The sequence below is a fragment of the Pelophylax lessonae genome, assembly GCF_965119305.1.
Source record: "Pelophylax lessonae genome assembly, chromosome: 13".
NCBI lineage: Eukaryota > Metazoa > Chordata > Amphibia > Anura > Ranidae > Pelophylax > Pelophylax lessonae.
The window spans coordinates 1181043-1253131 of record NC_138780.1 but is presented as its reverse complement, the minus strand read 5'-3'; the positions used below and the strand labels follow the sequence as shown (position 1 = coordinate 1253131).

The following is a 72089-nucleotide window of genomic DNA, read 5'->3' as shown; positions in this document are numbered from 1 at the left end:
TGCACTATGTACGTAGCTCACCCCTGAACTATGTACGTAGCACACCCCTGAACTCTGCACTATGTGCATAGCACACCCCTGAACTCTGCGCTATGTACGTAGCTCACCCCTGAACTCTGCACTATGTACGTAGCTCACCCCTGAACTCTGCACTATGTACGTAGCTCACCCCTGAACTCTGCACTATGTACGTAGCTCACCCCTGAACTCTGCGCTATGTACGTAGCACACCCCTGAACTCTGCACTATGTACGTAGCACACCCCTGAACTCTGCACTATGTACGTAGCTCACCCCTGAACTCTGCACTATGTACGTAGCACACCCCTGAACTCTTCACTATGTACGTCGCACACCCCTGAACTCTGCACTATGTACGTCGCACACCCCTGAACTCTGCACTATGTACGTCGCACACCCCTGAACTCTGCACTATGTACGTCGCACACCCCTGAACTCTGCACTATGTACGTCGCACACCCCTGAAATATGCACTATGTACGGCGCACACCCCTGAACTCTGCACTATGTACGTAGCACACCCCTGAACTCTGCACTATGTACGTCGCACACCCCTGAACTCTGCGCTATGTACGTCGCACACCCCTGAACTCTGCCCTATGTGCGTAGCACACCCCTGAACTCTGCACTATATACATCGCACACCCCTGAACTCTGCACTATGTACGTCGCACACCCCTGAACTCTGCATTATGTACGTAGCTCACCCCTGAACTATGTACGTAGCACACCCCTGAACTCTGCACTATGTGCATAGCACACCCCTGAACTCTGCGCTATGTACGTAGCTCACCCCTGAACTCTGCACTATGTACGTAGCTCACCCCTGAACTCTGCACTATGTACGTAGCTCACCCCTGAACTCTGCGCTATGTACGTAGCACACCCCTGAACTCTGCACTATGTACGTAGCACACCCCTGAACTCTGCACTATGTACGTCGCACACCCCTGAACTCTGCACTATGTACGTAGCTCACCCCTGAACTCTGCACTATGTACGTAGCACACCCCTGAACTCTGCACTATGTACGTAGCTCACCCCTGAACTCTGCACTATGTACGTAGCTCACCCCTGAACTCTGCACTATGTACGTAGCACACCCCTGAACTCTTCACTATGTACGTCGCACACCCCTGAACTCTGCACTATGTACGTCGCACACCCCTGAACTCTGCACTATGTACGTCGCACACCCCTGAACTCTGCACTATATACGTCGCACACCCCTGAACTCTGCACTATGTACGTCGCACACCCCTGAACTCTGCACTATGTACGTAGCACACCCCTGAACTCTGCACTATATACGTCGCACACCCCTGAACTCTGCAATCTGTACATAATGTACTCCTGGTATTTGTTGCCCCTGTTAGTGAAATTTTGACCAATTTGGGGGGGGTCGTGGTTGAGTTCCTGCACCTATTTTTCTGAGAAAAAAAGCCCTGGGTGTACATAATATAAGTGGGTAATAATATTTATAGGTAAAGTTGATCCACAGAATATCTGATTGCCTCTCGGGGGATCAGGAAGGAATTTTTCCCCAGCTGTAGTAAATTGGATCATTCTTTGCTGGGGTTTTTCACTTTCCTCTGGATCACCTGCGGGTATAGGATTGTGTATATGGGATTGTATGGTTGGGGTGGGTATAGGATTGTGTATATGGGATTGTATGGTTGGGGAGGGTATAGGATTGTGTATATGGGATTGTATGGTTGGGGTGGGTATAGGATTGTGTATATGGGATTGTATGGTTGGGGTGGGTATAGGATTGTGTATATGGGATTGTATGGTTGGGGAGGGTATAGGATTGTGTATATGGGATTGTATGGATGGGGCGGGTATAGGATTGTGTATAGGGGATTGTATGGTTGGGGAGGGTATAGGATTGTGTATATGGGATTGTATGGTTGGGGTGGGTATAGGATTGTGTATATATGGGATTGTATGGTTGGGGTGGGTATAGGATTGTGTATATGGGATTGTATGGTTGGGGCGGGTATAGGATTGTGTATATGGGATTGTATGGTTGGGGTGGGTATAGGATTGTGTATATGGGATTGTATGGTTGGGGCGGGTATAGGATAGTGTATAGGGGATTGTATGGATGGGGCGGGTATAGGATTGTGTATATGGGATTGTATGGTTGGGGTGGGTATAGGATTGTGTATAGGGGATTGTATGGTTGGGGTGGGTATAGGATTGTGTATATGGGATTGTATGGTTGGGGAGGGTATAGGATTGTGTATATGGGATTGTATGGATGGGGCGGGTATAGGATTGTGTATATGGGATTGTATGGTTGGGGCGGGTATAGGATAGTGTATAGGGGATTGTATGGATGGGGCGGGTATAGGATTGTGTATATGGGATTGTATGGATGGGGCGGGTATAGGATTGTGTATATGGGATTGTATGGATGGGGCGGGTATAGGATTGTGTATATGGGATTGTATGGATGGGGCGGGTATAGGATTGTGTATAGGGGATTGTATTGTTGGGGCGGGTATAGGATAGTGTATAGGGGATTGTATGGATGGGGCGGGTATAGGATTGTGTATATGGGATTGTATGGTTGGGGAGGGTATAGGATTGTGTATATGGGATTGTATGGTTGGGGAGGGTATAGGATTGTGTATATGGGATTGTATGGTTGGGGCGGGTATAGGATTGTGTATATGGGATTGTATGGTTGGGGAGGGTATAGGATAGTGTATAGGGGATTGTATGGATGGGGCGGGTATAGGATTGTGTATATGGGATTGTATGGATGGGGCGGGTATAGGATTGTGTATATGGGATTGTATGGATGGGGCGGGTATAGGATTGTGTATATGGGATTGTATGGATGGGGCGGGTATAGGATTGTGTATAGGGGATTGTATTGTTGGGGCGGGTATAGGATAGTGTATAGGGGATTGTATGGATGGGGCGGGTATAGGATTGTGTATATGGGATTGTATGGTTGGGGAGGGTATAGGATTGTGTATATGGGATTGTATGGTTGGGGAGGGTGTCGGATTGTGTATATGGGATTGTATGGTTGGGGTGGGTATAGGATTGTGTATAGGGGATTGTATGGTTGGGTTTTCTTTACGGTTTTTTATTGGTTGAGCCAGATGGACAAACTATGTAACTATGTATGTAACAATGGTGGAACCGGTCACCTTCCTCGGAGAAGTAGGATCTCAGCAGGTTGTCCTGAGTCGCCTCACTCAACGCCAGAATGTTCATGGCAGCGGAATCGGTCACTGCGCCGCCAAAGCCCTTCATGACCTGAAATTTCTTCTTATCATTCAGTGTGAGGATCAGATCTCAAGACAAAAACAGAAAAAGAACAGATTTCCTTTTTCATACGAAGACAAACGAATTTCAAATATCACAAGTTCAGTAATAAAATAATAAAAAAAGGAGACTGAGGAGGCCATGGAAGGGGTGCGATAGAATTGTGAAGACTAGAAAGTCAAAATTATAAACCTGGAAAATGTGAAGACCTTCGCAGGACAGGGTTAATTATTATTATACAGGATTTATACCGCGCCAACAGTTTACGCAGCGCTTAACAAAATGAAGGCAGACATTACAGATACAATACACTTGATACAGGAGGAATCCAAAGGCCCTGCTCGTTAGAGCTTACAATCTAACAGGGAGGGTCAATTGATACAAAAGGTAATAGCTGTAGGGGGGAGAAAGTGACACAGTGTATTAGTTAGAAGCCGGATAGGCTTCTTTAAAGGGAAGGGTTTTCAGGGATTGTCTAAAGATGGATAGATTAGGAGACAGACAGATTGGGGTAGGGAGTTTCAAAGGATGGGAGAAGCTCTTGAGAAATCCTGAAGGCGAGCATGGGAGGAGGTGACCTGAAGGCGAGCATGGGAGGAGGTGAGAAGGGAGCTAGAGAGCAGGAGGTCTTGAGAGGAGCAAAGAGAGCGGCTTGGTTGATATTTTTAGATCAGGTTAGTGATGTAGCTGAGGGCAGAGTTGTGGATGGCATTGTAAACTATTGTTAGTACTTTGAATTTTATTGATTGGGTGAGTGGAAGCCAGTGGAGAGATTGGCAGAGAGGGGTGGAGGACACTGAACAGTTGTCACCACGATGGTCTGATAATTTGTCCGGAAGGTCTATCTTATTTTGTAGTTTACACGAGAAGCACATTGTGGTATTTTCTAACAAACGATGGACAATCCCACAAGGTGTAATAGTTACCGGTTGGTGCAGAGTGATTCTGGATGATGGGCCCAGTGCTTCGCTCGAGACGTTTGCCGGCCTGGCTGCTTTCATACATGTTGTAGGTGCCCAGCACTGGGAGGTCGATGGCATCCAGGCCATCACAATAAGTGGCATTACATTGGCACACGAAAGAGCTCTGCCCAAAATTAACCGGAACACATGGACGGGATTCTGGGAAAACACAGAGGACATATGGAAGGACAACAACACTTCTGGTAGGTGCAGTTCAGCCCCCAATACTCTCCAGCCAGAGACACTCCAACCTTTCTCCACCAAAGCCCCAATACCCTCCGACTCAAGACTTTCAGACCTTTCTCCGCCAGAGACTTTCCAACCTTTCTCCACCATAGGCCCAACACCCTCCCACCAGAGGCTCTCCAACCTTTCTTTACTAGAGCCCCAACACCCTCCCACCAGAGGTTCTCCAACCTTTCTTTACTATAGAGCCCCAATACCCTCCCACCAGAGGTTCTCCAACCTTTCTTTACTAGAGCCCCAACACCCTCCCACCAGAGGTTCTCCAACCTTTCTTTACTAGAGCCCCAATACCCCAGACTCAAGACTTTCAGACCTTTCTCCACTATAGGCCCAACACCCTCCCACCAGAGGTTCTCCAACCTTTCTTTACTAGAGCCCCAATACCATCCTGCCAGAGACTCTCTGACCTTTGTCCCATAAGCCCAAATACTCTTTTCAACCCTTCTCTACCAGAGCCCCAATAGCCTCCCACCAGAGCTTTTGCAACTCTTTTCCACCATAGGCCCAATACTCTCCAACCAGTTGCTTTTAATACTTTCTTCACCAGAGCCCCAATACTCTCCCACCAGAGACTTTCCGACCTTTCTCCACCATAGATGCCCAGTACCCTACCACCAGAGGCTCACCAAGCTTTCTCCACCAGAGCCGCAATACCCTCTCGCCAGTCACTTTTCATCCTTTCTCCATCAGAGACCTAATACCCTGCCACCAGAGACTTTCCATTCTTTCTCCACCACAGCCCTAATACCTTCCTGCCAGATGCTTTTCAACCTTTCTCAACTATAGGCCCAGTACCCTCCCACCAGAGACTCTCCAACCTTTCTCCACCATAGGCTCAATACCCTCCCACCAGAGATTCTCCAACCTTTCTCCACCATAGCCCCAATACCCTCCCACCAGAGACTCTCCAACCTTTCTCCACCATAGCCCCAATACCCTCCCACCAGAGACTCTCCAAACTTTCTTCACCATAGGCTCAAAACCCTCCCACCAGAGATTCTCCAACCTTTCTCCACCATAGCCCCAATACCCTCCAACCAGAGACTCTCCAACCTTTCTCCACCATAGCCCCAATACCCTCCCACCAGAGACTCTCCAAACTTTCTTCACCATAGGCTCAAAACCCTCCCACCAGAGATTCTCCAACCTTTCTCCACCATAGCCCCAATACCCTCCAACCAGAGACTCTCCAACCTTTCTCCACCATAGGCTCAATACCCTCCCACCAGAGATTCTCAAACCTTTCTCCACCATAGCCCCAATACCCTCCCACCAGAGACTCTCCAACCTTTCTCCACCATAGCCCCAATACCGTCCCACCAGAGACTCTCCAAACTTTCTTCACCATAGGCTCAAAACCCTCCCACCAGAGACTCTCCAACTTTTCTTCACCATAGGCTCAAAACCCTCCCACCAGAGACTCTCCCACCTTTCTTCACCATAGGCTCAAAACCCTCCCACCAGAGACTCTCCAACCTTTCTTCACCATAGGCTCAAAACCCTCCCACCAGAGATTCTCCAACCTTTCTTCACCATAGCCCCAATACACTCCCACCAGAGATTCTCCAACCTTTCTCCACCAGAGCCCCAATACCCTCCCACCAGAGATTCTCCAACCTTTCTCCACCAGAGCCCCAATACCCTCTGACCAGAGACTCTCCAACCTTTCTCCACCATAGACTCAATACCCTCCCACTAGAGGCTCTCCAACCTTTCTTTACCATAACCCCAATACCCTCCCACCAGAGATTCTCCACCATAGCCCCAATACCCTCCCACCAGAGACTCTTCAACTTTTCTCCACCATAACCCTAATACCCTCCCAGCAAAGGCTCTCTGAACATTCCCTGCTAGATCCCCAATACCTTCCTGCCAGAAATTATCCAACCTTTCTTCACCATAAACCCAATACTGTCCCTCCAGTTGCTTTTCAACCTTTCTCCACCACAGCCCCAATACCCTCCCGCTATAGTATATATCTACTATAGGCCCAGTACCCTCCCACCAGAGACTCTCTCCAACTTTTCTCTGCCAGAGCCCCAGTACCCTCCTGCCAGAGACTTTCTGACCTTTAGACACCTGAGCCCCAATACCTTCCCATCAGATGCTTTTCAACCCTTCTCCACCAGGCCCCCGATATCCTCCAACCAGAGAGTCAATAACCTTTTTCCACCATAGCCCTGATACTCTCTTCCTAGACACTCTCCAACCCCTCTCCTTGTCGCTCAGGAATATTTGAGGGATTCCCCATTACTCCGAAATATTTGGGGGTGTCCTTGTCTCTCCAGATATTTTGGGGTGTCCTTGTATCTCGGGAACATTTGGGGGTGTCCCTGTATCTCTGGAATATTTGGAAATGTCCCTGTCTCTCAGGAATATATGGGGTTGTCCCCGTCTCTCAAGATTATTTCTGGGGAATCCGCATCGCATAGGAATATTTGGGGGTGTCCCCATCTCTCAGGAATATTTGGGGATGTCCCTGTCTCACAGTAATATTTGGGGGTGTCCCTATCTCTCAGGAATATTTGGGGATGTCCCTGTCTCACAGGAATATTTAGGGGTGTCCCCATCTCTCAGGAATATTTGGGGTTGTCCCTGTCTCACAGGAATATTTGGGGGTGTCCCCATCTCTCAGGAATATTTGGGGATGTCCCTGTCTCACAGGAATATTTGGAGGTGTCCCCATATCTCAGGAATATTTGGAGGTGTCCCCATCTCTCAGGAATATTTGGGGATGTCCCTGTCTCACAGGAATATTTGGGGGTGTCCCCATCTCTTAGGAATATTTGGGGATGTCCCTGTCTCACAGGAATATTTGGGGGTGTCCTCATCTCTCGGGAATATTTGGTAATGTCCCTGTCTCACAGGAATATTTGGGGGTGTCCTCATCTCTCTGGAATATTTGGTGATGTCCCTGTCTCACAGGAATATTTGGGGGTGTCCCCGTCTCACAGGAATATTTGGAGGTGTCCCCATCTCTCAGGAATATTTGGGGATGTCCCTGTCTCACAGGAATATTTGGGGGTGTCCCATTCTCAGGAATATTTGGAGGTGTCCCCATCTCTCAGGAATATTTGGGGATGTCCCTGTCTCTCAGAAATATTTGGGGATGTCCCTGTCTCTCAGAAATATTTGGGGATGTCCCTGTCTCACAGGAATATTTGGGGATGTCCCCATATCTCAGGAATATTTGGGGATGTCCCCGTCTCACAGGAATATTTGGGGGTGTCCCTGTCTCACAGGAATATTTGGGGATGTCCCCGTCTCACAGGAATATTTGGGGGTGTCCCCGTCTCACAGGAATATTTGGAGGTGTCCCCATCTCTCAGGAATATTTGGAGGTGTCCCCATCTCTCAGGAATATTTGGGGGTGTCTCCGTCTCACAGCAATATTTGGGGATGTCCCCATCTCTCAGGAATATTTGGGGGTGTCCCCATCTCTCAGGAATATTTGGGGATGTCCCCGTCTCACAGGAATATTTGGGGGTGTCCCCGTCTCACAGGAATATTTGGGGGTGTCCCTGTCTCACAGGAATATTTGGAGGTGTCCCCATCTCTCAGGAATATTTGGGGGTGTCCCCATCTCTCAGGAATATTTGGGGATGTCCCCGTCTCACAGGAATATTTGGGGGTGTCCCCGTCTCACAGGAATATTTGGGGGTGTCCCCGTCTCACAGGAATATTTGGGGGTGTCCCTGTCTCACAGGAATATTTGGGGATGTCCCTGTCTCACAGGAATATTTGGGGGTGTCCCCATCTCTCAGGAATATTTGGGGATGTCCCTGTCTCACAGGAATATTTGGGTGGTGTCCCCAAATTTACCATTTTCTCACCTGAGATAGATGGAAATGAAAGCAGTGAGGCCAGAAGCAACACCCAGATGTCGGCCATGACGGCGGAGACGAGGCCACGCTCCACCTGTAGAAAGACAGAAACACTCAGAGGTCACGGATCAGAGTCACCGGGTCCGGGTGGGGCAATAGCAGATTTGAACGGTGAGGTTTTCTGTATGAGGGTCTCAGTGGACCAATGAGGGGGTTGCTTAACCCAGATAAATCTTTAATCTGAAGAATAGGAAGCCAAGTGTAGATGGGGAGCGACTGAAGGTGGGGCGACTGAAGGGGGAGCGACTGAAGGTGGAGTGACTGAAGGTGGAGTGACTGAAGGTGGAGTGACTGAAGGTGGAGTGACTGAAGGGGGAGCGACTGAAGGGGGGGCGACTGAAGGGGGAGCGACTGAAGGGGGAGCGACTGAAGGGGGAGCGACTGAAGGGGGGGCGACTGAAGGTGGAGCGACTGAAGGGGGGGCGACTGAAGGGGGAGCGACTGAAGGGGGAGTGATTGAAGGGGGAGCGAATGAAGGGGGGAGCGACTGAAGGGGGAGAGACTGAAGGGGGGGCGACTGAAGGTGGAGTGACTGAAGGGGGGGCGACTGAAGGGGGAGCGACTGAAGGGGGAGCGAATGAAGGTGGAGCGACTGAAGGGGGAGCGACTGAAGGGGGAGCGACTGAAGGTGGAGTGACTGAAGGGGGAGCGACTGAAGGGGGGGCGACTGAAGGGGGAGCGACTGAAGGGGGGAGCGACTGAAGGGGGAGCGACTGAAGGGGGGGCGACTGAAGGTGGAGCGACTGAAGGGGGGGCGACTGAAGGGGGAGCGACTGAAGGGGGGGCGACTGAAGGGGGAGCTATCTCAGAGATGACATTGACAACCCCCCCCCTTTCCGAATATTGGCCAAGCAGTGGTGCCCCCATAGATGAGAGACCTCCACACAGCCCAGTCAGAAAGGGGCAATAGATCCATCGCCACCTCTCACTGGACCCATCCAGGACACCTGGGACCCTTCCTGCCCCTCTCTGGAAACATTCTTATGGGAAGTGACCCCGAGATCATTGAATAGAAAACCTTCCCCGGTGTTGTCCTGGACGGCGGTACGTTGGGGGTTTCCATACAGCGATCTGCGACAGACGAATATCTTTCCTTATATCTTCTCTATATCATCTGCTCACCCCGGGGGGGGGGGGGGGGTAATTTACTAAATTGCTTTAAGAAACAGGAAGTTTTCCTGCACATGATTGGACGTCACCTTCACCAGAAATTCCCCCGATGACTGAAAGAGATTTGATTGGCTCCTCGCTGTCGCTTTGATTTCATCGATCACCAACAAAGGGTTAAATGTGCTGCGAATGAGACGCCCCATCGCCCTACGATCGCTCACCCTCTGCATGTTCTGAGCTCTGACACTTCCTGGTCATGTGACCCCGCCCCCAGTCATGTGACCCATCTGCTGATACAATGTTTCTCTTCTCGTTTCCCATTAACCACTTAAGCCCCAGCCCTATTTTTTGTTTACAAGTTAAAATCAGTATTTTTTCCTAGAAAACTACTTAGAACCCCCAAACATTATATATATATTTATAGCAAAGATTCTGGAGAATAAAATGTCGGTCATTGCAATATTTTTTGTCACGCGGTATTTGCGTCTTTAAAACGCCATTTTTTTGGAAAAATTACGAAAAATCACATTTCACTACTACAAATGCATTAAAAAAAAACTAAACAGTAAAGTTAACCCATTTCTTTTGTATATTGTGAAAGATGATGTCACGCCGAGTAAATAGATACCCAACATGTTACGGTTTAAAATTGCGCCCCCCCCCCTCCCCCGTGGGATGGCGACAAACTACGGTCAATAGAGATCTCAATCGGCGACGCTTTACATTTTTTTAACGGTTACCAGTTTAGAGTTGGAGTGTAGCTCTTTTTTTTACATTATTGCTCACTCTCTGGTGATCGCGGCGATACCTCAAGTGACGTCATGGACGCCGCCTCCGGGTTACGTCATCGGAGACCTGATCAAAGCTGTTTCCGGCTTTGATCGGGATTCCATCCAGCCGGTGGACGCAGCGGCTGGGTGCTTGGGTCTCCCGGTGGGACCGGAGGCCAGTTCAAAGTCGCGGAAGATGGCGGGAAGGGGGGGACGTCCCCTCCAGCTCACCCGGGTAACGATTGATCGGCTCCCGAGCCGCATCGGTCGTTACTGACGGAAAGCCGACCGTACAGGTACCGGGATGGTGCCTCTAGCTAGACTGCATCACCCCGGTATAACACCGCAAAGTCCGCCCACGTAGATCTACGTCACTTTGCGGTAAGTGGTTAAGGATTCCCGGATTTCCTGAAAGGAGCAAAACAAAAAAATTCCCGGGAGAGATTCCGAGCGATCGGTCGGGAATAATACCCCCGGTTCACCGCATGACCTTGCTGGGGTCATCCCCATCCTCAGATCATGGATAGGAAGGTTCCCTCCTACCCCCCCTCTAAATCTGAATATAAATGGAGGATGGGGGGCCCCGAATTACTAATTACCACTCCCCCATCCTCCATGTTTGTACAGGGCGGCCATTGCTGAACACTGAAAATGCTGGTTTCCTGGCTGTGGTGGTGATCCTCAGTCTTCATTCTGGTGTCCCGGAACTCTGTACAGACTCTGCCAGGGCCACGGAGAGCCTCCGGGGGGACCTTATGAAGGGTCTCTGATAATGTATAAAGGACCCCCAGGGAAGGGTTATTGCTGGACTTTTCTGAGGGTTTCTTATAAAATATGGGGGACCCCAAGGGGGGGGGCGACCATTGCTGAAACCTATGGAGGTCTCATACTATATGAAGGACCCCCAAGCAGCTGCCTTTGCTGGACCTTATGGGGGGTCTCTTGTAAAATAGGGGGGACCCCAAGGAGGGCGACCATTGCTGAAACTTATGGAGGTCTCTTATACTATATGAAGGACCCCCAAGCAGCTGCCTTTGCTGGACCTTAAGGGGGTCTCTTATAATATATGGGGGACCCCCCCATGGAGTGGTTATTAATTGGACCTTATGGAAGTGCTGTAATAATATATGGAGGACCTCTGAAGAGCAGCCATTTCTGGGCCTTATGGGGGTCTCCAATAATATATGGAGGAGCCATATACAGTAGCTATTGCTGGACCTTCCCCCATAAGAGCGGCCTTTACTGGAGCTTATGGGGGCCTCTAATAATATATAGGAGAGGCTATTGCTGGATTTAATGGGGGCCTCTAATAACATATGGTGGACTCCCTGAGGAAAGGCTATTGCTGGATCTTATGGAGAGTCTCTAATAATACATAGAGATCTCCTGCTGGAGGGCAGATGTTGTTGGACATTTTAGGGGTCTCTTATAAAATCGAGGACCCCCTGAGGGGACAGAAATTGTTGGACCTTATGGAGGATCTTTAATTGTATATGGGAGACCCCTCAAGGTGGTCATCACTGGACTTTATGGAGGACCTCTATACAATAAATATATATCCGACCCCTGGGCTGTCTATAGCTGACCTTATGGAGGGTCTCTAATAATATATAGAGAACTCCTGGGACCCCCTGGTGGTGGTCATCAGCGGACTTCATAGAGGGTCTCTTTAGGAATATATATGACTCAGGCCAGCCGTTGCTGACCTTATGGGGGTCTCTTATGATGAATGGATGACCCCCATAGGCCAGATGTTGTTGGACTACATGGGGGTCTTATGATATCTAGAGGACCTCCAGGGGATGACCTTATGAAGGGCAGATAATATATGGAGGACCCTGGGGGTGGTCATTCCTGGACCTTAAGGGTCTTTTATTATATATTGAGGACCCCTGAGAAGCCATCGCTGGGCCTTGTGGGAAATATCCAATAGATTATAGAGGACCCCTGGAGGCCACCAATTATATTCCATTCAATCAGGGGAGATCTGATCTGTTCTGGGGATCAGGAAGGAATTTTTCCCTTAAAGGATCCAAGCGATGGAACTACTTCTTTATATCAGTCTGTGCCCTCAGAGCTCACAGACGAAGGTACGAGGGCCACTTTAGAGCCATTCACCGACCACCATGTCCTAGGAGTGCTGTAGGGAACCCAAGAAATATGTATGGGTATGGGTATGTATGGGTATGGGTATGTATGGGTATGGGTATGTATGGGTATGGGTATGTATGGGTATGGGTATGTATGGGTATGGGTATGTATGGGTATGTATGGGTATGGGTATGTATGGGTATGGGTATGTATGGGTATGGGTATGTATGGGTATGGGTATGTATGGGTATGTATGGGTATGGGTATGTATGGGTATGGGTACGCACACTCAATGCAGATGGTGTCCTGACCCAGATTTATACCAAGAACCCCAAGGCAGAACTGGAACCATAAGCCTCTGTGCTGTCCGTGCTGGCCCAGCTCCTCTGTCCCTCCCCTCCCTACATAACCTTTCATGTAGCTTCCAGGGGAGGATTGAAGAATACTATAAAACTGTCACTTGAGTCAGCTGACATCACTTCTATGATGGCCGCACCCAGCAGCGAACTCAGGGCTTGGGAGGTCTACACAGGACAATACAGAGAAATGATTGGTCAGGTGACAGGATCTCTTTATAATGATAGGTCAGGTGACAGGATCTCTTTATATTGATTGGTCAGGTGACATGATCTCTTTATAATGATTGGTCAGGTGACAGGATCTCTTTATAATGATTGGTCAGGGGACAGGATCTCTTTATAATGATTGGTCAGGGGACAGGATCTCTTTATAATGATTGGTCAGGTGACAGGATCTCCTTATAATGATTGGTCAGGTGACAGGATCTCTTTATAATGATAGGTCAGGTGACAGGGTCTCTTTATAATGTTTGGTCAGGTGACAGGATCTCTTTATATTGATTGGTCAGGTGACAGGATCTCTTTATAATGATTGGTCAGGGGACAGGATCTCTTTATAATGATTGGTCAGGGGACAGGATCTCTTTATAATGATAGGTCAGGTGACAGGATCTCTTTATAATGATAGGTCAGGTGACAGGATCTCTTTATAATGATTGGTCAGAGGACAGGATCTCCTTATAATGATTGGTCAGAGGACAGGATCTCCTTATAATGATTGGTCAGGGGACAGAATCTCTTTATAATGATTGGTCAGGGGACAGGATCTCTTTATAATGATTGGTCAGGGGACAGGATCTCTTTATAATGATTGGTCAGGTGACAGGGTCTCTTTATAATGTTTGGTCAGGTGACAGGATCTCCTTATAATGATTGGTCAGGTGACAGGATCTCTTTATAATGATTGGTCAGGTGACAGGATCTCCTTATAATGATTGGTCAGGTGACAGGATCTCTTTATAATGATTGGTCAGGGGACAGGATCTCTTTATAATGATTGGTCAGGTGACAGGATCTCTTTATAATGATAGGTCAGGGGACAGGATCTCTTTATAATGATTGGTCAGGGGACAGGATCTCTTTATAATGATAGGTCAGGGGACAGGATCTCTTTATAATGATTGGTCAGGTGACAGGATCTCTTTATAATGATAGGTCAGATGACAGGATCTCTTTATAATGATTGGTCAGGGGACAGGATCTCTTTATATTGATTGGTCAGGTGACAGGATCTCTTTATAATGATTGGTCAGGTGACAGGATCTCTTTATAATGATAGGTCAGGTGACAGGATGTCTTTATAATGATTGGTCAGGGGACAGGATCTCTTTATATTGATTGGTCAGGTGACAGGATCTCTTTATAATGATTGGTCAGGTGACAGGATCTCTTTATAATGATTGGTCAGGTGACAGGATCTCTTTATAATGATTGGTCAGGTGACAGGGTCTCTTTATAATGATTGGTCAGGTGACAGGATCTCTTTATAATGATTGGTCAGGGGACAGGATCTCTTTATATTGATTGGTCAGGTGACAGGATCTCTTTATAATGATTGGTCAGGTGACAGGATCTCTTTATAATGATAGGTCAGGTGACAGGGTCTCTTTATAATGATTGGTCAGGTGACAGGATCTCTTTATAATGATTGGTCAGGGGACAGGATCTCTTTATAATGATTGGTCAGGTAACAGGATCTCCTTATAATGATTGGTCAGGTGACAGGATCTCCTTATAATGATTGGTCAGGTGACAGGATCTCTTTATATTGATTGGTCAGGTGACAGGATCTCTTTATAATGATAGGTCAGGTGACAGGATCTCTTTATAATGATTGGTCAGGTGACAGGATCTCTTTATAATGTTTGGTCAGGTGACAGGATCTCTTTATATTGATTGGTCAGGTGACAGGATCTCTTTATAATGATAGGTCAGGGGACAGGATCTCTTTATAATGATTGGTCAGGGGACAGGATCTCTTTATAATGATAGGTCAGGGGACAGGATCTCTTTATAATGATTGGTCAGGTGACAGGATCTCTTTATAATGATTGGTCAGGGGACAGGATCTCTTTATAATGATTGGTCAGGGGACAGGATCTCTTTATAATGATAGGTCAGGTGACAGGATCTCTTTATAATGATAGGTCAGGTGACAGGATCTCTTTATAATGATTGGTCAGAGGACAGGATCTCCTTATAATGATTGGTCAGAGGACAGGATCTCCTTATAATGATTGGTCAGGGGACAGAATCTCTTTATAATGATTGGTCAGGGGACAGGATCTCTTTATATCTTTATAATGATTGGTCAGGTGACAGGATCTCTTTATAATGATTGGTCAGGGGACAGGATCTCTTTATAATGATAGGTCAGGGGACAGGATCTCTTTATAATGATTGGTCAGGTGACAGGATCTCTTTATAATGATAGGTCAGATGACAGGATCTCTTTATAATGATTGGTCAGGGGACAGGATCTCTTTATATTGATTGGTCAGGTGACAGGATCTCTTTATAATGATTGGTCAGGTGACAGGATCTCTTTATAATGATAGGTCAGGTGACAGGATGTCTTTATAATGATTGGTCAGGGGACAGGATCTCTTTATATTGATTGGTCAGGTGACAGGATCTCTTTATAATGATTGGTCAGGTGACAGGATCTCTTTATAATGATAGGTCAGGTGACAGGGTCTCTTTATAATGATTGGTCAGGTGACAGGATCTCTTTATAATGATTGGTCAGGGGACAGGATCTCTTTATATTGATTGGTCAGGTGACAGGATCTCTTTATAATGATTAGTCAGGTGACAGGATCTCTTTATAATGATAGGTCAGGTGACAGGGTCTCTTTATAATGATTGGTCAGGTGACAGGATCTCTTTATAATGATTGGTCAGGGGACAGGATCTCTTTATAATGATTGGTCAGGTAACAGGATCTCCTTATAATGATTGGTCAGGTGACAGGATCTCCTTATAATGATTGGTCAGGTGACAGGATCTCTTTATATTGATTGGTCAGGTGACAGGATCTCTTTATAATGATAGGTCAGGTGACAGGATCTCTTTATAATGATTGGTCAGGTGACAGGATCTCTTTATAATGTTTGGTCAGGTGACAGGATCTCTTTATATTGATTGGTCAGGTGACAGGATCTCTTTATAATGATAGGTCAGGGGACAGGATCTCTTTATAATGATTGGTCAGGTGACAGGATCTCTTTATAATGATTGGTCAGGGGACAGGATCTCTTTATAATGATAGGTCAGGGGACAGGATCTCTTTATAATGATTGGTCAGGTGACAGGATCTCTTTATAATGATTGGTCAGGGGACAGGATCTCTTTATAATGATTGGTCAGGGGACAGGATCTCTTTATAATGATAGGTCAGGTGACAGGATCTCTTTATAATGATAGGTCAGGTGACAGGATCTCTTTATAATGATTGGTCAGAGGACAGGATCTCCTTATAATGATTGGTCAGAGGACAGGATCTCCTTATAATGATTGGTCAGGGGACAGAATCTCTTTATAATGATTGGTCAGGGGACAGGATCTCTTTATATCTTTATAAAGATTGGTCAGGTGACAGGATCTCTTTATAATGATTGGTCAGGGGACAGGATCTCTTTATAATGATAGGTCAGGTGACAGGATCTCTTTATAATGATTGGTCAGGTGACAGGATCTCTTTATAATGATTGGTCAGGTGACAGGATCTCTTTATAATGATTGGTCAGGGGACAGGATCTCTTTATAATGATAGGTCAGGTGACAGGATCTCTTTATAATGATAGGTCAGGTGACAGGATCTCTTTATAATGATTGGTCAGGTGACAGGATCTCTTTATAATGATTGGTCAGAGGACAGGATCTCCTTATAATGATTGGTCAGAGGACAGGATCTCCTTATAATGATTGGTCAGGGGACAGAATCTCTTTATAATGATTGGTCAGGGGACAGGATCTCTTTATATCTTTATAATGATTGCTCAGGTGACAGGATCTCTTTATAATGATTGGTCAGGTGACAGGATCTCTTTATAATGATTGGTCAGGGGACAGGATCTCTTTATAATGATAGGTCAGGTGACAGGATCTCTTTATAATGATTGGTCAGAGGACAGGATCTCCTTATAATGATTGGTCAGAGGACAGGATCTCCTTATAATGATTGGTCAGGGGACAGAATCTCTTTATAATGATTGGTCAGGGGACAGGATCTCTTTATATCTTTATAATGATTGCTCAGGTGACAGGATCTCTTTATAATGATTGGTCAGGTGACAGGATCTCTTTATAATGATTGGTCAGGGGACAGGATCTCTTTATAATGATAGGTCAGGTGACAGGATCTCTTTATAATGATTGGTCAGGTGACAGGATCTCTTTATAATGATTGGTCAGGGGACAGGATCTCTTTATAATGATAGGTCAGGTGACAGGATCTCTTTATAATGATAGGTCAGGTGACAGGATCTCTTTATAATGATTGGTTAGGGGACAGGATCTCTTTATAATGATAGGTCAGGTGACAGGATCTCTTTATAATGATTGGTCAGGTGACAGGATCTCTTTATAATGATTGCTCAGGTGACAGGATCTCTTTATAATGATTGGTCAGGTGACAGGATCTCTTTATAATGATTGGTCAGGTGACAGGATCTCTTTATAATGATTGGTCAGAGGACAGGATCTCCTTATAATGATTGGTCAGGTGACATGATCTCTTTATAATGATTGGTCAGGTGACAGGATCTCTTTATAATGATTGGTCAGGTGACAGGATCTCTTTATAATGATTGGTCAGGTGACAGGATCTCTTTATAATGATTGGTCAGGGGACAGGATCTCCTTATAATGATTGGTCAGGGGACAGGATCTCTTTATAATGATTGGTCAGGGGACATGATCTCTTTATAATGATTGGTCAGGTGACAGGATCTCTTTATAATGATAGGTCAGGTGACAGGATCTCTTTATAATGATTGGTCAGGGGACATGATCTCTTTATAATGATTGGTCAGGTGACAGGATCTCTTTATAATGATAGGTCAGGTGACAGGATCTCCTTATAATGATTGGTCAGGTGACAGGATCTCTTTATAATGATTGGTCAGGTGACAGGATCTCTTTATAATGATTGGTCAGAGGACAGGATCTCCTTATAATGATTGGTCAAGGGACAGGATTTCTTTATAATGATTGGTCAGGTGACAGGATCTCTTTATAATGATTGGTCAGGCTGGAAATTGATCGAGTGAACAGAAGAGAATCGTTAAATTTGAACCTTTTATTTATACACAGAGGAGCGCCAATTCCCCAGCAATCTGCGCTCATTTCCCGCCATCATCCAATCCATCTGCCCCGCCCTCAACCACACCCCCCAGTCCTGTCTGAAGAGTTGCCAAAATCTTCCAGTCCCGGAAATCCTCCCACAATCCCCGGAAGATTGTCCTCATCCTGATTTCCTCCTACCCGGCGGCTTGTTCGGGGTGCGGCTGCTCATGCACAGATCTGATTGGCCGAGGAACGCTCAGTAACAGAACTGTCAGATGAAAAGAACAAATCGATTTCCTCGGGGGCGGAGCTTCTTATATAGCGACTGGAAGGAAGTGCCCCATGATAACCAATCAAAAGTTGCAGATACGACAGCTGGAATGTGATTGGCTGGGCTGTGCAGACACTCCCCTGCGGACTGATATATCAGTGTTACCCCACAATGCACCTCTAGAAAGGGGCTTTTCCGCGGGGGTGGAGTCACATGCTTATAAAACCAAAGGGCAGTCCGGCTCCCGGCATGCAGCGGGTTTTCCCACAATGCACCACAAGGGCATCGACATGCATTTGGGATGTGCTGGGCGTGGGTCCCGCAGGCTTCTATGAGATGCAATCGCATGCACTGACCGCACACCAACCAGGAAGGGAATGAAGATGCACCGGATGGGAGGAGCCCGGCATTTTTTTGGAGGCTGATGCACCAATCACAGCTGTGAATGCACCTGGAACATGTTTGTGGCTCAGAAGGAAGAAGCTGGAAATCGGCGGATGGTTTTGGTGTCCATCACGGTGAAGCGTCCCGCCGCGGCTGAGAGCTAGCCCTTCTGTAGCAGAAACTGAGCGTTGGAGGCGGAGACTTGGCTGACGCGGGGCGGTGTCAGGGACTGTAAGGTCACTTATTGTTGCGTCCCCTCTGGCTGTGCCGGGCTCCGGGTGGTCCCTTCGTCTCTCCTCACACCGCACTCTCTTTTGGCGTTTCGTTCAGGCTGCGCGGACGCCGGTTCCCTCGCCGACCGCCGGACAGGAGGCGCCGGAGAGATGAGGTGGAGCTAAGGTCTCCGCAACTCTGCATGGGCGTCCTGGTGGGCCGTCTCTCAGGGTCTAGGGGGAGTGGACTCTTCAGAGGCTGAAAAAAAGGACAAACAAGAGCGGTCAACCCCCAAAAATGGCAGAAATGGTTTCACCTAACCCCGCCCACCATTTACATGATCATAGCCAGAAATTACCCTAAAGAAGGACTCCGGTGGGCTCCATGTTCCTGTACAATTAACCCATATTGGTCCAATGATCTTACAAAAGACCTTCCATGGTTGGGCAGGACACCACCCTACAAGGACATTGTCCCACCCCCGCTCACCTGCTTTGTGTTGTCTCCGCCCTCTTTTAGGCTCCTCCGGGATCGATTCAGGAATCGGGCCATGAGCATCCGGGGGTTCCTCCCTCCCTTCAGATCTCCGAGGGACAAAGCGCCACTTCTCGAAAGCCGCTGGACCGTCCGGTTTGTCACCAGGAAGCGATTCTTTCCAGCTGAACCCGTACGCAGAAGTAAGGGGGAGGTTGACCGGTGGGGTCTGCGGGGTCCGGCCTCGGCGCACAGAGCTGAGGAGAGAGACAGGAGAGTCACAAACCAGAATCTAGCACAACTGGACAGTGTCTACAAGACATTCCAACCAGAAACTGCTATTGGCCATCACAGATAAAGCTCCTCCTCCTTACCTGCTGCATCTACAGAGGAGAGGGAGAGGTTGTCCTCCTCTAGAACCTTCATATAATCTACATCCCCGAAATCTGCAATACAGAAGAAGAAAGATTGGACACTGAGACAATGCCACCAACAAACCACTAAGAATATAACACTATGACATCATCAGTGGTCCATCTCCGGGAATGCAGAATTACACTGTGACATCATCAGTGAGGGGTGGTTGGTCCATCTCCCGGAATGCCGAAATACGCTGACATCATCAGTGAGGAGCGGTTGGTCCATCTCCCGGAATGCGGAAATACGCTGACATCATCAGTGAGGAGCGGTTGGTCCATCTCCCGGAATGCGGAAATACGCTGACATCTTCAGTGAGGGGTGGTTGGTCCATCTCCTGGAATGCGGAGTTACAATGTGACATCATCAGTAAGGGATGGTTGGGCCTTACCCTGGAATGCGGAATTAAACTGTGACATCATGAGTGAGGGGCGGTTGGTCCTTTCCCCTGGAATGCGGAATTGCACTGTGACATCATCAACAAGGGGCGGTTGGTCCTCCCTCCGGAATGTGGAATGATATTATGACATCATCAGCGAGGGGCAGTTGGTCCATCTCCCGGAATGCGGAATTATGCTGTGACGTCATCAGTGAGGGGAAGTTGGTCCTCCCTCCGGAATGCGGAATTACACTGTGACATCATCAGAGGCGGTTGGTCCCTCCTCCAGAATGAGGAATTATATTATGACATCATCAGCGAGGGGTGGTTGGTCCCTCCCCCAGAATGCAGAATTACACTGTGACATCAATAGTGAGGGGTGGTTGGTCCTCCCTTTGGAATGCAGAATTATGCTGTGACATTATCAGTGAGGGGTGGTTGGTCCATCTCCCGGAATGCGGAATTACACTGTGACATTATCAATGAGGGGCGGTGGGTCCTCCCTCCGGAATGCGGAATGTGACATTATCAGTGAGGGGTGGTTGGTCCTCCCTCCGGAATGCAGAATTACACTGTGACATCAATAGTGAGGGGTGGTTGGTCCATCTCCCGGAATGCATAATTACGTTGTGACATTATCAGTGAGGGGAGCTTGGTCCATCTCCCGGAATGCAGAATTACACTGTGACATTATCAGGGAAGGGCGGTTGGTCCATCTCCCGGAATGCAGAATTACGCTGTGACATTATCAGTGAGGGGAGCTTGGTCCATCTTCCAGGAATGCGGAATTATGCTGTGACATTATCAGGGAGGGGAGCTTGGTCCATCTCCCGGAATGCGGAATCATGTTGTGACATAATCAGCGAGGGGCGGTGGGTCCTCCCTCCGGAATGCAGAATTACACTGTGACATCATCAGTGAGGAGCGGTTGGTCCATCTCCCGGAATGCAGAATTACACTGTGACATCATCAGTGAGGAGCGGTTGGTCCATCTCCCGGAATGCGAAATTACACTGTGACATTATCAGTGAGGGGTGGTTGGTCCATCTCCTGGGAATGTGGAATTATTCTGTGACATCATCAGGGAGGGGTGGTTGGTCCATCTCCTGGAATGTAGAATTACGCTGTGACATCATCAGGGAGGGGTGGTTGGTCCATCTCCCGGAATGTAGAATTACGCTGTGACATCATCAGGGAGGGGTGGTTGGTCCATCTCCCGGAATGTAGAATTACGCTGTGACATCATCAGGGAGGGGTGGTTGGTCCATCTCCCGGAATGTGGAATTACGCTGTGACATCATCAGGGAAGGGCGGTTGGTCCTTCCCCGGAATGCAGAGATTCCTGGCAGCAATGTAAAAGGATAGAGACTACAATGTTGTCACTCACCTGTCTGGAACATGGAGGAGATTCCCGGGTCGCTGTGTGAACGGACTACAAATCGAGGCACCTGATTGGTGCACAGTGCTTTGGGCCGCGTGTTCTCGCTGTATCGGCGGTGGGGGCAGTCCGGAGTCTGGCAGGGAGAGGAGTGGTGGAGAGAACACCCAGAGCCTCGGCTTAGCTCCCGTGCACGAGGGACTTTCCCCGTTACTCGAAGCTCAGGGAAACACGGACCCACCGATGTCCCGATACTTTCCAGCCGGTTACAGCTCCGCGTGGTGCCACTTCCTACAGTGGGCGGAGGGTCCTGGCACGAGCTGGGGGTGGAACAGGAGAAAGAGCGCCCTCCTTTAATCTGGGGAACGGATGCCTCCTCAAATGGGCCCTGCAGGCTGAGGGTTGGGCCCTGATGGTGATGTCCACACTGACCGCAGTCCACGCTCAGACAGTAGTCAGCCCGACTACGCTGAATGGAGCGATATAAGATGTAATCCACAGACCGCACCGAACCCTGGACTTCCAGCAAGACGGAATCTTCCGAAGGGCTGCTGTCCTCTGCAAAAAAAAAGAAAAGCATCACCATCACCCAACAGAGGAGGGGCACAGAGTACCGGGAACACCAGGACTGGATCTCATTAGACATGTTTCTACATTTTTATACAACCCAGACACTTTCATTGGGTGACGATACACCCAGAGTCCATCAGCTGACCACCACAACCACCATCACTACTCCTGCCTCGCGTCTTCACAAACCCACCCTTCTGGCTAAACTTAACAAGTCCATCATCTCACCATTACTGCTAAACCTTGTCTACTATCCCCACCCTCCCACTATTACCATTAAACCTTGTCTACTATCCCCACCCTCCCACTATTACCATTAAACCTTGTCTACTATCCCCACCCTCCCACTATTACCATTAAACCTTGTCTACTATCCCCACCCTCCCACTATTACCATTAAACCTTGTCTACTATCCCCACCCTCCCACTATTACCATTAAACCTTGTCTACTATCCCCACCCTCCCACTATTACCATTAAACCTTGTCTACTATCCCCACCCTCCCACTATTACCATTAAACCTTGTCTACTATCCCCACCCTCCCACTATTACCATTAAACCTTGTCTACTATCCCCACCCTCCCACTATTACCATTAAACCTTGTCTACTATCCCCACCCTCCCACTATTACCATTAAACCTTGTCTACTATCCCCACCCTCCCACTATTACCATTAAACCTTGTCTACTATCCCCACCCTCCCACTATTACCATTAAACCTTGTCTACTATCCCCACCCTCCCACTATTACCATTAAACCTTGTCTACTATCCCCACCCTCCCACTATTACCATTAAACCTTGTCTACTATCCCCACCCTCCCACTATTACCATTAAACCTTGTCTACTATCCCCACCCTCCCACTATTACCATTAAACCTTGTCTACTATCCCCACCCTCCCACTATTACCATTAAACCTTGTCTACTATCCCCACCCTCCCACTATTACCATTAAATCTAGTCTACTCTAACCACTAAACCTAGTCTACTATCTCCACCATCACTTCTAAACCTAGTCTACTATCTCCAGCATCTCACCATTACTTCTAAACCTAGTCTACTATCTCCACCATCTCATCATCACCACTAAACCTAGTCTACTATCTTCACCATCACTTCTAAACCTAGTCTACTATCTCCACCATCTAAACAACTATCTCCACTATCCCACTATTACCATTAAACCTAGTCTACTACCTCCAACCACTAAACCTAGTCTACTTTCTCGACTATCTCATCATCTCCACTAAACCTAGTCTACTATCTCCACCATCACTTCTAAACCTAGTCTACTATCTCCACCATCTCATCATCGCCACTAAACATAGTCTACTATCTCCAACATCTCACCATTACCTCTAAACCTAGTCTACTATCTTCACCATCACTTCTAAACCTAGTCTACTATCTCCAGCATCTCACCATTACTTCTAAACCTAGTCTACTATCTCCACCATCTCATCATCACCACTAAACCTAGTCTACTATCTTCACCATCACCACTAAACCTAGTCTGCTATCTCCACCATCTAAACAACTATCTCCACCATCCCACTATTACCATTAAACCTAGTCTACTACCTCCAACCACTAAACCTAGTCTACTTTCTCGACTATCTCATCATCTCCACTAAACCTAATCTACTATCTCCACCATCCCACCATTACCACTAAAGCCTAGTACACACTACTAGTTTTTTTTCACTAAACCGAGCATGTTGAACGAAAAATACTATAAGCTCAGGTCGGAGCCTGATCTCCCCTGATGAGCTATGTGTTCTGACGGGGGGGGGGGGGGGGGGGGACAACCCCCCCACACCACCACCAGAACACACTGGTCAGTGCCCTCAGCCGTTGGCCAAAAAGGAGACGGTCGGCAGACAGTTTTCGGTCATGAGCCTTTCAACAGAAGCTGGCCGAATGGCTGCCATAAACACAGGCCAAATGTCAGCTGGTTTCTATTGAACCTGCTAATGCCAGCCCACATTTGCCCTGTGTGTACTAGGCTTAAGCCCATTCTACTATCTTACCATCCCACCATTACTGCTAAACCTAGTCTTCTATCTCCACCATCCCACCATTACTGCTAAACCTAGACTTCTATCTCCACCATCCCACCATTACTGCTAAACCTAGACTTCTATCTCCACCATCCCACAATTACCACTAAACCTAGTCTACTATCTCCACCATCCCACCATTACCACTAAACCTAGTCTACTATCTCCACCATCCCACCATTACTGCTAAACCTAGTCTTCTAACTCCACCATCCCACCATTACTGCTAAACCTAGTCTTCTATCTCCACCATCCCACCATTACTGCTATACCTAGTCTTCTATCTCCACCATCCCACCATTACTGCTATACCTAGTCTTCTATCTCCACCATCCCACAATTACCACTAAACCTAGTCTATCTCCACCATCCCACCATTACTGCTAAACCTAGTCTACTATCCCCACCATCCCACCATTACTGCTAAACCTAGTCTTCTATCTCCGCCATCCCACCATTACCACTAAACCTAGTCTACTATCTCCACCATTACCACTAAACCTAGTCTACTATCTCCACCATCTCATCATCACCACTAAACCTAGTCTACTATCTCCACCATCCCACCATTACCACTAAACCTAGTCTACTATCTCCACCATTACCACTAAACCTAGTCTACTATCTCCACCATTACCACTAAACCTAGTCTACTATCCCCACCATCTCATCATCACCACTAAACCTAGTCTACTATCTCCACCATCCCACCATTACCACTAAACCTAGTCTACTATCTCCACCATCTCACCATTACCACTAAACCTAGTCTACTATCTCCACCATCACAATTAAACCCAGTCTACTATCTCCACCATCCCACCGTTACCATTAAACCCAGTCTACTATCTCCACCATCCCACCATTACTGCTAAATCTAGTCTATCAGCTACACTATTCCCACTAAACCTAGTCTACTATCTCCACCATCTCACCATTACCACTAAACCTAGACTATTGTCTTCACCATCTCATCATCCTCACTAAACATAGTCTATTGTCTTCACCATCCTACCATTACCACTAAATCTACTGTAGTCTATTGTCTTCACCCTCCCACTATTACCACTAAACCCAGTCCACTATCTCCACCATCCTATCCTTACTTCTAAACCTAGTCACCTATCTCCACCATCCCAATAATACCACTAAACCTAGTCTACTATCTCCACCATCCCAACAAACCTAGTCTACTATCTCCACCATCCCACCAAACCTAGTTTACTATCTCCACCATCCCAACAAACCTAGTCTACTATCTCCACCATCCCACCAAACCTAGTCTACTATCTCCACCATCCCACCAAACCTAGTCTACTATCTCCACCATCCCACCAAATCTAGTCTACTATCTCCACCATGCCAACAAACCTAGTCTACTATCTCCACCATCCCACCAAACCTAGTCTACTATCTTCACCGTCCCAACAAACCTAGTCTACTATCTCCACCATCCCACCAAACCTAGTCTACTATCTCCACCATCCCAACAATACCACTAAACCTAGTCACCTATCTCCACCATCCCAACAAACCTAGTCTACTATCTCCATCATTCCAACAAACCTAGTCTACTATCTCCACCATTCCAACAACCTAGTCTACTATCTCCACCATCCCAACAACCTAGTCTACTATCTCCACCATCCCACCATTACTGTGTAATCTAGTCTGCCCTCTTACCATTCCCGCTGTGTCCAGTGGAGTCCCTTCGGTCACATGGACTGTGGCTGGAATTTTGGTGGGCCTGGACATCATACAAAGTGGCCTGAAAAAAATGAAAGGGTCCAGACAATGTCACCAAACTGAAGGCCTTGCGGATCAGTAGGTGAGTGCTGAGTTCTTACCTGGCTATCCTCCCGAAGCCCCATAACACTCTCATAGGAGGGTGGGAAGTCTGTGGGGTAGAGAGGGATGGGGCTGTCCATCGAGCCATTGTACGTGATGCTGGAAAGACATAGAGAAGGGCAGTTGGTGCAATCTTCCAGAGACTTCCACAGCTGTCTGAATGAAAGTATTACTCATTCCAAAACAAATAACTTGATTATTGGTGGATGCCGGTGAGCTAAATCACCAATTGGTGGCTCCAGCAATGAGATCTCCAACCCACCCGCTGCACTAATTACAACCCTGAGTGAGCAATTCATGTTCATTACAGCAACAGAAGCAAGACTTCACCGGGGTCAGGGCTCTGGTGGTAAAATCTCAATACTGGGTTTCTAAAGAGATGAAATAATTCAATCGGTGACCCAACACGCCAACATTCACCCATATTTCATGTCAGACGTGTCCAGGCTTCTTTCATCAATTCTAGGAAAGGTGGATTAGAAATGGACGCTCTACAAAATAACAGTAAAGACACCGGAGGTCCTCGTATACTAGACCAATGGTCTCCAAACTCCAGCCCAAAGGTCAAATGTGGCCCTTTCCTTTTATTGGGCCCTTAGGGGACTATTTCTCCCACTGATCTGAGGCACTATTCCTAACACTAACACCAACAGTGGGGCTGACACCAATGATGGGAAACTATTCCTCCACTGACACCAATGATGGGACACTATTCCTCCCACTGATACCAATGATGGGGCACTAGTCATCCCACTGACACAAATGATGGGACACTATTCCTCCCACTGGCACCAATGATAGGACACTATTCCTCCCACTGATACCAATGATGGGACACTATTCCCCCCACTGACACCAATGATGGGGCACTATTCCTCCCACTGGCACCAATGATGGGGCACCATTCCTCCCACTGACACCAATGATGGGACACTATTCCTCCCACTGACACCAATGACGGTACACTATTCCTCCGACTGACACCAATGATGGGGCACTATTCCTCCCATCGACACCAATGATGGGGCACTATTCCTCTGACTGACACCAATGATGGGACACTATTCCTCCCACTGATACCAATGATGGGGCACTAGTCATCCCACTGACACCAATGATGGGACACTATTCCTCCCACTGGCACCAATGATAGGACACTATTCCTCCCACTGATACCAATGATGGGACACTATTCCCCCCACTGACACCAATGATGGGGCACTATTCCTCCCACTGGCACCAATGATGGGGCACCATTCCTCCCACTGACACCAATGATGGGACACTATTCCTCCCACTGACACCAATGACGGTACACTATTCCTCCGACTGACACCAATGATGGGGCACTATTCCTCCCATCGACACCAATGATGGGGCACTATTCCTCTGACTGACACCAATGATGGGACACTATTCCTCTGACTGACACCAATGATGGGACACTATTCCTCCCACCGACACCAATGATGGGGCACTATTCCTCCCACTGACACCAATGATGGGGCACTATTCCTCCCACTGACACCAATGATGGGACACTATTCCTCCCACCGACACCAATGATGGGGCACTATTCCTCCAACTGACACCAATGATGGGACACTATTCCTCCCACCGACACCAATGATGGGGCACTATTCCTCCGACTGACACCAATGATGGGACACTATTCCTCCCACTAACACCAATGATGGGACACTATTCCTCCCACTGACACCAATGATGGGACACTATTCCTCCCACTGACACCAATGATGGGACACTATTCCTTCCACTGACACCAATGATGGGGCACTATTCCTCCCACTGACACCAATGATGGGGCACTATTCCTCCTACTGACACCAATGATGGGGCACTATTCCTCCCACTGACACCAATGATGGGACACTATTCCTCCCACTGACACCAATGATGGGGCACTATTCCTCCCACTGATACCAATGATGGGGCACTATTCCTTCCACTGACACCAATGATGGGGCACTATTCTTTCCACTGATACCAATGATGGGGCACTATTCCTTCCACTGATACCAATGATGGGGCACTATTCCTCCCGCTGACACCAATGATGGGGCACTATTCCTCCCACAGACACCAATGATGGGGCACTATTCCTTCCACTGATACCAATGATGGGGCACTATTCCTCCCGCTGACACCAATGATGGGGCACTATTCCTCCCACAGACACCAATAATGGGGCACTATTCCTCCCACAGACACCAATGATGGGGCACTATTCCTCATCCTGTTGACCACAGGCACTATGTAACTGAACACTATGCCTGAGGCATTTTTTGCTATCACAGATGCTGGGCCAAGGACATTTTCTACCCCCACTGACCACAATCCGGCCCCCCTAAAGTCTGAAGGACAGTAATCTAGCCCTTCGTTTGGAAAGTTTGGAGACCCTTGTACTGGATTGAGGATTCTGACACTACTTGGCCTACACAGACAACCATGAGGGTCCACTGATCTAGTAACCAGCGGGGGTCACTTACCTCTGTGCGTCAGTCTCGGAGCTGCATGTGTATTCTGGAGGGTAATATGGTGGAGGCGGCACTGGAGGAATGAACTCCTCGCATTCAATCATGCTCTGCAGGATGGTGTCTTGGGGGGAGAAACACTCCAAGTGGATGGAGGTGGAGCGGTGGGGCGCCAGCTGCGAGAGAGAGACACTGTTATTTGTGTGGGTGGACTGGAGAAAAGTCACCATGATGGGAGTCGGATGTGTGCGCCAATGGTACGGGACTTACAACATGGATGACATCCAATGAGAAAATCTGAACGCAGCAGATGACAGCGGAGAGGGTGCAGATGATGGTGGAGAAGATGGTGAGGCCACAAACACTAAACAAGAGATCCTACAAACACAGAGAGGTAAGTCAGAGGAACATTCAGCCATGGGCAACTTACCGAGAGCAAGAGGCTGAGACCCGGGGGGCACGCAACGCCATGGGGGGGTCCAAAATATGGAGGAAAATATAGAAATTGGATGAGAATACAGAGGAGAGATCAATAAAACCCTCATATTTCTGCCATCTGTGGACTCTCTGATTGGCACTGTATGACATCAGAACTGACAGTTCTCTGAGGGAGCCAACCCACCAAGGAGAACTGACAGTTCTCTGAGGGAGCCGACCCACCAAGGAGAACTGACAGTTCTCTGAGGGAGCCAACCCACCAAGGAGAACTGACAGTTCTCTGAGGGAGCCGACCCACCAAGGAGAACTGACAGTTCTGTGAGGGAGCCGACCCACCAAGGAGAACTGACAGTTCTCTGAGGGAGCCAACCCACCAAGGAGAACTGACAGTTCTCTGAGGGAGCCAACCCACCAAGGAGAACTGACAGTTCTGCGAGGGAGCCGACCCACCAAGGAGACCCCAGAATAACACAAACCCATTGAAACGGGAATCACCATGACTGTCCCTTTCAGAAGCATCTGACTGCCCCCCCATCTCAATTCTCTGTTCTCTTCTCTCCACCTTCAATATGTACAGCTAGACAGGAGAAAATGATCTCCCACCACCCACCTACCTACCTCCTCTCACAATACCCCCTACCTGCATCCTCCTCTATCCCCACCACCTACTTCCATCCTCTCCCCATCTCTTACCACCTACCTCCATCCTCTCCCCATCTCTTACCACCTACCACCTATCCTCCCCTATCCCCACCACCTACTTCCATCCTCTTCCAATACCACCTACTTCCATCCTCTCCCCATCTCTTACCACCTATCTCCATCCTCCTCTATCCCCACCACCTACCTACCTCCTCTCACAATACCCCCTACATGCATCCTCCCCTATCCCCACCACCTACTTCCATCCTCTTCAAATACCACCTACTTCCATCCTCTTCCAATCTCCTACCACCTATCTCCATCCTCCCCTATCCCCACCACCTACCTCCATCTTCTTTTCATCCTTTCTCCACCACCTACCTCCATCCTTTTCCTATTCCCCACCTGCCTCCTTTCTCCATAACCTACCTCCATTCTCTCCCAATACATCTATCTCCATCCTCCCCTATCCCCACCACCTACCTCCATCTTCTTCCCATTCCCCATCCCCATTTTTTCTCCATCACCTTCTTCCTTTCCTCATCACCTACTTCCAGCCCCTCCCCAACTCGTACCACCTATCTCCACTACCTACCTCCATCTTCTTCCCATTCCCCATCCCTTCTCCATCACCTACCTCCTTTCCCAATCACCTACTTCCATCCTCTCCACATCTCTTACCACCTATCTTCATCCTTTCCTATCCCCACCACCTACCTCCATCTTTTTCTCATTCCCCATCCCCATTCTTTCTCCATCACCTACTTCCAGTCCCTCCCCATCTCTTACCATCTATGTCCTATCCCAACTACCTACCTCCATTTTCTTCCCATTCCCCACCCCCATTCTTTCTCCATCACCTACTTCCACACTCTCAGCATCTCTTACCACCTATCTTCATCCTCTCCTATCCACACCTCCTACCTCTATCTTCTTTTCGTCCTTTCTTCACCACCTTCCTCCATCTTCTTCCCATTCCTCACCCTACCTCCTTTCCCCATAAACTACCTCCATCCTCTCCTAATCTCCCAATACCACCTATCTCCATCCTCCCTTATTCTCCCCACCTACCTCCATCTTCTTCCCATTGCCCACCCCCATCCTTTCCCCATCACCGACTTCCATCCCCTCTCTATCTCTTACCACCTATCTCCATCCTCCCCTATCCCCACCACCTACTTCCATCTTCTAACCATTCCCCATCCTTTCCCCATCACCGACTTCCATCCCCTATCTATCTCTTACCATCTATCTCCATCCCCTCTTATTCTCACCACCTACCTCCATCTTCTTCCCATTGCCCACCCCCATCCTTTCCCCATCACCGACTTCCATCCCCTCTCTATCTCTTACCACCTATCTCCATCCTCCCCTATCCCCACCACCTACCTCCATCTTTTTCTCATTCCCCATCCCCATTCTTTCTCCATCACCTACTTCCAGACCCTCCCCATCTCTTACCACCTATCTCCTATCCCCACTACCTACCTCCATTTTCTTCCCATTCCCCATCCCTTCTCCATCACCTACCTCCTTTCCCCATCATCTACTTCCACACTCTCAACATCTCTTACCACCTATCTTCATCCTCTCCTATCCACACCTCCTACCTCTATCTTCTTTTCGTCCTTTCTTCACCACCTTACTCCATCTTCTTCCCATTCCCCACCCTATCTCCTTTCCCCATAAACTAACTCCATCCTCTCCTAATCTCCCAATACCATCTATCTCCATCCCCTCTTATTCTCATCACCTACCTCCATCTTCTTCCCATTGCCCACTCCCATCCTTTCCCCATCACCTACCTCCTTTCCCCATCACCGACTTCCATCCCCATCTCTTACCATCTATCTCCATCCTCCCTTATTCTCACCACCTACTTCCATCTTCTAACCATTCCCCATCCCTTCTCCATCACCTACCTCTTTTCCCAATCAAATATCTCCACCACCTTCCTCAAACTTCTTCCCATTCCCCACCTACCTCTATCCTCTCCCAATCTTCCTCCATCCTCTCTCTATCCCACACCATCTATCTCTATCTTCTATCATACCCACCACCTACCTCCACCCTCTCTCCATTATCCACCATCTACCTCCATCCTCTTCTCATCCCACACTATTTACTTCCATCCTCTCCCCATCATCCACCACCTACCTTCATCCTCTCCTCATCGCACACCACCTACTTTCACCTTTTCCCCATCATCCACCACCTACCTCCATCCTCCCCTGATCCTCCACCACCTACCTCTTTCCTCCCCCATCCCCTACCACTTACCTGCATTTACCTTCCACCTTTAATTCTATTTGCCCCACTTCTCCCACCAGGTACACTAACATGCCAGAAAGACAGTAAGTCACCTTCAGTGCGGTGCGGATGCTGTCACATTGGTGATTGGGGTACAGGGTGAGTTTCTCCAGTTCCCCACAGTCAGATGGCGCCTCCGGCTGGACAGCAGGATGGCAGCAGATGCACCAGTTGTTCTCCTATAGATGGGAGACAGATCAGGGTCAGATGAGTGTCTGGGGGTGCCCTGGGCACCACCACCACATTGGTGCAAACTCACCTTCTTACAGGAGTTGAAGGATTTCACCAGCTGCCCGTTCTGGCAGGACAGGATTGACCCTGCAAGGCTAAGCATGACACTCAGGGCGCTCAGCAAGGTGAACACGGTGACCTGCAACACATACATCAGTACTGAGGACAGCTTGACGCACCCAGAATCATGAGACATACCTGGAACTGAACCCCAAACTCTCCTGCTGCTGAACTACACCCCCCAGCACACCCTCTCATCCTTCCCGTGTATAGATACTCCAGCCATGTTCTTTAATGTTATAAAGGGACACAATTTTTTAAAGAGCCTGAAAACCCCTCAATTAGATCTGAGCAAATGGTGGAGTATGCGGGCATTCTAACCTCTGTACAAGTTCTTCCAAATATAAAGATGGGGCCATTGTCTGTACTCATAATTCCACCTTCCTCCGACTTCTGCAGCTCAGTCCACTTCTTATGGTACAATTAAATGATAGAAAATCTTATGGGAGGTTTAGATTAGGTGTCTCCAAACTCTCTAAACAAAGGGCAAGTATACCGTCCTTCAGACTCTGTGGGGGCTGGACTGAGGCCAGTGGGAGTAGAAAATGCCCTGGCATCAGTGGGAGTAAACAATGTCTCATCATTGGTGTCAGTAGGAGGAATAGTGTCTCATCATTGGTGTCAGTGGTAGGAATAGTGTCCCATCATTGGTGTCAGTGGGAGGAATAGTGTCCCATCATTGGTGTCAGTGGGAGGAATAGTGTCCCATCATTGGTATCAGTGGTAGGAATAGTGTCCCATCATTGGTGTCAGTAGGAGGAATAGTGTCTCATCATTGGTGTCAGTAGGAGGAATAGTGTCTCATCATTGGTGTCAGTGGGAGGAATAGTGTCCCATCATTGGTGTCAGTAGGAGGAATAGTGTCTCATCATTGGTGTCAGTAGGAGGAATAGTGTCTCATCATTGGTGTCAGTAGGAGGAATAGTGCCCCATCATTGGTGTCAGTGGGAGGAATAGTGTCCCATCATTGGTGTCAGTGGGAGGAATAGTGTCCTATCATTGGTGTCAGTGGGAGGAATAGTGTCCCATCATTGGTGTCAGTGGGAAGAATTGTGCCCAATTGTCAGTGTCGTTGGGAGGAATTGTGCCCCTTCATTGGTGTCATTGGAAGGACATATATCCAATTGTTGGTATTAAAAGGGGGACACGTGCCCAACTGTTGGTGTCAGTAGGAGGAATTGTGCCCCAAGGGCTGGATAAAAGCAAGGAAAGGGCCACATCCGGCCTTGGGCTGCAGTTTGGAGACGACTGGTTTAGGCCATCTATAAAAAAAAAAAAAAATCTGCCTCAACCTCCTTCCTTCACCAACCCCCCACCACCCATTCTACTTTATTGGCCAATCATACAGTGATAAAATTACTGTCACCCCCAATCTATAAGGGCAATTGATGGCCTTATGTGATGCCAACACCCTGTGCAGGCACCAGGCTCTGGTCACTATGATGGTAACATGTGAGTTGTCTTGTCTGGGGACACCAGGGAGATGCCTTCACCCATTTGTGATGCTTCCAACCAGCCAGTACAGGCACCCCGGCTCGGGGCCCCAGAGGTGAGGTGACGTCTAGAGCCACAAGGAGTCCACTCAGGGAATCGAACTCTAAGCCCCATCTTACAGTCAGCCCTCATTATGTGCTATGAGTCTGAGCGATCTCCTCCTCACACAGGACAATGCGATCGTCCTCCAATTTCAGGACGGAGATTGGAGAAGTGGTCGAAGAATGGTTCAAACTAGCGGCACCTTTTCACCATCTGGAACCTCCCAAATATATTGCCCTAACATAGCCCAGCATGGTCATGGTATTAGGAGGAAAAATATAACTTATATCTGCAAAAAAGCCACCAGTTCCCCTCCATAACCTTCACAGAATATCCCCCAATGTACAGAATTCATCGGCAGGGACTTTCCCATCATTGAGTGACATCATAGCTGAGGCTCCTCACCATGGAAATTCTACTTCTTCCACCTGCTGTAATACCCCCTACTGAGCACTACGGCCTGTAATACCCCCTACTGAGCTCTACGGCCTGTAATACCCCCTACTGAGCTCTACAGCCTGTAATACCCCCTACTGAGCTCTACGGCCTGTAATACCCCCTACTGAGCTCTACGGCCTGTAATACCCCCTACTGAGCTCTACGGCCTGTAATACCCCCTACTGAGCTCTACAGCCTGTAATACCCCCTACTGAACTCTACGACCTGTAATACCCCCTACTGAGCTCTACAGCCTGTAATACCCCCTACTGAGCTCTACGGCCTGTAATACCCCCTACTGAGCTCTACGGCCTGTAATACCCCCTACTGAGCTCTACGGCCTGTAATACCCCCTACTGAGCTTTACGGCCTGTAATACCCCCTACTGAGCTCTACGGCCTGTAATACCCCCTACTGAGCTCTACAGCCTGTAATACCCCCTACTGAGCTCTACAGCCTGTAATACCCCCTACTGAGCTCTACGGCCTGTAATACCCCCTACTGAGCTCTACGGCCTGTAATACCCCCTACTGAGCTCTACAGCCTGTAATACCCCCTACTGAGCTCTACAGCCTGTAATACCCCCTACTGAGCTCTACAGCCTGTAATACCCCCTACTGAGCTCTACGGCCTGTAATACCCCCTACTGAGCTCTACAGCCTGTAATACCCCCTACTGAGCTCTACGGCCTGTAATACCCCCTACTGAGCTCTACGGCCTGTAATACCCCCTACTGACCATCGACATGAGACCCTCTAATACTCATCTACACAATGTCCAACGTCTCCCCACCTCGCATACTCACCATCAGTGTGAAGGGCTTCTTCCATGAGATGCAGCCGATGAGGCCTGAAACAGCCAGCTGAGCGGGAGGAGAAGGCACAACCAGTGCGGGGATTTGGAGGGAAGGTCGGGGGAAGGCAGCAGGAGGAATACAAATCAGAGGGAATTTAGTTGAAAAGTTGGTGGGATTGAAGGGGATGCGGAATAGATTAGTGAGGGAAGCCATTAAGGAGGAACCCAGCAGAAGATGGGGTGGTAAAGATGGGTGGTGGTTGGAGTAGTCAGGGAGGATCATATGGGGCAAAATTGATGGAGGAGATTTGGAAAAGGGTCGAACAAGCCAACACACAGATAGAAGGGACAATTAGGTAGGTAGATATTATGGAAAGGATAGAAGGAACAATTAGGTAGGTAGCCATCATGGAAAGGATAGAAGGAACAAGTAGGTGCGTAATCGTCACGGAAGGGATTGAAGGAAAAATGAGGTGGGTAGCCATCATGGAACAGATAGAAGGAACAGTGAAGTGGGTAGCCATTATGGAACGGATAGAAGGAACAGTGAGGTGGGTAGCCATTATGGAACAGATAGAAGGAACAGTAAGGTGGGTAGCCATTATGGAACAGATAGAAGGAACAGTAAGGTGGGTAGCCATTATGGAACAGATAGAAGGAACAGTGAGGTAGGTAGCCATCATGGAACAGATAGAAGGAACAGTGAGGTGGGTAGCCATTATGGAACAGATAGAAGGAACAATTAGGGGGGTAGCCATCATGGAAAGGATAGAAGGAACAAGTAGGTGGGTAGTCACCATAGAAAGGATAGAAGGAACAGTAAGGTGGGTAGCCATCATGGAACGGATAGAAGGAACAGTGAGGTGGGTAGCCATTATGGAAAGGATAGAAGGAACAGTAAGGTGGGTAGCCATTATGGAACGGATAGAAGGAACAGTAAGGTGGGTAGCCATCATGGAACGGATAGAAGAAACAGTAAGGCGGGTAGCCATCATGGAAAGGATAGAAGGAACAGTGAGGTAGGTAGCCATCATGGAAAGGATAGAAGGAACAGTAAGGTGGGTAGCCATCATGGAACGGATAGAAGGAACAATGAGGCGGGTAGCCATCATGGAAAGGATAGAAGGAACAATGAGGTAGGTAGCCATCATGGAAAGGATAGAAGGAACAGTAAGGTGGGTAGCCATCATGGAACGGATAGAAGGAACAGTAAGGTGGGTAGCCATCATGGAACGGATAGAAGGAACAGTAAGGCGGGTAGCCATCATGGAAAGGATAGAAGGAACAGTGAGGTAGGTAGCCATCATGGAAAGGATAGAAGGAACAGTAAGGTGGGTAGCCATCATGGAACGGATAGAAGGAACAGTGAGGTGGGTAGCCATTATGGAACGGATAGAAGGAACAGTAAGGTGGGTAGCCATCATGGAACGGATAGAAGGAACAATGAGGCGGGTAGCCATCATGGAAAGGATAGAAGGAACAATGAGGTAGGTAGCCATCATGGAAAGGATAGAAGGAACAGTAAGGTGGGTAGCCATCATGGAACGGATAGAAGGAACAGTAAGGTGGGTAGCCATCATGGAAAGGATAGAAGGAACAGTAAGGTGGGTAGCCATCATGGAAAGGATAGAAGGAACAATGAGGTAGGTAGCCATCATGGAAAGGATAGAAGGAACAGTAAGGTGGATAGCCATCATGGAACGGATAGAAGGAACAGTGAGGTGGGTAGCCATCATGGAAAGGATAGAAGGAACAGTAAGGTGGGTAGCCATCATGGAAAGGATAGAAGGAACAATGAGGTAGGTAGCCATCATGGAAAGGATAGAAGGAACAGTAAGGTGGGTAGCCATCATGGAACGGATAGAAGGAACAGTGAGGTGGGTAGCCATCATGGAAAGGATAGAAGGAACAATGAGGTGGGTAGCCATCATGGAAAGGATAGAAGGAACAGTGAGGTGGGTAGCAATCATGGAACGGATAGAAGGAACAGTGAGGTGGGTAGCCATCATGGAAAGGATAGAAGGAACAATGAGGTAGGTAGCCATCATGGAACGGATAGAAGGAACAGTAAGGTAGGTAGCCATCATGGAACGGATAGAAGGAACAATGAGGTGGGTAGCCATTATGGAACAGATAGAAGGAACAGTAAGGTAGGTAGCCATCATGGAAAGGATAGAAGGAACAGTAAGGTGGGTAGCCATCATGGAACGGATAGAAGGAACAGTAAGGTGGGTAGCCATCATGGAACGGATAGAAGGAACAGTAAGGTAGGTAGCCATCATGGAAAGGATAGAAGGAACAGTAATGTGGGTAGCAATCATGGAACGGATAGAAGAAACAGTAAGGTAGGTAGCCATCATGGAACGGATAGAAGGAACAGTAAGGTGGGTAGCCATCATGGAACGGATAGAAGGAACAGTAAGGTAGGTAGCCATCATGGAACGGATAGAAGGAACAATGAGGTGGGTAGCCATTATGGAACAGATAGAAGGAACAGTAATGTGGGTAGCCATCATGGAACGGATAGAAGGAACAGTGAGGTAGGTAGCCATCATGGAACGGATAGAAGGAACAATTAGGTAGGTAGCCATCATGGAAAGGATAGAAGGAACAGTAAGGTAGGTAGCCATCATGGAACGGATAGAAGGAACAATGAGGTGGGTAGCCATCATGGAACGGATAGAAGGAACAATGAGGTAGGTAGCCATCATGGAAAGGATAGAAGGAACAGTAAGGTGGGTAGCAATCATGGAACGGATAGAAGGAAAAGTGAGGTAGGTAGCCATCATGGAACGGATAGAAGGAACAATTAGGTAGGTAGCCATCATGGAACGGATAGAAGGAACAATGAGGTAGGTAGCCATCATGGAAAGGATAGAAGGAACAGTAAGGTAGGTAGCCATCATGGAACGGATAGAAGGAACAGTGAGGTGGGTAGCCATCATGGAACGGATAGAAGGAACAGTGAGGTGGGTAGCCATCATGGAACGGATAGAAGGAACAGTGAGGTAGGTAGCCATCATGGAACGGATAGAAGGAACAGTGAGGTAGGTAGCCATCATGGAACGGATAGAAGGAACAGTGAGGTAGGTAGCCATCATGGAAAGGATAGAAGGAACAGTGAGGTGGGTAGCCATCATGGAACGGATAGAAGGAACAGTAAGGTGGGTAGCCATCATGGAAAGGATAGAAGGAACAATGAGGTAGGTAGCCATCATGGAACGGATAGAAGGAACAGTGAGGTGGGTAGCCATCATGGAAAGGATAGAAGGAACAGTGAGGTGGGTAGCCATCATGGAACGGATAGAAGGAACAGTGAGGTGGATAGCCATCATGGAACGGATAGAAGGAACAATGAGGTAGGTAGCCATCATGGAACGGATAGAAGGAACAGTGAGGTGGATAGCCATCATGGAACGGATAGAAGGAACAATGAGGTAGGTAGCCATCATGGAACGGATAGAAGGAACAGTAAGGTGGGTAGCCATCATGGAACGGATAGAAGGAACAGTGAGGTGGGTAGCCATCATGGAGAGATGGAAGGTGGAAGAGATGAAGAAAGACATGAAATCAGATTTAATACGTTTGTAAGTTTCTCCCAACTTTGGCACATCAATCATCAATCTGAGCTCATTCTGTGCCAACATCTCCCTGCCCATTGGACACAGAAGGCCTTCCCAGGACCACAAACAGCCCCAGTCAGGTTGGAGCCAATAAGGTCATCAATACCGGCTTTTATTTATACGATCCCTGGTCAGCCTTATCCTGAGTATTATGTAAGATCTCAGATGCCCCCTCTTAAGTTTGGAATGATGGACATTCAGTATATTATTGTCCTACAGAAGACACAGCTCAGAGATTCCATGGTGTCCTCCACATCGCTCAACTTCAATGTCAGCAAGAGATAATTATTTGTATCTTTCACTAAACCAGCCGATGAATCCGATGAGTCTTAGAACGTTCTAGAATATATTCATGGTGTCACGTGACGCAACCAATGCAGAACTGCCCGGTGTCCACACGTCATCCCGTCACCTCTTTTACTTTCCCCATAGTGACTTTCTACGTGATCTGTCCTCCTACCGGCCCTAAACCAGACCCAGCGGGACGGACATTCCAGAGCCTTCTACAAGAGGAACCCGGAGACGTCTGTCATTAGAATGACGGAAACATTTCTTTCATTACACATTCCTTTGTTACGTTAATAATTTATTTTCATCATGTTTGAAGGATTCAATTTCAGAATTCGTTATTTTCAAATCGATTCCAAAATCTAATTTATTAATTATTCATTTGAAATTCGAAATTCAGATGATGGCTATATTTGTTCTATTCTATTTTATTATATTCTTTTATTTTCTATTCCTTTATTTGCTATTCTATTTATTCATTCCTATTCTTATCTATTATGTTTTTTTTTCCATTTTATTCTGTTTGATTTTATTCTATTCTATTTTTTTCTTTTCTATTCTATTCTGATTTATTATTTTATTTTCTATGCTATTATTTTCTATTCTATTATTTTGTATTCTATTACTTTCTATTCTATTAGTTTTTATTATATTCTGTGCTATAATTTTCCTTCCTATTCTGTTTTACTTTTTTCTATTCTATTCTGTTTTATTTTTATTTTTTTCTATTCGATTCTTTTATCTTCTGTTCCATTTTATTCTATTACTTTCTGTTCTACTCCTTTCCTTAATTTTCTATTCTATTCTGTTTTATTTTCTATTCGATTCTTTTTTTTCTGTTCCATTTTATTCTATAATTTTCTGTTCTACTCCTTTCCTTCATTTTCTATTCTATTCTGTTTTATTTTTTATTTTCTATTCGATTCTTTTATTTTCTGTTCCATTTTATTCTATTATTTTCTGTTCTACTCCTTTCCTTCATTTTCTATTCTATTCTGTTTTATTTTCTATTCAATTCTTTTATTTTCTGTTCCATTTTATTATATAATTTTCTGTTCTACTACTTTCCTTCATTTTCTTTTCTATTCTGTTTTATTTTTTTATTTTCTATTCGATTCTTTTATTTTCTGTTCAATTTTATTCTATTATTTTCTGCTCTACTCCGTTCCTTCATTTTCTATTCTATTCTGTTGTATTTTTTTTATTTTCTATTTGATTCCTTTATTTTCTGTTCCATTTTATTCTATTATTTTCTGTTCTACTCCTTTCCTTCATTTTCTATTCTATTCTGTTTTATTTTTTTATTTTTTTTCTATTAGATTCTTTTATTTTCTGTTCCATTTTATTATATTATTTTCTATTCTACTCCTTTCCTTCATTTTCTATTCTATTGTTTTATTTTTTAATTTACTATTCCATTCTTTTATTTTCTGTTCTATTTTATTCTATATTATATTTTATTCTCTATTTTCAGTTCTACCCCTTTCCTTAATTTTCTATTCTATTCTGGTTTTTTTTTAATTTTTTTTTTCTATTTGATTCTTTTATTTTCTGGTCTATTTTATTCTATAATTTTCTGTTCTACTCCATTCCTTCATTTTCCGTTCTATTCTATTTGTTTTTATTCTATTCTAGCAGCCTAAGTAGGAATCGTCACCCTATTTCACTTTTTTTTTTTATCTTACTGTATTTATTGCAATATCTTTCCATTTCAAATTCATTTTTAAATTCAATTTTTTTTTCGAATTTTAATTCAGATCATTTGTTTCTTTTGAATTCATTTTTAAATTAAATTTTTTTTCTTTGAATTTAAATTCAGATAATTTGTTTCTTTTGAATTAATTTTTAAATTCAAATTTTTTTTTTCAAATTCAAATAATTTGTTTCGTTATAATTTATTTTGGATTCATTTATATTCGTTACTTTTTGTAAATTCGGAAACTCGTAAATCCGAATCACCGAATAAGGAAAATTTTGTCCGAATTTGGATTAGTAATGAAACCAATGGCACGCGTCTAATGCTCCATCTTTGTTATGGATGATCCCTTTTACCTGTTCCATTCTGATCCCCTCAACCCCTGAGGGCAGTCCAGTACAGACTATCCAGGAGGGGTTAAGGATGGGTCAGAGGTCATCCCCAGGTTGTCTATGACACAATCAGTAACCCATAGGAACCAGTTAGCCGCCATCTTTCTAATCGGTTGCTATGGATTGTCTACCTCCATACATCATCTTAGCTCTTTGTAGGTCTTATTACGTCTTTAGGTTTTTCTGTGATTTCTTGAAGGCCAAATTCTCTATCTTCTACATCCAGACCTAGTCCTGTGGAAGTGGCAGTGAGGAGAGTGACAGGATGAGGGGGAGGGGGGGGGGTGTAATTTTAATAATACAGAAAAAATTAGTTTCCAATGAAAAATGGATTCCTACCACCAAAAGACGTAGAAGACAAACGGTGACAGCGGTACAGACAGACAAGTCCCCCCCCCCCACCAACCCCCAACATAGGTCGCCATTGCTACTTACGGAGAATCCAGCCCACGAAGGACAGGAATGTTTGATCTTCAGATTCGGAGTGATGGACGCGGTGACCAGACTGAACGTGACAATCAGCACCCCGAGGATGACCTGGACGAAACCCAAGGCCAGCAGGACATGTGACCAAGCCCGGTGGATCCTCAGCTGGGACAGACTGCGGGATGTCCGACCGGTCAGCGAAAAACTGGAATCTGACGGGGAGGGCATAGCGAGCGTGGAAAACGCAGGAGGCCAGGATAGAACTCCAAGGGTAGCGTTCATCAGGAAGAGACCCCCAAACCAGCATAACAGGGAGGGGGAGGGGGGGTTCACATCAAACCTCCGATGTCTGGTTAGATCTTCAGCGCTCAATCCCCGGGTGGGGAGCGAGATGTGGATTTAACCCTCAGTGGGTGTTTACAAGGAGAGAGTCATCACATTCTCAGTTCAAAACAGGATTATAAATATTTAAGTGGTTCCATTTAATGGAAATTTAGCACCAGCATGAAAAAAAAAAAACAGTCAGCCGGGGGAGGACATAACCAATTTCACCAGCAACAGAATGTTGTCCCTGTTAGGACATGAAGGGTGGCGATCATCAGTGGTGGGCATCGAGTATTGGCAGAGCTACGCCTTGGCACATGCTACCAGGAAATGGGAGCCATCGTCAAATCCATATCATTCTACATGGTGAGATGTCTAAGAAGCTCTTCCCACCGGCTGCTCCTCAACAAACCCTATTACTGGAAGAACATAAACCTTCTGTACGTCTGGCTCACACCACCAACCAAGGGTGCAGAAGAGGTCAGCTTCTCAAAGCTTGGCACAGCTGGAAGATGGCAGCCTAGATGGTTGGATAACAAGAGACATGGATTAAACACCAAGGAGATAGAAATCACGATGAACTAGTAAGATGGAGGAATGAGGATGGTTGGCCCATGGATGATGGTGGAACAGTGATGAAGGAATTAAGCTTTAGAGGGTGAGGAGATTGATGAAATGAGACCTAGACAAAGTTCAGATGATGGTACGATAATGATGTGTAGATATCCAAGTGGGCATGGCATATGTGACCAGATAACGAGGGGTTGGAAGTGCGGTCTACAGAAATGCTTAGCAGGATGGAAAGGTAAATGGTGGAATTGTCTGACCTTTTGTCTTTGCTATCGACCTCCATAAAAGCTCTGCATAGAATGGTTCTCCAGCATGCAGTCCTCCATGGTGGTCCTGTGTCCCTTTCTGCTCAGGAGACCGCCGGCCATCTATCTCCGATGGGTCTGGAGCTCCAGTATGAAGCAGGGGATCATCATGGAGCTGTTGCAGACAAAGGAGCTCCAGTTTGGCTTCAGCCAGGAGGCTTGGAAAGGGTAAAACTGATGACTTGGAAGATAGTTGGAGCCAACACTGAAATATCCGTCTGCTTCCAAAGGATGAAGATCATCTAACTCCTGAGAATGGGGAACATCTAACTCCAGAGGATGGGGAACATCTAACTCCAGAGGATGGAGATCATCTAATTCCAAAGGATGGAGATCATCTAATTCCAGGGGATGGAGATCATCTAACGCCAGAGGATGGGGAACATCTAACTCCAGAGGATGGAGATCATCTAATTCCAAAGGATGGAGATCATCTAATTCCAGGGGATGGAGATCATCTAACGCCAGAGGATGGGGAACATCTAACTCCAGAGGATGGAGATCATCTAACTCCTGAGGATGAAGATCATCTAACTCCCGAGAATGGAGAACATCTAACTCCGGAGGATGGAGATCATCAAACTCCAGGGGGTGGGGATCACCTAACTCCCAAAGATGGGGAGCATCAAACTCCCGAGGATGGAGATCACCTAACTCCTGAGAATGGGGAACATCTAACTCCTGAGGATGGAGATCATCTAACTCCCGAGGATGGAAATAATCTAACTCCCAAGGATGGAGATAATCTAACTCCCGAGGATGGAGATAATCTAACTCCCGAGGATGGAAATAATCTAACTCCCGAGGATGGAAATAATCTAACTCCCGAGGATGGAAATAATCTAACTCCCGAGGATGGAGATCATCTAACTCCCGAGGATGGAAATAATCTAACTCCCGAGGATGGAAATAATCTAACTCCCGAGGATGGAGATCATCTAACTCCCGAGGATGGAAATAATCTAACTCCCGAGGATGGAAATAATCTAACTCCAGAGAATGGAGATCATCTAACTCCAGGGGATGGGGATCACCTAACTACAGAGGACAGGGGAGCAGTTAACTCCCGAAGATGGGGAGCATCAAACTTCCGAGGATGGAGATCATCTATTTGCAGAGGATGGGGAGCATAAAACTCCTGAGGATGGGATCAGTTAACTTCAGGGATGTGGATCATTTTACTCCCGAGGATGGGACTCCAGAGGATGGAAATCATCTAATTGCAGAGGATGGGGACCATCAAACTCCAGAGGATGGGGGTTATCTAACTCCCAAGGATGGGACTCCAGAGGATGGAGATCATCAAATTCCAGAGGATGGGGATCATTCTGTCAGATGCCTCATTACAGCGGATGGAGATGACATGAATTCTATCCTTCCGATGGTACCCGGTGCTCTCACTCAGCATGTCTGCAGCAACCTGACAGCTGCATTACTGCACAGCCTCCCCGGCCGCTGCAAGTCAGGCTGGGAAATGTAGTCTGCAGGGGGGGGGGGGAGGGGGGGGTGATGTCAGAGACCTTAAAGGCCCATTCATTCAGCCTCGGCTCTCATATTTCACGTCTATGACGCTGGTGGAGGATTGATGGGAAGAGTTAATGGCAGGGAGGCCGGTGTCTGGGGAATAGAGGCTCATACACCACACGGTGCTGGCAGCTGTTACCCATAGCAACCACAATTCACGCTTCTTGAGCTGTTGGTTGCTATGGGTTACCACCCATCACCCGCATAAGAATTGCCAGCGTTCAGCAGTCGCTTTATTAAAGGATTGTTATTGCACCGCCTGGCGATCGGTTGCTAGGAGTTACCGCCCCTCTGTATTATATAAGGGCAGTGAAAGGGTCATTAGGGTGACATTGTAGGCCGAGGAGCTGACACTTCGCAACCCTCTGCAGAGAGATTGCAGAGGAGCGCAATCCTCCCCCTCCCCCCGCTCCCTGCGGACCGGCTCTCTAATGGAACCATTTTAGCCGGATCCTCCGCGTCCGCTCGGGTTTCAGTCAGCAGAAAGGAAGCAATCCTCCAACTCATCAATATTTCAGCATGGCCTCCTAATTCCTGAGCCGAGCGCCTGGGACGGCATTGTGTGTGAAGGCTGGAGGACTCACAGGGGGGCCTTCTCATCCTCATCCTCCGAATCAACAATATTTCATCATGGCCTAATTCCTGAGCCGAGCACCTGGGACAGCATTGTGTGTGAAGGCTGGAGGACTCACCGGCCACTTCCTCTTTAACACTGCACCCCCCCCCCCCCCCAAGATGTATGAGCACTATGTGTCAGCTAAAATCTACACCCCCCCCCCAAAAAAAAATAGGCACAGTGAAGGATGTCTATGGAGTAAATTAAGTGCCCCCTCCCCCCCCCCCCACACAGCGAAGGATGTCTATGGAGTAAATGAGGTGCAGTCTATTTCTAAGTCTTATCCTACGTTTTGTGATGTCATCACCGGGTCTCTGTGCTTCTCTATGCAACACAGGCAGATCGTGGCTGGTGGGAGGAGCCGGCAGGGGGCAGTACATTGCTTCCTGAAAACCTCAGTATTCCTCTCCAGTCCTGAGGCAAGCAGTGGGAGGAGTTATTCATAGGTAACACCCCGCAGTGCCGGGACAAGGCTATCCAGCGCCCAGAGCAAAGATGCCAAACTGCGCCCCCCCCCCCGCTCCATTAGTGTTAGGGTCAGGGCGCCCCTATTACTTGCAATAAGCCGACCCTCCTGCCCACCCCTCGTCCCGGCCCTGGTAACGCCCACATGTGTTATACTCAGCCTCCATGATTGAAATAACTGAAATCCAATAAATAAAAGGGGCGGAGCCAGTGGACGTCCTCCAGCCAGGAAATGAGGCGGGGCTCTATCTGCAGCTGGTAACGCACATTGTGTTTAGGTGGAGCTGGGCAAGGAAAAGGGGGTGGAGCAGGGAGGAGTTCTGTAGGCCAGCTGGGAAGAAGTGGGCGGGGCTGACAACACAGGTTGGGATTTCAGTGCAGCAGAGGCAGCGTTGTCACCTCAGTACAGGAAGTTTGGCGCCCCCTGGAGTTCAGCCGTATCATTTTCTGTATTTTCAGCATTTATTAGAGATATAGTAGGACCGCCCCCCCTTTAGGGATGGCATCCAATCAGATCTGAGAGGTGAAAATCTGACCAATCATCTTCTGAGTCTCAATATTACCCCCTCCTCTTCCATCCACAGAGATCCCCGACAGGTCCCTCCTCTGCCACCCCAAGTAAGCCACACCCACACTTCTACATTTCGGGGGACACCCCATGTAACCTGACCCCGCCTCCTGACTGTCGCAGAGCTGCAGAATTCCCATTTCACTGATTGGTCTTTAAAACTGAAATTCCAGCCAAAGCTCCGCCTTCCAGTTTTAGGTGGAATGTGCAAGAAACTGCGCTGGGTTTTTACTGCGGTCGGTGTCCCCCCATGGGAGATTCCCCCTCACTTCCTGGCCTGGTGGCCCCCAATGAGATGGTGGAAAATCACCTTGATGGGGACACAGACAAGGAAAGCCCCTCCCTCATTTCACCCAAAACAATAAAAAATAAAACCCCAATGCAGGGCTCCCCCTTCAGCTGGAATTCGGTATTACTGTCATGCCCCCCCCCCCCCCCCCGACATCTCTAGTTATAAATATTCATCTGTCTCAGTCAATCACAGAGGGTTCCGTGTCCAGCAATGTGGGCAGAAGGTGATAAATGTTTAGGGGACCTCCTAGTAAGTTCCGATAATGAAGCTGAGCACCTGGGGAATCTGAGCCGTCCTTCTGGAGGACTTCTCTAGAGGAAGCCGAGGAGATCGTTGCCTGTAAGTAGGGTCTTAGGAGACGTCTTCTGTTCTGGAAGTCTATGGAGTCTACATTGTCCTGAGGAGTAGATCTAGAGGGAGCGGAGCAGGTATATATATATATATATATATATATATATATATATATATATAGGGGTCTGTATGGAGTGTTTTAGAGGTCTTCTGCTCTGAAGGTCCGCAGGGATCCTAAAACTACGGCCCTCCAGCTGTTGCGGAACTACACATCCCATGAGGCATTGGAAAACTCCGACATTCACAGACATGACTAGGCATGATGGGAATTGTAGTTCCTGAACAACTGGAGGGCCGTAGTTTGGAGACCCCTGCCCTAGGGAAAATAAACCGTCTTGCTGAAGATCTCATGTAGAGGGAGTGGAGAAGGAAGATTCTGGAACATCTTAGGAAACGTCTTCTGTGCTGAAGGTCTAGGTGAGTCGAATGTCCATCAGATTTCCTTCGTACGATTCACTGACCAAGTGTATTTTTCGTAGCTACGTATAGGAAGTGATGTAAATACGTCTGACCCCTGCGGATTATTTTACTGTTTCCGATCATGCGTGGTATTTGTTGATCGACTTTTAGCGTACAAATACTGTACTGACGAAACGATTATCCTTCGAGAAGATGTCGTACGACAGAAGTTTTCCTGTTTGTCCCTTCGGATTTTGTTGGATCGGCTGTGGAAAGCTGTGTACTAACGATCAGATTATCGTGAGATCAGGTCGAAAGCGAGTTTTGTCGTACGATTATCGGAACGTGTGTACGGGGCATTAGTTGTCCGGTTGGAGGGAGCAGAATGGGAGGATGGGGGTCTGTATGGAGTGTCTCAGGGACGTCTTCTGCTCTGAAGGCACAGGGAAGCTCGGCTGTCTTGTTGGAGGACATCTAGAGGGAGCAGAAGACCATTGCTTGTATAGAGCGTCTTAGGAGGCATCTTCTGCTCCGAAGCTCTAGGGAATCTAAGCTGTCCTGTTGGAGGACATCCAGAGAAGTAGAACAGAAGATGACTGCTAGTATGAAGTGTCTTTTGGGACATCTTCTGCTCTGAAGGCCTAGGGAATCTAAGCTGTCCTGTTGGAGGACATCTAGAGGGTAAAATAAGAAGATGGGTATCTGTATGAAGCATCTTAGGAGAAGTCTTCTGCTCGGATGAGCCGGGGGAATCTAAGCCATCCTGCTGGAGGACATCTAGAGTGAGCAGGGCAGAAGATCATTGCTTGAATGGAGCATTTTAAGAGACATCTTCTGCTCTGAAGGTCTAGGGCAAGGGCAAGGGGTCTTCCAACTATGGCCCCCAGTTGTTCAGGAACTACAATTCCCATCATGCCTGGTCATGTCTATGCATGTCAAAGTTTTACAATACCTGATGGGATGTGTAGTTCCGCAACAGCTGGCGGACCGTAGTTTAAGGATCCCTGGTCTAGGGAACCTAAGCTGTCCTGTTGGAGGACATCTAGAAGAAGTAGAATGGGAAGATGGATGTCTGTATGGAACATTTTAGAAGACGTCCTCTGCTTTGATGACCTGGGGAAGCTAAAATGTCCTATTAGAGGACATTCAGAAAAGTGGAGCAGAAGATGGCTGCTAGTATGGAGTATCTTAGAAGTCTTTTGCTCTGAAGGTCTAGGGGAAGTTGTCCTGCTGGAGGACTCATCTAGAGGGAGCGGAGCAGAATATGGACGTCTGTATGGAGCATCTTAAGAGAAGTCTTCTTCTCTGATGATCCAGGGAATCTAAGCCATGCTGCTGGAGGACTCATCTAGAGGGAGTGAAGCAGAAAATCATTGCCTGTATGGAGGGTCCTCAGGGACGTCCTCTGCTCTGAAGGCCTAGGGCAGTGGTTCCCAACTCCGGTCCTCAGGACCCACTAACAGGCCAGGTTTGCAGAATAACTAAACTACATCACAGGTGATATCATTTGCTGCTCAGTGATTGCAATAGTCTAGTCTGCATCTCCCCAAGGTTATACTTAAATTCTGGCCTGTTAGTGGGTCCTGAGGACAGAAGTTAAGAACCACTGGCCTAGGGAATCTAAGCTGTCCTGTTGGAGGACATCCAAAGAAGTGGAGCAGAAGATGGCTGCTCGTATGGAGGATCTTAGCTGATAAAAACTGACAGCCAAAAAGGTAAAGGGATTTTAATGGCCCGCTACCCCATCCAAAAATTGCATATATCAAAATCCAAAACTTTATTTGTAACAAGTCAACCCACCATAAACTGGATGATTATTTTAAAAGCAACACTTAAAAGGAACTGTGAAAAAAAACGCAAATAAAAAAAAAAAGCTTTATTGATTTCACTCCCTTCACAGTAGACATATCAGTTACTATACGCCTTTCTGAAGAGGACTACACAAATACCACCCACCGGATGTATACCAGTCCACTTTATCGTATGGCGTGAATAGTAGAAGATACAGTTGTAGACTACGGAGGGGCTACAGTTTCCTAATTTCAATATAAAATGTAGGCGACGGTCGCTGCCAGGGCACAGTAGAAAGAGGGGGCAAACAGAGAGGAAACAAGGGACAGGAAATCCTGACACAGATATTGGGGAGGTAAAAGGGGTATAACAGCCACCAACCCTCACCAACAAAACCAATGCATTGAACACACCTCTCCGGAGGAATCTAAGCAGTCTTGCTGGAGAACATCTAGAGGGAGCAGACGATCATTGCCTGTATAGAGTGTCTTAGAAGTCTGAAGGCCTATGGAATCTAAGCTGTCTTGTTAGAGAACACATCTAGAGGGAGCGGAGCAGAAGATCATTGCCTGGATAGAGTATTCTAGGAGACGTCCTCTGCGCTGAAGGCCAAGGGAATCTAAGCTGTCCCACTGGAGGACATTCTGTTAGACTTCCAGTACAAAATAGAAATACATTTTTCCTATTACAGGTCAAGAATTGTGAACTTTGAGGCCTCAAATGACCTTGTCACAGATTCAGTCAAAACCCCTTCAGTTTGAAGCACACATTGCGTCCATTGTTGAATTTGTTTTATTTACATGAACTTTGAGATGAGAAGCTATGTCATCTACCCCCAAAAGGAAATTGTGTTTGGTAAAATTTGAATATAATGCTCTGGAAAGGCAGGCAACTAAATTGCTTATCCCAAGTGGAACGGCCTTGGAGGGGGAGGTTTACATACAACGGACCTCAAAAGGATAAAAAGCCATTTTTCCCCTGGGCATGAAAGGAGAGAAACCAGAGGGATCATAAAACATTATGTTCTGGCCATGAGATGTTTTAACACAGTGTCCAAAACTCAAATTCAGGATCACACCTGTGTTCACCAATTCCCTAGCAAATAAACTATTGTTTCTACCCTGAGAAGACAAACAAACAGAAAACAACCTGGACAAAGACTAGAGTCTGTAATTCATTTACCTTCACCAGAGACGGGGGTAGAGATTGTGTCATACAGACAATTGTCCATTGGAAGCTACATGGTGTCAAATATGAAAAATGAATTTTATATAATCATAAGCTTATACAACATCCTTGTCCCATCATATACCAAAGGGGGGTGTGGAACTTATGATTTTATGACAATCTTCTATTGAGAATTACATTATATCTATTATACAGTAGTGTCTAATGGTCAGAATTTCTCCCATATTTTATAATCCAGTCCCAAATCATGATTGTATTGTTGTTAACATAATAATCCCTTAATGGATAATATTCTGATTGGAAATAACTCATGTGTAGAAAAGTTTACATATACAAGTTGTTGTGTAGCAATATATATATATATATATATATATAACTGTCCATGTATCTATATCATTTCTCCTGCTACTAAATGTAAAGTATCTGGGTAAATCAGTAATTTTCAATCAATATACATATCATATTAATATTACAGTATATCCGTATTTAAATGGCTTTACCAGATCCAATCCCTGCCAAGATACATGATGGAGATATTAGATGGACATCTATGTATGTACTGAGAGTATGGACAAGTTTTTATGTTGCATTATTCTTAAATATAAAGAAATTATCCTTTAATTTTAATATCCAAAATACTGGGTGATTAAGAAGGGGTGTCAACCAATGACCTCATCAGTTAATGGTTAAGTAATCCCAACCAATGGGGATAAAGTTCCTCCCACTGGGTTCAGCTTATGGTAATTTTACTGCCCTTTTGTTCAACACAATATAAAAAGGAACCCCAGATGTAATAGGACACATTACGACAACATTCATTACACTTACAACATAAAAGCTACTTACATCCATACATATACTCATCTATACATACTCCATCTTGCTCCATCATTTATCTAAAACTTTGAAGGACGCCAGACGAAACTCCTCCCTAACCGGCCACCATTTTGGGAAGGCAGCCATCTTAAGGACTCTGGTAATGACCATTTTAAGCTAGCAGCCATCTTAAGTGTGGTAAATATACCTTGCTGTTTATTTGATTATTATTTACTGTCATTTATTTACTTCCTTATATGTTTTATATTTCATATTTAAGGGTAACGAGATTACAATCACAGCCGTATGAACCATAATAGAATTTTTCTCTAAAAGCTGATTTTTGTTTTTATACGTTTTTATTAGTTTTTTATACGTTTTTATTAGTATCAAGTTTAGCGCAATATTAGCGATTTAGTCTCCCGTTTTGCATAGCCTATTCTCACTCCAACTGCAGTGGAGCGACTGTTGGCTGCGCAATTCGCAGACAATTGTGGTCTGATTAAATAGAATACTTATCTATGGTTTCTACTATACCTGGGGAAAACGTAATCTTGCTTTCTTTTTAATTCATTGAATTTCATTGAACTACATATCACACTGCATTTATTGTTTTAAGTTTGTATTTTATGTCAAAGTTGTCTCTTTGTGTCACCTCAAATCTAACTATTTATTGTGAATACACGTCTTGTGAATAAATATACTTATAAATTCCATACTGTAGTCTGTATTCACCAAGATTAGTATATGCTGTTAAAAAGAAATGAATCGATTAAAACGAACTCGTTATACTCGTTCAGAATAATATTCTCAAACATGTAAAACGCACAACAATTCAGAGAAGTGGAGCAGAAGATGGTTGCTAGTGTTGAGTGCCTTAGGAGACGTCTTCTGCTCTGAAGGCCTGGAGAATCTAGGGACATCTAGAGAGAGCAGAATGGGAAGATGGGTGTCTGTATAGAGCATTTGAAGGCCTACAGTTTCCTCCACGTGTTTTGCAGCTCTGCTTCCTTAGGAGAGGGGTGTTCAAAGAGATGCTGATAAAACTTCGATATAAAGTGTAGGTGATGGTCACTGCCAGGGTACAGTGGAAAGAGGGGGCAGACAGAGAGGAAACAAGGGACACTGAATCCTGACACAGATATTGGTGGTTAAAAGGGGTATAACAGTCACCAAGCCTCACACCATCAAGACCAATGCATTGAACACCCCTCTCCTGAGGAAGCAGATCTGCGAAACACAGAGGAAACAGTAGCCCCTCTGCAGTATACAACTGTATTTCCTGCTCTTCATGCCATACGACAGAACAGATACATCCGGTCGGTGGTATTTGTGTAGTCCTCTCCGGAAAAGCGTACAGTAACTGATATGTCTACTGTGGATGAAGCTAAATATTTAAAGGGGTGCTATATCTATGATGTGCATTTTTAAAGTTTATTTTATGTATTACTTTCAAATTATTCAACCAGTTTATGGTGAGTTGACTTAATACAAATAAAGTTTTGGACTTTGATATTTATGGATTTTTTGAGGGGTAATGCACCATTTATATCTCTTTACCTTTTTGGCTGTCAGTTTAGGGTCACTTTTGCTAGATTAATTTGGGGTATGGTGTTAGATTATCCTCTTTTGGATCCTTGGCATTATTTTGGTAGCATCTTAGGAGGCATCTTCTGTGCTGAAGGCCTATGGAAGGGAAGCTAAGCTGTCCTGCTGGAGGACTCATCTAGAGGTAGCAGAGCAGAAGATGGCAGCTAGTATGGAGCACCTTAGGAGACGTCTTCAGGTCTGAAGGACTAGGGAAGCTAAACTGTCCTCCTGGACAGCACATCGAGAGGGAGCGGAGCAGAAGACGGCAGCTAGTATGGAGCACCTTAGGAGACGTCTTCGGTTCTGAAGGACTGGGGAAGGTAAACTGTCCTGCTGGACAGCACATCGAGAGGGAGCAGAGCAGAAGATGGCTACTAGTATGAAGTGATTTAGGAAACATTCTCTGGGCTGAAGGCCTAGGTAAGCTAAGCTGTCCTGTTGGGGGACATTGAGAGGGAGCAGAATGGGAAGATGGGTGCCTGTATGGAGTGTCTTAGAAGAAGTCTTCTGTGCTGAAGGCCAAGGGAATCCAACCTGTCCAGTTATAGGACATCCAGAGAAGTAAAGCCAGCTGGTATGGAGCACCTTAGGAGATGTCCTCTGCTCTGAAGCGGTCTTGTTGAAGGACATAGAGGGAGTAGAATGGAAAGATGAGTGGTTGTATGGAGCATCTTAGAACAGGTCTTCTGCTCTGACAACCCGGGGAATCTAAGCTGTTCTGCTGGAGAACCTCTAGAGGGAGCGGAGAAGATCATCGCCTGTATGGATTGTCCTAGGAGACGTCCTCTGCGCTGAAAGCCTATGAAATCTAAGCTGTCCTGTTGGGAGGACATCCAGAGAAGTGAAGCCAGCTGGTATGGAGCACCTTAAGAGACGTCTTTTCTGCTGAATACCTATTGAGAGGGAGCAGAGCAGAAGATCATTGCCTTATGGAGTGTTTTAGAAAACATCTTCTGCTTTGAAGGTCTATGGAATCCAAGCTGCCCTGTTGGGAGGACATCTAGAGGGAGCAGAATGGGAAGATGGGTGTCTGTATGGAGCATCTTAAAAGATGTCTTCTGCTCTGAAAACCTGGGGAATCTAAGCTGGACCAGAAGATTATTGCTGGTATGAAGCACCTCAGGAAAAGTCTTCGGTGCTGAAGGTCTCAGGAGTCTAAGCTGTCCTGTTGAAGGACGTTTAGAGGGAGCAAAGCAGAAGATCATTGCCTGTATAAGAAGTCTTCTGTGCTGAAGGCCTATGGAATCTAAGCTGTCTTGTTGGAGAACACATCTAGAGGGAGCAGAGAAGATCATTGCCTGGATGGAGTATCCTAGAAGGCACCCTCTGCACTGAAGGCCAAGGGAATCTAAGCTGTCCCATTGGAGGACATCCAGAGAAGTGGAGCAGAAGATTGCTGCTACTAAGAGCGTCTTAGGAGATGTCTTCTGTGCTGGAGACCTCGGGAGAAGCTTCGGGTGGACCTTGCATGGAGATCTGTAGGAATCGTTTACATTGGATCCATGGCTTAAAGTCCATTTACAGAAGAAGGACGACCACTCGACCATCGACAACAGACAATCGACTACTCTCAGAGCCACTGAAATCTGACCGGCTGCTCACAAGGGGCCAATCACTATCAGGAGTTTGGCCATTTTTGGTATCCTTCACCCCTAAACTTCGCTCCAGAAGTTAGGACTTCGAGTAACCGATGCCCAGCCCCTTTGTTACTCCCCCCCCCCCCCAATAATCCAATGGCTCCACCCTAAGAAGGTAAAGGCCTCCCACACCCACCTGAGGGACATCCTCCCCCACCCAAACAGAAGAAGAAGAAATAACCCCATGATAATGAAGAAAGCAGAGTCATCGAATGATTTCGTAAAACTTTAATTTGGCGTCAGCTGATCCTCAGATCCCTCCCCCATACTGTGAGGGGCGGGGATAGCCCAAGACAAAGAACATGCGCAATCCAGTTAACACAACATACATGTAAACATGAGGCATGCACACCCCGTGACATGAGAGCTAGAGCGGGCAGTACAGGCACTGACACCATGGCACAGACAGGACAGGGAGGTCCTGAGTACGGGGATCCGCGGGGGAGTGACACCGTCACAGCACAGCCTGGTGCAGGCCAGTAAGGTATCACCGCCGGGCTCCGCCCCCCCAGACAGCGCCACCCACACATACTTCACAGGATACAGAGACACAAAACGGGTGTTAAATGGACAGCAGGGCCCCTCCCACAGTCACCAGGGAGGGGACAGTGTTAAATGGACAGCGGGGCCCCTCCCACAGTCGCCAGGGAGGGGACAGTGTTAAATGGACAGCGGGGCCCCTCCCACAGTCGCCAGAGGAGTGGTAATATAGAGCAGGCCCCTCCCACAGTCGCCAGGGAGGGGGGGTGGCGGTACTGTCGGAACAGTCCCGGCAGAGCAGTGTGCGGCCACCAGATGGCGCTACATCCATATTCCTCCTTTATTGGGGATTGAAGGAGTTCTGGGCGGCGCCCGCTGCTGCCTGGGTGGCGGCTGTGCGCACCGTCTGGTTAGAGAAGACACCGGCGGCGAACTCCTGCTGAGCCTTCTGGAAACTGGCACCGGTTCGGCGGTAAATTGAGTGGACCTGAGGAAGAAGAGAAACGCGTCAGCTTCAGCACCGCATCCTCCACATCATCGGCGGCTAAAGTTACGTGCCAATCTCCACTGTCTGCCATGGCCCCTCCCCCACAGCCACCATTTTTTAATCCTCACCATCCTACCTTTTAATGTTTCCCATAATAGAGGGCCAATAGGAATGCTCAAAGGAAGGGAGAGGGAGGAGCCAATGTAAAGAGAGAAGTAGAGACCTGCACGTAACTTCAGCTGCCAGGATTGGCTCACGGATTCTTTCTTACCCGCTTCAGCATGACGACTCCCATGGTGGCCGTCCCAGTCAGGAAAATGGCGACAATTATCATCAACACCCCGACGCCAACGCTCTTATTCAGGGCGGTGAAGGCCGAGATCCAGCCGCTGTAAGAAAAAAGGGAGGAGCCTGAACTGTGACCCCTTCATTCTACATATCACCCCAATGAGGGAGGAGCCTGAACTCTGACCCCCTTCATTCTACATATCACCCCAATGAGGGAGGAGCCTGAACTCTGACCCCCTTCATTCTACGTATCACCCCAATGAGGGAGGAGCCTGAACTCTGACCCCCTTCATTCTACGTATCACCCCAATGAGGGAGGAGCCTGAACTCTGACCCCCTTCATTCTACATATCACCCCAATGAGGGAGGAGCCTGAACTCTGACCCCCTTCATTCTACGTATCACCCCAATGAGGGAGGAGCCTGAACTCTGACCCCCTTCATTCTACGTATCACCCCAATGAGGGAGGAGCCTGAACTCTGACCCCTTCATTCTACATATCACCCCAATGAGGGAGAAGCCTGAACTCTGACCCCTTCATTCTACGGATTACCCCAATGAGGGAGGAGCCTGAACTCTGACCCCTTCATTCTACGCATCACCCCAATGAGGGAGGAGCCTGAACTCTGACCCCCTTCATTCTACATATCACCCCGATGAGGGAGGAGCCTGAACTCTGACCCCTTCATTCTACATATCACCCCAATGAGAGAGAAGCCTGAACTCTGACCCCTTCATTCTACGGATTACCCCAATGAGGGAGGAGCCTGAACTCTGACCCCTTCATTCTACGGATCACCCCATAGAGGGAGGAGCCTGAACTGTGACCCGTTAATTCTAAAAACAGTGGAGAAAATAATGATTTGATCCCTGCAGATTACAGAGAAATGGCGGTGTATAATTTTTATATGATAGAGACAGAATATCAACCACAAATCCAGGAAATCACCGGATACAAATCTTATAAATGGAAGAAGTTTGGAACCCCCAGGACTCTTCCTAGAGCGGCCGCCCGGCCAAACTGAGCGATCGGGGGAGGGGGGCCTTAGTCAGGAAGGTGACCAAGAACCCGATGGTCACTCTGACAGAGCTCCAGCGTTTCTCTGTGGAGAGAGGAGAACCTTCCAGAAGAACAACCATCTCTGCAGCACTCCACCAATCAGGCCTGTATGGGAGTGGCCAGACGGAAGCCACTCCTCAGTAAAAGTCACATGACAGCCCGCCTGGAGTTTACCAAAAGGCACCTGAAGGACTCTCAGACCATGAGACCAAAATTCTCTGCTCTGATGAAACAAAGATTGAACTCTTTGGCCTGAATGGCAAGCGTCATGTCTGGAGGAAACCAGGCACCGCCCATCACCTGGCCAACACCATCCCTACTGTGAAGCATGGTGGTGGCAGTGTCATGGTGTGGGCAGGAACTGGGAGACTAGTCAGGATGGAGGGAAAGATGAATGCAGCAATGTACAGAGACATCCTTGATGAAAACCTTCTCCAGAGCGCTCTGGACCTCAGACTGGGGTGAAGGTTCATCTTCCAACAGGACAACGATCCTAAGCCCACAGCCAAAATAACAAAGGATTGGCTATGGGACAACTCTGTGAATGTCCTTGAGTGGCCCAGCCAGAGCCCAGACTTGAACCCGATTGAACATCTCTGGAGAGATCTGAAAATGGCTGAGCACCGACCCTCCCCCATCCAACCTGATGGAGCCTGAGAGGTCCTGCAAAGAAGAATGGGAGAAACTGCCCAAAAATAGGAGTGCCAAGCTTGTAGCATCATACTCAGAAATACTGGAGGCTGGAATTGGTGCCAAAGGAGCTTCACCAAAGGGGGTGAATACTTATGTACTCCTTACGTACTACTTACGTCCCGTCCCCTACAGTCACCATTCAGGTGGAAACATGATGCTTTGGGGATGTTTCTCCGATAAAAAGGTATCGGCCGACTTTGCCGTATTGAGGGGACAATGGGCGGGGCCATATATTGTAAAATCTTGGATGAGAACCTTCTTCCCTCAGCCAGAACACTGAAGATGGGTCATGGATGGGTCTTCCAGCATGACAATGACCCAAAACATATCGCCAAGACAACAAAGGAGTGGCTCAAGAAGAACATTAAGGTCATGGAGTGGTCTCACCCAAGAGTCTTCAAACTACGGCCCTCCAGTTGTTTAGGAACTACAATTCCCATCATGCCTGTGAATGTCGGAGTTTTACAATGCCTCATGGGATGTGTAGTTCCACAGCTGGAGGGCCGTAGTTTGAGGATCCCTGGCCTAGTCAGTCTCCAGACCTTCATCCTATAGAAAATTTATGGAGGGAGCTGAAACTTCGAGTTGCCAAGCGACAGCCAAGGATTTAGAGAAGATCTGTAAAGAAGAGTGGAGCAAACTCCCTCCTGAGATGTCTGCAAACCTGGAGGCCAACTACAAGAAACGTCTGACCTCTGTGCTTCCAACTACAAGAAACATCTGACCTCTGTGCTCCCATCTACAAGAAACGTCTGACCTCTGTGCTTCCATCTACAAGAAACGTCTGACCTCTGTGCTTCCATCTACAAGAAACGTCTGACCTCTGTGCTTCCATCTACAAGAAACGTCTGACCTCTGTGCTTCCATCTACAAGAAACGTCTGACCTCTGTGCTTCCCAACTACAAGAAACGTCTGACCTCTGTGCTTCCCAACTACAAGAAACGTCTGACCTCTGTGCTTCCCAACTACAAGAAACGTCTGACCTCTGTGCTTCCATCTACAAGAAACGTCTGACCTCTGTGCTTCCAACTACAAGAAACGTCTGACCTCTGTGCTTCCCAACTACAAGAAACGTCTGACCTCTGTGCTCCCATCTACAAGAAACGTCTGACCTCTGTGCTTCCATCTACAAGAAACGTCTGACCTCTGTGCTTCCCAACTACAAGAAACGTCTGACCTCTGTGCTTCCATCTACAAGAAACGTCTGACCTCTGTGCTTCCATCTACAAGAAACGTCTGACCTCTGTGCTTCCATCTACAAGAAACGTCTGACCTCTGTGCTTCCATCTACAAGAAACGTCTGACCTCTGTGCTTCCAACTACAAGAAACGTCTGACCTCTGTGCTTCCATCTACAAGAAACGTCTGACCTCTGTGCTCCCATCTACAAGAAACGTCTGACCTCTGTGCTTCCATCTACAAGAAACGTCTGACCTCTGTGCTTCCATCTACAGGAAACGTCTGACCTCTGTGCTTCCATCTACAGGAAACGTCTGACCTCTGTGCTTCCATCTACAAGAAACGTCTGACCTCTGTGCTTCCCATCTACAAGAAACGTCTGACCTCTGTGCTTCCAACTACAAGAAACGTCTGACCTCTGTGCTTCCATCTACAAGAAACGTCTGACCTCTGTGACTGCCAACTACAGGAAACGTCTGACCTCTGTGCTTCCAACTACAAGAAACGTCTGACCTCTGTGCTTCCCAACTACAAGAAACGTCTGACCTCTGTGCTCCCATCTACAAGAAACGTCTGACCTCTGTGCCTCCATCTACAAGAAACGTCTGACCTCTGTGCTTCCATCTACAAGAAACGTCTGACCTCTGTGCTCCCAACTACAAGAAACGTCTGACCTCTGTGCTTCCATCTACAAGAAACGTCTGACCTCTGTGCTTCCCATCTACAAGAAACGTCTGACCTCTGTGCTTCCCAACTACAAGAAACGTCTGACCTCTGTGCTTCCCATCTACAAGAAACGTCTGACCTCTGTGCTTCCAACTACAAGAAACGTCTGACCTCTGTGCTTCCCAACTACAAGAAACGTCTGACCTCTGTGCTTCCCATCTACAAGAAACGTCTGACCTCTGTGCTTCCCAACTACAAGAAACGTCTGACCTCTGTGCTTCCCATCTACAAGAAACGTCTGACCTCTGTGCTTCCCATCTACAAGAAACGTCTGACCTCTGTGCTTCCCAACTACAAGAAACGTCTGACCTCTGTGCTTCCATCTACAAGAAACGTCTGACCTCTGTGCTTCCATCTACAAGAAACGTCTGACCTCTGTGCTTCCCATCTACAAGAAACGTCTGACCTCTGTGCTTCCCAACTACAAGAAACGTCTGACCTCTGTGCTTCCCATCTACAAGAAACGTCTGACCTCTGTGCTTCCATCTACAAGAAACGTCTGACCTCTGTGCTTCCCAACTACAAGAAACGTCTGACCTCTGTGCTTCCCATCTACAAGAAACGTCTGACCTCTGTGCTTCCCAACTACAAGAAACGTCTGACCTCTGTGCTTCCCATCTACAAGAAACGTCTGACCTCTGTGCTTCCCATCTACAAGAAACGTCTGACCTCTGTGCTTCCCAACTACAAGAAACGTCTGACCTCTGTGCTTCCATCTACAAGAAACGTCTGACCTCTGTGCTTCCATCTACAAGAAACGTCTGACCTCTGTACTTCCCAACTACAAGAAACGTCTGACCTCTGTGCTTCCATCTACAAGAAACGTCTGACCTCTGTGCTTCCATCTACAAGAAACGTCTGACCTCTGTGCTTCCAACTACAAGAAACGTCTGACCTCTGTGCTTCCAACTACAAGAAACGTCTGACCTCTGTGCTTCCATCTACAAGAAACGTCTGACCTCTGTGCTTCCATCTACAAGAAACGTCTGACCTCTGTGCTTCCATCTACAAGAAACGTCTGACCTCTGTGCTTCCATCTACAGGAAACGTCTGACCTCTGTGCTTCCATCTACAGGAAACGTCTGACCTCTGTGCTTCCATCTACAAGAAACGTCTGACCTCTGTGCTTCCCATCTACAAGAAACGTCTGACCTCTGTACTTCCCAACTACAAGAAACGTCTGACCTCTGTGCTTCCCAACTACAAGAAACGTCTGACCTCTGTGCTTCCTAACTACAAGAAACGTCTGACCTCTGTGCTTCCATATACAAGAAACGTCTGACCTCTGTGCTTCCATATACAAGAAACGTCTGACCTCTGTGCTTCCATCTACAAGAAACGTCTGACCTCTGTGCTTCCCAACTACAAGAAACGTCTGACCTCTGTGCTTCCATCTACAAGAAACGTCTGACCTCTGTGACTGCCAACTACAAGAAACGTCTGACCTCTGTGCTTCCCATCTACAAGAAACGTCTGACCTCTGTGCTTCCATCTACAAGAAACGTCTGACCTCTGTACTTCCCAACTACAAGAAACGTCTGACCTCTGTGCTTCCATCTACAAGAAACGTCTGACCTCTGTGCTTCCAACTACAAGAAACGTCTGACCTCTGTACTTCCCAACTACAAGAAACGTCTGACCTCTGTGCTTCCCAACTACAAGAAACGTCTGACCTCTGTGCTTCCTAACTACAAGAAACGTCTGACCTCTGTGCTTCCATATACAAGAAACGTCTGACCTCTGTGCTTCCAACTACAAGAAACGTCTGACCTCTGTGCTTCCATCTACAAGAAACGTCTGACCTCTGTGACTGCCAACAAGGGTTTCTCCACCAACAACTAAGGGGATCAAATATTTATTTTACTCCCTGAACTGCAACTCCATTTATAACGTTTCGATCATGTGTTTTTTCTGGATTTTTCTTTGTAATCTGCAGGGATCAAATTATTTGCCCCACTGTACCCCCCCCCCCATTGAGGGAGGAGCCTAAACTTTGTACCCCCCCCGATGAGGGAGGAGCCTGAACTCTGAACTCATCTTGGGCACAACACACCCCAATCAGCACCCTGACCCCTCACCCCTCTCACCTGAAGCCCCATCCAGGAATGCCGATGGCCTCCAGAATGTAGAGAACGTCCTGGACAAAGAAGATGAAGAAGAAGACGAAGAAGTTGAAGGAACTGTCAGTCCTGTGGGAGAGAAAACAGAAAGGAGGTCAGAGTGGGGACCACCGCACCCCATCCCGGGACAGGCCGCAGTGGAGAGCCCGCTCACAGAGGTCAGAGTGGGGACCACCGCACCCCATCCCGGGACAGGCCGCAGAGGAGAGCCCGCTCACAGAGGTCAGAGTGGGGACCACCGCACCCCATCCCAGGACCGATTGCGGCGGACGGCCCGCTCACAGACCGAGGTTAGAGTGGGGACAGGGGACCCCCAGGTCCTGGGACCGGTCTGAGGCGGTACACACCTGAACGCCTTGTAGAGAGGTCGGTACCAGCAGATGAAGGAGCACGGGGTGAAGAGGATAATCCATAGGATGGACATTCCGAACCCGGAGCCCTGAGAACCGTCCACGATGAACCAAGCCAAACACGCCAGGAAGTTGAGGAATAAAGTTCCCGCGCTGACTGTACGGGGGGAGAGACAGAAAATGTCACATTACAACCAATCACAACAAGGGGAGGGGCCAAAATAAAAATCAATCCACCCATCAGTCCGGCATTTCCTTCATTACTGGAAGGAGAGATCAGAGCGCTCACCCAGCCACACATAGTACATGATCTTCACCGTCTTCTGGAAGTCCTGCGGGATGTCCACACCGATGTCCTGATAGAAACACGGCTGGATGGGGCAGAAGGAGGGCAACGGGGGCCAATTATTCTGCCTCCCTGGAAGGAGAGAGGGGGGGAGAGGCTCAGGTCTACAGACAGTGAGGGGTTCATCTGCAACTCTGCACTGACTGACCCCCCCAAACCCCCCCCCCCTAACCTTCTCCATATCACACCCAGCCCCCCCCCCCCCAACCTTCTCCATATCACACCCAGCCCCCCCTACCTTCTCCATATCACACCCAGCCCCCCCCTACCTTCTCCATATCACACCCAGCCCCCCCCTACCTTCTTCATACCGCACCCCCCCAACCTTCTCCATATCACACCCAGCCCCCCCTACCTTCTCCATATCACACCCAGCCCCCCTACCTTCTCCATATCACACCCAGCCCCCCCCCCCCCAACCTTCTTCATACCTCACCCAGCCCCCCCAACCTTCTTCATACCGCACCCCCCCCCCAACCTTCTTCATACCGCACCCAGCCCCCCCCCCAACCTTCTTCATACCGCACCCAGCCCCCCCCCCAACCTTCTTCATACCGCACCCAGCCCCCCCAACCTTCTTCATACCGCACCCAGCCCCCCCCAACCTTCTTCATACCGCACCACCCCCCAACCTTCTCCATATCACACCCAGCCCCCCTACCTTCTCCATATCACACCCAGCCCCCCCCCCCCCAACCTTCTTCATACCTCACCCAGCCCCCCCAACCTTCTTCATACCGCACCCAGCCCCCCCCCCCCCCCCAACCTTCTTCATACCGCACCCAGCCCCCCCCCCCCCCCAACCTTCTTCATACCGCACCCAGCCCCCCCCCCCCCAACCTTCTTCATACCGCACCACCCCCCAACCTTCTTCATACCGCACCCAGCCCCCCCAACCTTCTTCATACCGCACCACCCCCCAACCTTCTTCATACCGCACCCAGCCCCCCCCCCCAACCTTCTTCATACCCCACCCAGTCCCCCCCAACCTTCTTCATACCTCACCCAGCCCCCCCCAACCTTCTTCATACCGCACCCCCCGAACCTTCTTCATACCGCACCCAGCCCCCCCCCCTCAACCTTCTTCATACCGCACCCAGCCCCCCCCCCCAACCTTCTTCCTACCGCACCCCCCCCAACCTTCTTCATACCGCACCCTGCCCCCCCCAACCTTCTTCATATCTCACCCAGCCCCCCCAACCTTCTTCATACCGCACCACCCCCCAACCTTCTTCATACCCCACCCAGTCCCCCCCAACCTTCTTCATACCTCACCCCCCCAACCTTCTTCATACCGCACCCAGCCCCCCCCAACCTTCTTCATATCACACCCAGCCCCCCCCTACCTTCTTCATATCACACCCAGCCCCCCCCTACCTTCTTCATACCACACCCCCCCAACCTTCTCCATATCACACCCAGCACCCCCCCAACCTTCTTCATACCGCACCCAGCCCCCCCACAACCTTCTCCATATCACACCCAGCCCCCCCCCCCAACCTTCTACATATCAAACCCAGCCCCCCCAACCTTCTCCATATCACACCCAGCCCCCCTACCTTCCCCATATCACACCCAGCCCCCCCTACCTTCTTCATACCGCACCCCCCCAACCTTCTTCATACCGCACCCAGCCCCCCCATAACCTTCACCATATCACACCCAGCCCCCCCAACCTTCTTCATACTGCACCCAGCCCCCCCAACCTTCTTCATACCTCCCCCAGCCTTCTAAATATCACACCCAGCCCCCCCTACCTCCTCCATATCACACCCAGCCCCCCCAACCTTCTTCATATCCCACCCAGCCCCCACAACCTTCACCATATCACACCCAGCCCCCCCTACCTTCTTCATACCGCACCCAGCCCCCCCACAACCTTCACCATATCACACCCAGCCCCCCCCCCCCAACCTTCTTCATACCTCCCCCAGCCCCCCCAACCTTCTTCATACCGCACCCAGCCCCCCAACCTTCTTCATACCGCACCACCCCCCAACCTTCTTCATACCGCACCCAGCCCCCCCCAACCTTCTTCATACCGCACCCAGTCCCCCCCCAACCTTCTTCATACCGCACCCAGCCCCCCCCCAACCTTCTTCATACCGCACCCAGCCCCCCCCCCCAACCTTCTTCATACCTCACCCAGCCCCCCCAACCTTCTTCATACCGCACCACCCCCCAACCTTCTTCATACCGCACCCAGCCCCCCCCCCAACCTTCTTCATACCGCACCCCCCCCCAACCTTCTTCATACCGCACCCAGCCCCCCCCAACCTTCTTCATACCGCACCCAGCCCCCCCCCCAACCTTCTTCATAACTCACCCAGCCCCCCCAACCTTCTTCATACCGCACCACCCCCCAACCTTCTTCATACCGCACCCAGCCCCCCCCCAACCTTCTTCATACCCCACCCAGTCCCCCCCAACCTTCTTCATACCTCACCCAGCCCCCCCCAACCTTCTTCATACCGCACCCCCCCAACCTTCTTCATACCGCACCCAGCCCCCCCCCCCCCCAACCTTCTTCATACCGCACCCAGCTCCCCCAACCTTCTTCATACCGTACCCAGCCCCCCCCAACCTTCTTCATACCGCACCCAGCCCCCCCAACCTTCTTCATACCACACCCCCCCAACCTTCTCCATCTCACACCCAGCCCCCAACCTTCTTCATATCACACCCAGCCCCCCCACAACCTTCTCCATATCACACCCAGCCCCCCCCCCCAACCTTCTCCATATCAAACCCAGCCCCCCCAACCTTCTCCATATCACACCCAGCCCCCCTACCTTCCCCATATCACACCCAGCCCCCCCTACCTTCTTCATACCGCACCCCCCCAACCTTCTTCATACCGCACCCAGCCCCCCCATAACCTTCACCATATCACACCCAGCCCCCCCAACCTTCTTCATACCGCACCCAGCCCCCCCCCCCAACCTTCTTCATACCTCCCCCAGCCTTCTCCATATCACACCCAGCCCCCCCTACCTCCTCCATATCACACCCAGCCCCCCCAACCTTCTTCATATCCCACCCAGCCCCCACAACCTTCACCATATCACACCCAGCCCCCACAACCTTCTTCATACCGCACCCAGCCCCCCCACAACCTTCACCATATCACACCCAGCCCCCCCCCCCAACCTTCTTCATACCTCCCCCAGCCCCCCCAACCTTCTTCATACCGCACCCAGCCCCCCCACAACCTTCACCATATCACACCCAGCCCCCCCCCAACCTTCTTCATACCTCACCCAGCCCCCCCAACCTTCTTCATACCGCACCCAGCCCCCCCACAACCTTCACCATATCACACCCAGCCCCCCCCCCCCCCCACAACCTTCTTCATACCTCACCCAGCCCCCCCAACCTTCTTCATACCGCACCCCCCCCCAACCATCTTCATACCGCACCCAGCCCCCCCCCCCCAACCTTCTTCATACCGCACCCAGCCCCCCCCAACCTTCTTCATACCGCACCCAGCCCCCCCCCCCCAACCTTCTTCATACCACACCCTCCAACCTTCTCCATCTCACACCCAGCCCCAACCTTCTTCATATCACACCCAGCCCCCCCCCCCCCCCAACCTTCTTCATACCGCACCCCCCCAACCTTCTTCATACCGCACCCCCCCAACCTTCTTCATACCGCACCCAGCCCCCCCAACCTTCTTCATATCACACCCAGCCCCCCCCAACCTTCACCATACCACACCCCCCCAACCTTCTTCATACTGCACCCCCCCAACCTTCTTCATACCGCACCCAGCCCCCCCCCAACCTCCTTCATACCACACCCCCCCCCAACCTCCTTCATACCGCACCCCCCCCCCAACCTCCTTCATACCGCACCCCCCCCCAGCCACATATTCCCCTCCCAGACCTACAACGCTCTACATACCACACCTGGCCTTAACCCCTACCTCACCTAGCCTCCAACCTTCTCCATATCACACCCAGCGCACGCCCCCCCCAAGGTTCTCCATATGACATCCCCCCCCGCACTCCATACCTGCAGATCCCCCCAGAGCTGTAGTCTGCAGTTCTCGCTCCCGTCGGTCCAACTCCTCCGCTTTCCGATTCAACTCCTCCTGACGCCGCAGGAGATCGGCCTTGGCTGCTGCCGTGGTTTCCTTCAACACAAAGAGATGATGGGGGATCCGGTGTGATCATAGGAGATCCCCTTATAGATATGGAGACCCCCCAATATATCAGGAGAGACCCCCCCCATATCAGGAGAGATCCTCCCCTATATATAAGAAGAGATCCCCGGGAGGGATCGGGTGGGGGAGGGGGAGAGATCGGGGGTGGGGGGTATTCCCTTACCTGGGATCCATATGATCCGTAGTTCTTCGGCTCGGTGGGGGAGGTTTTCCTCGGGGGAGGGACGTCTGGCTGTGCTGGGACTGTAGGAAGAGTAGCCGGAGCCTGAAATGTGGACTGATCGTGGTATGGAGGTGGGGGCGGGATCTAGGGGGCGGAGCACAGTCACATTATTTCTGAGAGGATGAAGAAGGAAATGTCTAGAAAAGATACAAAGATGTCAGAGAGGAGAATACACAGAACCGGCCCCGCCCACAGATATTCCTTATTGGTGGAGAAGTCTCTCGGTACGCAGTCTCCGCCCCCTCCCGATATACACTGCTTGTATTGGATGACCCCTCCCCCCATCTCCTCCCGTTGGGGGCAGAGGAAGGGGGGCGCGTCCCGCGTTGGGGGCAGGGGAGGAGGCGCGTCCCGCGTTGGGGGCAGGGGAGGAGGCGCGTCCCGCGTTGGGGGCAGGGGAGGAGGGGGGGGGGGACGCCCGCGTTGGGGGCAGGGGAGGAGGGGGGGGGGGACGCCCGCGTTGGGGGCAGGGGAGGGAGGGGGGGGGGGGCGCCCGCGTTGGGGGCAGGGGAGGAGGGGGGGGGGGGGGACGCCCGCGTTGGGGGCAGGGGAGGAGGGGGGGGGGGGACGCCCGCGTTGGGGGCAGGGGAGGAGGGGGGGGGGGGACGCCCGCGTTGGGGGCAGGGGAGGAGGGGGGGGGGACGCCCGCGTTGGGGGCAGGGGAGGAGGGGGGGGGGGACGCCCCGCGTTGGGGGCAGGGGAGGAGGGGGGGACGCCCCGCGTTGGGGGCAGGGGAGGAGGGGGGGACGCCCCGCGTTGGGGGCAGGGGAGGAGGGGGGGACGCCCCGCGTTGGGGGCAGGGGAGGAGGGGGGGACGCCCCGCGTTGGGGGCAGGGGAGGAGGGGGGGACCGCCCCGCGTTGGGGGCAGGGGAGGAGGGGGGGACGCCCCGCGTTGGGGGCAGGGGAGGAGGGGGGGACGCCCCGCGTTGGGGGCAGAGGAGGAGGGGGGGACGCCCCGCGTTGGGGGCAGAGGAGGAGGGGGGGACGCCCGCGTTGGGGGCAGAGGAGGAGGGGGGGACGCCCCGCGTTGGGGGCAGAGGAGGAGGGGGGGACGCCCCGCGTTGGGGCAGAGGAGGAGGGGGGGACGCCCCGCGTTGGGGGCAGAGGAGGAGGGGGGGGGACGCCCCGCGTTGGGGGCAGGGGAGGAGGGGGGGGGACGCCCGCGTTGGGGGCAGGGGAGGAGGGGGGGGGGACGCCCCGCGTTGGGGGCAGGGGAGGAGGGGGGGGGGGGACGCCCCGCGTTGGGGGCAGGGGAGGAGGGGGGGGGGGGACGCCCCGCGTTGGGGGCAGGGGAGGAGGGGGGGGGGGGGACGCCCCGCGTTGGGGGCAGGGGAGGAGGGGGGGGGGGGGGGACGCCTCGCGTTGGGGGCAGGGGAGGAGGGGGGGGGACGCCTCGCGTTGGGGGCAGGGGAGGAGGGGGGGGGGGGGACGCCTCGCGTTGGGGGCAGGGGAGGAGGGGGGGGGGGACGCCTCGCGTTGGGGGCAGGGGAGGAGGGGGGGACGCCTCGCGTTGGGGGCAGGGGAGGAGGGGGGGACGCCCCGCGTTGGGGGCAGGGGAGGAGGGGGGGACGCCCCGCGTTGGGGGCAGGGGAGGAGGGGGGGGACGCCCCGCGTTGGGGGCAGGGGAGGAGGGGGGGACGCCCCGCGTTGGGGGCAGGGGAGGAGGGGGGGACGCCCCGCGTTGGGGGCAGGGGAGGAGGGGGGGACGCCCCGCGTTGGGGGCAGGGGAGGAGGGGGGGACGCCCCGCGTTGGGGGCAGGGGAGGAGGGGGGGACGCCCCGCGTTGGGGGCAGGGGAGGAGGGGGGGACGCCCCGCGTTGGGGGCAGGGGAGGAGGGGGGGACGCCCCGCGTTGGGGGCAGGGGAGGAGGGGGGGACGCCCCGCGTTGGGGGCAGGGGAGGAGGGGGGGACGCCCCGCGTTGGGGGCAGGGGAGGAGGGGGGGACGCCCGCGTTGGGGGCAGGGAGGAGGGGGGGACGCCCCGCGTTGGGGGCAGGGGAGGAGGGGGGGACGCCCCGCGTTGGGGGCAGGGGAGGAGGGGGGGACGCCCCGCGTTGGGGGCAGGGGAGGAGGGGGGGACGCCCCGCGTTGGGGGCAGGGGAGGAGGGGGGGACGCCCCGCGTTGGGGGCAGGGGAGGAGGGGGGGACGCCCCGCGTTGGGGGCAGGGGAGGAGGGGGGGGACGCCCCGCGTTGGGGGCAGGGGAGGAGGGGGGGGACGCCCCGCGTTGGGGGTAGAGGAGGAGGGGGGGACGCCCCGCGTTGGGGGTAGAGGAGGAGGGGGGGACGCCCCGCGTTGGGGGTGGAGGAGGAGGGGGGGGACGCCCCGCGTTGGGGGCGGAGGAGGAGGGGGGGACGCCCCGCGTTGGGGGTAGAGGAGGAGGGGGGGACGCCCCGCGTTGGGGGTAGAGGAGGAGGGGGGGACGCCCCGCGTTGGGGGTAGAGGAGGAGGGGGGGGGACGCCCCGCGTTGGGGGTAGAGGAGGAGGGGGGACGCCCTGCGTTGGGGGCAGAGGAGGAGGGGGGGACGCCCCGCGTTGGGGGTAGAGGAGGAGGAGGGGGGGACGCCCCGCGTTGGGGGTAGAGGAGGAGGGGGGGACGCCCCGTGTTGGGGGTAGAGGAGGAGGAGGGGGGGGACGCCCCGCGTTGGGGGAGGAGGAGGGGGGGGGACGCCCCGCGTTGGGGGCGGAGGAGGAGGGGGGGACGCCCCACGTTGGGGGCGGAGGAGGAGGGGGGGACGCCCCATGTTGGGGGAGGGGTGGCGGTGGGCGGAGTTGTACTCACCCCCTGGCTCTCGAAGGGGTTGTAGACATCCAGGGTGGCGTATTGGTCTCCGGGGCGATGCTCCACCACAGCCGGGTCCTGGAAGAGACACAAATCACTTCCTGTGTGCGGTGACAACACTTCCTGTCCCGTGTCACACCCAGCGCTGGGGACACCGGAGACAACAAGCATGCTGCCAGTGAAGTCCCCCCATCCCCCTCCTCACCTGGAACGGATTGTTGATCTCACCGAACGGATTCCCCCGATCCGCCATCTCCGATCACTGCCGGTCACATGACCCGCCTCTCCTCCACCATGTGACCTCCGCGTGACGCCGCCCCGCCCCCGGAGACGGGCATTCCCGCCCCACAAAGTGACGTCATGAGACGTAGAGGCGGCGCGAAGCCTGACACCGCCACGCCCACAGCGCCACACCTCCTCCAGCGCGTCCACGCCCCTCACACTCCGCACTGCGCGATACAGGGCGTGTCACCAACCAGCCCCGCCCAGTACATGACGTCATCCCCCCAACACTGACAATCCCTCCCATAGAATACAAAGTATCGCTTCCACTCAGCGGCCACTTTATTAGGCACGCCTCCTTTCCTGACCAGCCAATCACAGGGCGAAATCTCAATGCTTTTACCCATCTAGACGTGGTGAAGAGGACTTTGAAGGTGTCAGATGGGCGGGGCGGAGCATTTCTGGGATCTCTCGGGATTACAGAGAGAAAATATCCAGTGAGCGGCGGTTGTGTGGAGGAAATCCTTGCTGAGGTCAGAGGGGGAGGGGCAGAGGATAGAAATAAAACAAACAACTCAACACACAGAACCTTGAAGCAGATGGGCTACAGCAGCAGAAGACGTCACCGGGGGCCACTGCTGTCAGCTAAGAACAGGAAACTGAGACCGACCAATAGGAGATCAGAGAAACCTTTCCTGGTCTGATGAGTCTGGAATCCCAATACATTCCATGGAGGGAGATAGGGATGGAGGGATGGATGGATGGATGGATGGAGGGAGATATGGATGGACGGAGGGAGATAGGGATGGATGGAGATATGGATGGATGGAGGGAGGGAGATATGGATGGATGGAGGGAGATATGGATGGATGGGGGAAGGGAATCTTGTATTTGGGTTGTGGTGATTGGGTGGCGAGTATTTCAGTGAATGGCGGAGGCTGTGACTGTATACAGAATATCTCCATCAATATCACTTTTCAGCATCTGTTTATTGTACCCCACCTACTGCTAGACCTGGGAACTACACCAATCATCCAACCTGGAGACAGCACACCCGCAACCTCCCTACAGGGGGCAGTGCAACCCCAACCTCCCTACAGGGGGCAGCGCAACCCCAACCCACCCCCAACCTCCCTACAGAGGGCAGCGCAACCCCAACCCACCCCCAACCTCCCTACAGGGGTCAGCGCACCCCCAACCTCCCTATAGGGAACAGTGCATCCCCACCCCACCCCAAACCTTCCTACAGGGGGCAGTGCACCCCCACCCCACCCCAAACCTTCCTATAGGGGGCAGTGCACCCCCACCCCACCCTAAACCTTCCTACAGGGGGCAGTGCACCCCCACCCCACCCCAAACCTTCCTATAGGGGGCAGTGCACCCCCACCCCACCCCAAACCTTCCTACAGGGGGCAGTGCACCCCCACCCCACCCCAAACCTTCCTATAGGGGGCAGTGCACCCCCACCCCACCCCAAACCTTCCTACAGGGGGCAGTGCACCCCCACCCCACCCTCTATACAGGGGGCAGCACCCAGGGGATTTTTGTCTTCACTTTCTTGGTTCTCTCATACAGGACGATTATTTGGACACGGCCAACTGAAGTGTCCCACCGAGTGACCTGACCAACTGAATAATGAGAACACACCTGAAGTCCTGTTCCTGGCGGCGAGCGCCATGGATGGAGTCCTTCATAGTGTGAGGAGGAACGCAGAACGCTCCGATGGCTCCTTATCCTCAGCCAATGCAAGCAGAATGAAGACGGAAGAAGACCTGATGGAAGACCTGATGGAAGACCTGATGGAAGACCTGATGGAAGACTTGATGGAAGACCTGATGGAAGACCTGATGGAAGACTTGATGGAAGACCTGATGGAAGACCTGATGGAAGACTTGATGGAAGACCTGATGGAAGACCTGATGGAAGACTTGATGGAAGACCTGATGGAAGACCTGATGGAAGACTTGATGGAAGACCTGATGGAAGACCTGATGGAAGACTTGATGGAAGACTTGATGGAAGAGGACCTAAAGACCAACTCTGCAACCACACCGCCCACTATGGGGGACACCATCACTGAAAAACTCTCCCATCTACACCTACCTAGAGGAACGTGTGAAGGGTCCCAACACCTGGACTTACCACAGACTAGGACGGCCCACCTGGAAAAAAGCCGGGGGCCGCTCGATGGGGTAGCTGAGGGCCCAATACCACCACACAGCATGAGACTGAGATGATGGAACCCGGCAGCACAATACTGAATGAAAACATCAATTTTCGGGGTCCCAGAACCCCCCTCCCCCATGGCTTCAGTGATAATGGTCACAGCTGCTTGCGCTCTCAACCAAACTCTCGAGTCCTTCAATGGCCGGAGTCATAGCTGATCGCATGTACAGCGCCATGGCAACTGCAGAAGAGAGGCCAAGATGGCGGCTTCCATGGATGTATAGGAGAGGAGGGTTTAGTTTCAGTTTAAGGTCTTCAGAAGAGAACAAAGACCCTAAAGGTCCCATTCACACCGGTGTGACCCCCAAAGTCACATGACAAGTCACACCCCGGGTTTCCCAATGAATACTGTTCATATCTGTGCGACTTCAAGTGGCAGCGACTTTAAAATAGTTCCTGCATTACTTTGGTCCGACTTTCATGCAAGTTGAGGGCCATAGACTTCAATGTAAAGCCTCAAAAGTTGCATAAAAGTCGCTTCTGCATGCAACATATACATGCGACTTTGTACAGCACAACAATCCCATCATCAAAAGTCAGGTCAAAGTCGCATCAAAATCGCACTAATCCAAATTTACATTCACGCAAAGTCGCGCTCATCCAAAGTCGCAGTCACGCAAAGTCTCATCAATGTCAGAATGGAAATCGCACAATCTTGAAGTGGCAGAAGTGTGAATGGGACCCAGAGGTGTATCTAACCCCTCCCCCATACATTACAGAGAAATACAGAGGACAGCCATGACATCACCGCCCCAAGGCATCATGGGTGTGTTATGGGAGGAGTTTGCTTTCAGACTCTTCCTCTGATTGGCAGAGAGAGTGGAGGAGGAAAGCTGTGTGTGTAATCTGATCTCCAGCTCCTTCAGCACAGCAGCTAAGAATAGCCTGAGAAATGAAGAGCCCCTCCCTGTAATGTCAT

The 72089-nt window shown here is 49.6% G+C and overlaps 2 protein-coding genes across 2 annotated transcripts in view; both read right to left on the bottom strand.

Annotated features, from left to right (window-relative positions):
* Positions 1–9784, bottom strand: part of GBA1 (glucosylceramidase beta 1) — a 17164-nt gene extending 7380 nt beyond the window's left edge. The window contains exons 1-4 of the mRNA XM_082242807.1: positions 9729–9784; positions 8347–8431; positions 4232–4426; positions 3188–3334 (exon numbers count right to left, since the gene is read on the bottom strand). Of these exons, the coding sequence (XP_082098933.1) occupies positions 3188–3334; positions 4232–4426; positions 8347–8431; positions 9729–9737 (436 nt within the window). The 5' untranslated portion in view covers positions 9738–9784. The remainder of the gene's footprint in view (positions 1–3187; positions 3335–4231; positions 4427–8346; positions 8432–9728) is intronic.
* An 8465-nt stretch (positions 9785–18249) lies between these two features.
* On the bottom strand, positions 18250–69059 carry LOC309569883 (uncharacterized protein). The gene is made up of 22 exons (XM_082275874.1): positions 68928–69059; positions 68723–68800; positions 65882–66025; positions 65568–65688; positions 61494–61622; positions 61202–61361; positions 60822–60923; positions 55060–55177; positions 54645–54788; positions 43048–43622; positions 41395–41785; positions 34971–35027; positions 32160–32270; positions 31954–32079; positions 28781–28888; positions 28526–28686; positions 26015–26114; positions 25851–25935; positions 21542–22090; positions 19733–19804; positions 19374–19615; positions 18250–19142 (listed from the first exon to the last, which is right to left on the bottom strand). The coding sequence occupies exons 1-22, from the start codon at positions 68973–68975 to the stop codon at positions 18969–18971; spliced, it is 3795 nt and encodes a 1264-aa protein (XP_082132000.1). The 5' UTR covers positions 68976–69059; the 3' UTR covers positions 18250–18968.
* Between the last annotated feature and the right edge of the window lie 3030 nt (positions 69060–72089).

Excerpts from the sequence above, each read along its gene's own strand:
- LOC309569883 (XM_082275874.1), bottom strand. The coding sequence starts at position 68,975 with ATGGCGGATCGGGGGAATCCGTTCGGTGAGATCAACAATCCGTTCCAG. Across the intron at positions 54,789-55,059 it reads GAGTCGTCATGCTGAAGCGG|GTCCACTCAATTTACCGCCG; the intron begins GTAAGAAAGAAT and ends CTTCTTCCTCAG. Across the intron at positions 26,115-28,525 it reads TCCGAGACTGACGCACAGAG|CATCACGTACAATGGCTCGA; the intron begins GTAAGTGACCCC and ends ATGTCTTTCCAG.